General features: G+C 32.8%; 8 protein-coding genes and 1 non-coding gene across 16 annotated transcripts; 6 read left to right on the top strand and 3 right to left on the bottom strand.

The window, feature by feature from the left end:
* The first annotated feature begins 572 nt into the window (after positions 1-572).
* LOC8275620 (ferrochelatase-2, chloroplastic) lies at positions 573-4,008 on the top strand. Its single transcript, XM_002516421.4, has 9 exons — positions 573-897; positions 1,465-1,816; positions 1,896-2,039; positions 2,175-2,276; positions 2,393-2,496; positions 2,594-2,720; positions 2,859-3,011; positions 3,180-3,280; positions 3,443-4,008. Exons 1-9 carry the CDS (start codon positions 854-856, stop codon positions 3,756-3,758), a joined length of 1,443 nt encoding a protein of 480 aa, XP_002516467.1. The 5' UTR covers positions 573-853; the 3' UTR covers positions 3,759-4,008.
* Positions 4,009-5,500: 1,492 nt separating this feature from the next.
* Positions 5,501-8,944, bottom strand: LOC8275619. Its single transcript, XM_015717578.3, has 5 exons — positions 7,945-8,944; positions 7,810-7,862; positions 7,113-7,279; positions 6,875-7,023; positions 5,501-6,516 (listed from the first exon to the last, which is right to left on the bottom strand). The coding sequence occupies exons 1-5, from the start codon at positions 8,699-8,701 to the stop codon at positions 6,065-6,067; spliced, it is 1,578 nt and encodes a 525-aa protein (XP_015573064.2). The 5' UTR covers positions 8,702-8,944; the 3' UTR covers positions 5,501-6,064.
* A 2,846-nt stretch (positions 8,945-11,790) lies between these two features.
* On the top strand, positions 11,791-18,229 carry LOC8275618 (serine/threonine protein phosphatase 2A 55 kDa regulatory subunit B beta isoform). Of its 4 annotated transcripts, XM_048372445.1 has the most exons (16): positions 11,791-12,020; positions 12,143-12,233; positions 12,911-13,101; positions 13,601-13,704; positions 13,806-13,904; positions 14,017-14,136; positions 14,928-15,134; positions 15,255-15,346; positions 15,583-15,701; positions 16,062-16,185; positions 16,354-16,477; positions 16,635-16,703; positions 16,809-16,900; positions 16,989-17,066; positions 17,306-17,373; positions 17,650-18,229. In XM_048372445.1, the coding sequence occupies exons 3-16, from the start codon at positions 12,993-12,995 to the stop codon at positions 17,784-17,786; spliced, it is 1,542 nt and encodes a 513-aa protein (XP_048228402.1). In that variant the 5' UTR covers positions 11,791-12,020; positions 12,143-12,233; positions 12,911-12,992; the 3' UTR covers positions 17,787-18,229. The 4 variants fall into 4 exon arrangements, with proteins under 4 accessions (XP_048228402.1, XP_002516465.2, XP_015573101.2 ...); XM_002516419.4 differs by lacking the exon at positions 11,791-12,020 and having other exon boundaries at positions 12,080-12,233; XM_015717615.2 differs by lacking the exons at positions 11,791-12,020; positions 12,143-12,233 and adding an exon at positions 12,409-12,556.
* Positions 18,230-19,503: 1,274 nt separating this feature from the next.
* LOC8275617 (NADH dehydrogenase [ubiquinone] iron-sulfur protein 7, mitochondrial) lies at positions 19,504-22,182 on the top strand. The gene is made up of 2 exons (XM_002516418.4): positions 19,504-20,058; positions 21,646-22,182. The coding sequence occupies exons 1-2, from the start codon at positions 19,646-19,648 to the stop codon at positions 21,878-21,880; spliced, it is 648 nt and encodes a 215-aa protein (XP_002516464.1). The 5' UTR covers positions 19,504-19,645; the 3' UTR covers positions 21,881-22,182.
* Positions 22,183-23,519: 1,337 nt separating this feature from the next.
* Positions 23,520-29,460, top strand: LOC8275616 (far upstream element-binding protein 1). The gene is made up of 6 exons (XM_015717613.3): positions 23,520-23,939; positions 24,279-24,565; positions 24,717-24,806; positions 24,885-24,956; positions 25,064-25,180; positions 28,098-29,460. The coding sequence occupies exons 1-6, from the start codon at positions 23,591-23,593 to the stop codon at positions 29,226-29,228; spliced, it is 2,046 nt and encodes a 681-aa protein (XP_015573099.1). The 5' UTR covers positions 23,520-23,590; the 3' UTR covers positions 29,229-29,460.
* Positions 29,461-30,369: 909 nt separating this feature from the next.
* LOC8275614 lies at positions 30,370-31,432 on the top strand. The gene is made up of 2 exons (XR_007215280.1): positions 30,370-30,719; positions 31,015-31,432. It is a non-coding gene; the product is annotated as an uncharacterized LOC8275614 (transcript).
* A 5,350-nt stretch (positions 31,433-36,782) lies between these two features.
* LOC8275613 (protein NDL2) lies at positions 36,783-40,362 on the top strand. The gene is made up of 11 exons (XM_002516414.4): positions 36,783-37,070; positions 37,644-37,743; positions 38,031-38,128; positions 38,273-38,361; positions 38,668-38,728; positions 38,835-38,921; positions 38,998-39,075; positions 39,163-39,219; positions 39,363-39,418; positions 39,629-39,764; positions 39,859-40,362. The coding sequence occupies exons 1-11, from the start codon at positions 37,011-37,013 to the stop codon at positions 40,078-40,080; spliced, it is 1,044 nt and encodes a 347-aa protein (XP_002516460.1). The 5' UTR covers positions 36,783-37,010; the 3' UTR covers positions 40,081-40,362.
* Positions 40,363-41,283: 921 nt separating this feature from the next.
* On the bottom strand, positions 41,284-43,273 carry LOC8275612 (thiamine phosphate phosphatase-like protein). The gene is made up of 4 exons (XM_048371653.1): positions 42,912-43,273; positions 42,505-42,626; positions 42,192-42,393; positions 41,284-41,876 (listed from the first exon to the last, which is right to left on the bottom strand). Exons 1-4 carry the CDS (start codon positions 43,080-43,082, stop codon positions 41,496-41,498), a joined length of 876 nt encoding a protein of 291 aa, XP_048227610.1. The 5' UTR covers positions 43,083-43,273; the 3' UTR covers positions 41,284-41,495.
* Positions 43,274-48,374: 5,101 nt separating this feature from the next.
* On the bottom strand, positions 48,375-53,382 carry LOC8275611 (homeobox protein ATH1). Of its 5 annotated transcripts, XM_048372188.1 has the most exons (7): positions 53,002-53,382; positions 52,749-52,898; positions 51,918-51,999; positions 49,876-51,216; positions 49,209-49,564; positions 49,045-49,105; positions 48,375-48,871 (listed from the first exon to the last, which is right to left on the bottom strand). In XM_048372188.1, exons 4-7 carry the CDS (start codon positions 51,031-51,033, stop codon positions 48,710-48,712), a joined length of 1,737 nt encoding a protein of 578 aa, XP_048228145.1. In that variant the 5' UTR covers positions 51,034-51,216; positions 51,918-51,999; positions 52,749-52,898; positions 53,002-53,382; the 3' UTR covers positions 48,375-48,709. The 5 variants fall into 5 exon arrangements, with proteins under 5 accessions (XP_048228145.1, XP_048228146.1, XP_015573163.1 ...); XM_048372189.1 differs by having other exon boundaries at positions 51,833-51,999; positions 52,749-53,382; XM_015717677.2 differs by lacking the exons at positions 52,749-52,898; positions 53,002-53,382 and adding an exon at positions 52,089-52,704 and having other exon boundaries at positions 51,833-51,999.
* Between the last annotated feature and the right edge of the window lie 1,948 nt (positions 53,383-55,330).

Raw genomic sequence — 55,330 nt, 5'->3', positions numbered from 1 at the left:
CTAGAAATATAGGCGGATTATTGTGACATGAAACACATGAAAAAAATTGAGTTTCATGGATCTTCATCCGGCCTTTCGTGTAGGCTCTATGCGGCAGTCGGGTCGCCATTGAACCGGCGCCTGCTGTTGACTCGTGATTCAGAGCCATTTTTTTCAAAAAACAATCAATCTTAATTCACTCCTATCAATTTATTCAGATTAATCGAAACAAACTGGTTTCTCTAATCTATCTACTCTATGCCAAAGACAGGAAATAAACTAATACAGAAATTGAAGAATACAGAAAACAGAAGTAGCAGAGGCGCAAGAACTGAAAGCACAGAGAGAGTTGAACCTTAGTTGCGCATCATGCTCTATTATATACTAGTTTCTCAAGTACCCTAAAGCAATGCCAGTCAGCAAAATTACGAAGCTAGCCTTATGAAATGCTATTCAGCTTTTAAAAAAAATTAGAAACAGGAAACGATGCCGTATCATTTCCTTGTCTTGGACTAAAAACGTCTCCGTTTCGGCTTTCGTCGCCAAACAAGAATAGAAAAAAGATAGTAAAGGCAACGAAAGACCGAGCCCAAGGTGAGGTCCCATTAATATGGAGCAGGAATGTAAATCGAAACCTGTTACCGACCTAACTTAAACCCCACCTACGTTGAACACGTAACTCGTTTTGACTTTTAATTTTTCTTTTTTGTTTTTGATTTCTGTATTATAACTCTATATAAAATATAATAGAAAAGATCTCACTAAACCCAGCTTCTTTAACCATTTCTTGTTTTTCTTGACTTGGCTTTCCTTTTTTCTTTTTCTGTTTTCGTTATTGTTATTCTTTATTATTAAGTTTCATAGAATCGAAACCATGGATGCCACATCGTTCTGTGCTTCGCTTCCTCATCATAAATCGTAAGTTTTTTTTTTCTTAAGTATGTTGTTTCTTTTCTTTTTTTCTTATTTGAATTCTTGAATCAAGTAGAAAAATTTTGTATGATCTTGTTAAAATTTTATTAAAGAATCATCGCAGTTATGTTTTAATAGGATTTGGGTTTATTTAGAGGGTTTTTTTTATTGGGTTTTGATTACAGTTGGATTTGATTTTGGGAATATCTCTATGGTAAAGATTATATATGTCTTGAAAAGAAATTGAGCTTATTGTTAAAAGAAGGCCCCTCAAATTAGTGTGTGTAATTATGCTGGAATCATCATAATAGCTTGTCTTGATATATAACATTTTTGGAACACAATGTTATTACTTTCATTTTTATGCTGCAAGGAGGATTGTTAGTTGGACTGACATTTGATTTTTGGACCCTATTTTCACAAACGAAGTATGCATAGCTTCTTGATAATGGGTGTTCAGAAGTTGATAAAACATTTCGAGTTATATATGTAGTTTGTTTTAGTGCTATGTGTATCTACATAGTGATTTGTCCATTGACATCAAGATATCAAATGAGTTTTTCTTGTTTGCAGGTCATTGCTTCAGTCTCGGTCTATCACCTCTGTCTCTTGTAATTCATCTGGAAAATCACAATATCATGCTAAACAATCTTCACTGGCATTTTCATTTTCAAGTTCCAGTTCAATTGAGAAAAGTGTTGCCATTGATGGGGCATCAAATCTGCTCAGTCCAGCTCAAAAAAGAGATTCAGTTGGCCAAATATTTTGCACAGCCTCCACTGGGGGATGGCCAATTAGTGAGGGTTTTGTTGAATCTCATTTACATGCCACAGAAGAAAAGGTTGGTGTGCTGCTTTTGAATCTTGGAGGGCCAGAAACACTTAATGATGTTCAACCATTTTTGTTCAATTTGTTTGCAGATCCGGTATGCCTATCTGTCATTTCTCATAGTTCGTTTTAGTGTTTCCTTTTTGACATTGTACTAATATGTTTTTGTATTACAGGATATTATAAGACTTCCAAGATTGTTTCAATTTCTTCAACGACCTTTAGCTCAATTAATTTCCATGCTTCGTGCTCCTAAGAGTAAAGAAGGGTATGCTGCCATAGGAGGTGGCTCACCTCTGCGTAAAATAACAGATGAGCAGGTAAAACACCAATTCTGCTGAAATGGTTTGCATTTTTTTTTCTTTTTACAGAAAAAGAAAATAAAAATTCAAGTGTTTTTTTGTTTGTGGCATTTATTCAACTTTTTCCTGCTTTGCTCTCTTTATTTGTTTCAGGCACATGCAATCAAAATGGCCTTGGAAGCAAAGGGCATGTCTGCAAATGTCTATGTTGGAATGCGGTATTGGTACCCATTCACTGAGGAGGCAATTCATCAGGTGAGACTTCAAATATGTACTTGGTTAGCATGTTTCCTAAAGTATATTATGAACTTCCTAACTAAATCTTCTTTAGATTGCAAATTTATGGAAATTCTCTTTTGTTTTATCTGCAGATTAAAAAGGATAGGATAACCAAGCTTGTTGTGCTGCCACTTTATCCACAATTCTCCATCTCCACAACTGGGTCAAGCCTCCGTGTTCTTGAAAATATGTTCAGGTGTTATATCTGTGTGAAATTTCATTTTTACTTTGCAGCAAATCAAAAATATATTCTTGACCATTGTCAATCTCTCTTGATGTGACTGATCTTCCAGGGAAGATGGATATCTGTCAAGATTGCCTGTTTGTATTATTCAGTCTTGGTATCAAAGAGAAGGTTATGTCAAGTCTATGGCTGACTTGATTGGAACCGAGCTAAAGAAATTTTCTAATCCCAAAGAGGTTTGTTTAACAGTTGCATAGGTTTATTTCACTTGATTATATGATGCACAAACTTGTAGAAATTTTTTGTACTGGCCATTTGTTTTATTTCTGGCACCACAGATGATTGTTTCTTTCTTGTTCTATATGGAATCTCAGGTCATGATATTCTTCAGTGCGCATGGAGTGCCGTTGAGTTATGTGGAGGAAGCAGGAGACCCATACAAAGATCAGATGGAAGAGTGTATCTACTTGATCATGCAGGAACTAAAAGCTAGAGGATTTGACAATGATCATACTCTTGCTTATCAGGTTTGTTATAATAACCATAGCTTACAGTACTAGTTTTGTCTGTCCTTGATTATTATAACTGCCGGGTTGCTGTTTCATGTTTGTTTCTGAATGCCTTATTGTGGCTTTTATTTTCATTGGCCTGGTTTGAATTTTTATCCCTTTTTTTTTCTGCCAACTTTGTGCCAGAGTCGAGTTGGACCAGTGCAATGGCTGAAGCCCTACACCGATGAGGTTCTGGTTGAGCTTGGCCGCAAAGGTGTGAAAAGTCTCCTAGCTGTCCCAGTAAGGTATGCAATTAGTTGTCTCTGTATAGAGATCTAATTATTTAACAGTCTTGTCTAGCAGTACTACTGTAGGCTGAAATTTTTTAGTTTAATACGGATTGCAGTTATGATGCTAGATTCTTTTTAACTTTATTTTAATTAATTTTTAATATTGTCCCACTTCAGCTTTGTGAGTGAGCACATAGAGACGCTTGAAGAGATTGACATGGAGTACAAGGAATTGGCTCTTGAATCTGGCATTGAAAATTGGGGCCGAGTTCCTGCGCTAGGTTGCACCTCATCCTTCATCACAGATCTGGCAGATGCAGTGATAGAAGCCCTACCTTCAGCAAAAGCCATTTCAACTTCAAAGAGCACCTCTGAGGAAGCTGATTACGACCCCTTCAGATATGCAATCAAATTGTTCTTTGGTTCAATCTTAGCCTTTATTTTGCTTTTATCTCCAAAAATGATTTTTGCATTCAGGAATAATGTCCTTTGAAGAAGGCTGTGAAAACTACCTCAGGTTTCATATAGGATACTCTTTTCAGATAATAGAAAACGGTCAGGATTGGCCAAGTGAGAGAAAGCTTTACCAGGGATGCTCTTTGTAATTTTACTCTGTGTTTGAATGTATACGAGGCAACAAGAAATCATAATTTTGAGATTTTCTTTTCCTGCCTTGTTTGCAAATTGCCTTAAATTCTTTGTGAACCTTTTGGTGATTTTTATATTTAGTTTCTTTTTGTTCATTAGCATTTGTCAATCAGTTGTCTTCCAGGGCTCAATTTATATCTGCTGGCAGTGCAGAAGTTTGATACCACATTGTAAATGTATTTAGAGTTTCAAAATAGTTGCTGAATTGACTCGTCTGTGGCTCTTGGCAAGTTGTGGTAAGAGAAGGTCGAATGTTTTTAAATTGAAATTTATCGCAAATAAAATATTTAAAAATATTAATAATAAAGAAAAATTAGTGTCAATCTTTTAAATGGAGTTTCTGTATTGTAATTTCGTAACTAGTTCAAAATATTTTGGATGTATTGGCCAATGATAAAAATGATTTGACCTAATTATAAAGTAAAATGGTCCAACTGATAAACGATATGAAATTTTAATAAAATATTTGATACCCTTTTTAAGCACAAATGAGTAAATATTTTAAATAGTTCTAATCAAACCGTTGATAGTTATTTTTTAATTATAAATCAATTTATTTAGAGATAATTACCTTTTTAGTATTTGAAACTTGTCACATTTTTAAAATTAGTAATTGAATATGACAATTTGTAAAAAAATAATAAAGTGGTGTATTTAGCTATTTTTTTCCCTTAAATTCTTACAGATATAAACACAACTAAAATTGATTAATTAGTGGTATAGTCTTGGGACAAATATTATCTTATATAATTCTTTTTTTCTAATATCTGTTAATTCTTAATTTAATAGTCTTAATTCTTAATTCTCAATTCATAAATTCTAATATTTATTATACTATAAAACATAATGATTTGGTAAAAATATTTTTGTATATCATGAACAAGTTTATTATTTTATTATATTTATAACATGTCTTTACTACATGTCTCTTATATTTCAACTCATTCAACATAAAAAAAAAAAAAAGCCACACTGATATTTGTAATGTGATATGCTAAAAGTACTATTTTATTATTTTTTTACAGATTATTATATTTAATTGTTAGTTTTAAAAATTTAACCACTCAATTATCTTTTCTTTTTAACAAGTTTAGACAAAAAATAATTATCCCAGTTAGTTATTTAATTTTAAATTAATTTAACATTATATTCAAATTAATTAACTTTAGAATTTTCAGGTCCATTATTGAAGACGAATCTCTAATGTGGATTGGCCGAGTTCTATGCATTACCGATGCAACTAAGATAATCAACTACTACAAGTTAATTCCTAGTCAGTATCCTTAAGCCAGTTCTAAATGATTATTTTATTTGGTTATGATTCTATTTCTATTACTATTCCTAAACCAACTCTATTCCAATTCTAAATATCAGTTATCTAGCTATAATTCTATTTCTATTTCTAATTTTACTATATTAAATAATATATTCAATAATTAGACTCTATATTAAACGAGTAACATTTACCAATGAATGTTTTATACTTTGGTATTTGATGATTGATATTTATTTTATTATTTAAAATTAATAAATATGAGTTAATTATCTATTAATTTAGCGTATAGAGAGAAACATACACCAATTACATATAAGAATTTTTTGAAATATCACATTAAAAGCCGGGATATTTTCTAATAACAGGACAGATGATTAAGGTCACAGGAAAACAGACGCTGATATTTGAGAAGATAAGTCATCGTTAGATGTCAAAAAAAGATATTCCAGCTGCAATTAACCATATCACAGAACCCTGCTACAATGAGTCGCAGGCTCTTAAATTTGAGTTGGCAGAAGTAACTTCAGGTTTCAATGTCTGACTTGAAGATGATGTGTTGAGTGTAAACTGTCATCTTCGAAACAAGAAAGCATAAAATCTACCATACAGAGAAGTTGGTAGCTGGAATTTTGCCTTCTGATATTGAAGTCATTCGGCAAAACCAGCAGCGCCACAGTCGCAAGATTGCTGTCCTATTCTCCACTAGCATAGAAGTTTTGTCTGAAATGCAGTCCCTAAAGATAGGTTGCTTGAGCAGCATCTTCACATTTTCGCTGCGATCGATAATATTTGTTAACATATAGACTATGTTTTGGATTGCCTACTGCCATCCGTCAAAGCATCATGATATCTTCGCATCTCTCTTTTGATCAATATTATTGCTCCATAAATATTGTGCAATCATCCGAGGCTGGATTGTCCACTTCACTACAGCTACTCAGAGCATCATAATCATCTGATGGTTTCAATGTCTCCCTAGCTAAATTATCATATAGATGACCTTTGACAAACTTAATTTGTTTTCCCTCTTCATCCTTCCTTTCTTCTTTGCTTTTCCTCGTTCCACTAGCTGCTGTCACTTTCAGCACTGCAGGAGCAGCCAAGAACATAGTGTCCTCAGAATCCACCATTTCTAGATCACCATCAACTTTATTTTCCCCTTTATCCTCCTTACAGGAGAAGTGATTTTCACCCAAATTCTGCCCATCTGACTTGACTTCGAAAAATCGGTACTCTATTGGTTTAGAGATAATGGTTTTTACATAGATCTTGGAGATGTCACTATCAAATACTTGTACACCTTTATCCTCGACAATCAGTAGCCACCCTGGAAATTAGAACACTCCATAAATCAGATAAATATTACTTAAAAACGCACTACATGACAATGGAAAAGAGTTCCAAAAGTGGGCGGCTCCTTTCTAACTAGCTCCTACCCAAAGATGTCCAGTTAGCATCGACAGTGAGACATGTTTCAGTATGGAAGGCGTTGCCACTGTGTACCCAGAAGAACAGCCGATCAAATAATTTAATCCTCCACTTTAAGAATGATATGACAGAGGATGCATCTTCATATCATAACATGCTCTCTGAGAACCACAACGAGACAAGACATTGCAAGAGGTGCCAAGCCTCTGACGAATTAGGTGAAATAACAACAGGATCTAGATAACAGAGGAACTCACTGATAAGTGCTAGCGGACTGGAAATCTTTGGTATACTTAAATTGTGCATGCCAGGTTGATTAGTAACCCATTTGATCAATTTAGATGGTAGACAAGATTCAGAGAAGGCATGTAAATAACAGATGACTTTGGTTTTGTCAGCATTCTCCCTATGGCCAATCAAAACAAAGAATGGATCAGATATTATTATCTAAGAAGCAACTCCTGCATCACCTCCACAATCTCCAATCCTTTATACCTAAAAAATCGTATGCCATTTTCAGCTACAAACAACCATGTTATAGCAAGATTTTTCAAGCGCTCATCAAGCAGTTTAATCCCTTTATCAGGACCAGGGCAGGAAAACTCCATTGTCATTGCAGTATCGTATAGGATTTTTCTCACAATAACTTCATCTTCAGAACTCTGAAACAAAAAAGAAAGAAAGAAGAAAACAGATGGACCCCTTCAGTGGCACAGAAAGAGTAACCAACTGTGTTACTACTACAAAACAAAAGCATCATGTTACATGATGTACCAAAAACTAAACAGTGTTGTGGTGTAACCCACCTAGACCTCGCTAAAACTGTAATATCAAACCCACAAAAATGCATTCAGGATGGATTCTAAGTTGCATGGTATAATTTGGGATTAATGATATTCAGTGAATTTTTCAACTGCCAAGTGTAGATCAAGGTTATGCAGAACTTATATAGCTTATAACAAATGAAGCTGAAAAATGGCATTAGCCTTGCAGTGACCTATGCCTCGCAACTCTTAAGGTACTTAAAACACAGTTTTAGAAGTTTGCAGAAAAAGCTATTCCTTAACAATACGGATTGTATGTACCAGCCAGCCTAACTATTAAAGAAAGTGTATCCTCTACTCTATAATCAAACCCTTGAAAGAAAAATGCAGGAAGAACAAAAGTATGGTTATCTAAATTAAAGAGTGACCAGTAAGGGGATGATGGGCAAGACGGGCTCCAGCAGCATCCTTAGCACGGTATCTGCCATTAAGCATTTTTAAAACAAAATAATTAGGCATTAAAGTTAATTGTAAATATTTAACCTCTAATAACAAAATCTCACCAAAAAAGTCATAAGTTGGAAATGCAGTCATTGTTTGAACCGTCCGCTCACGCAATTCCTTCTCCAACTCTACTCTTGAAACTCTAGACTCGAACTTCAAGCACAAACTCAACAATAAAACTTGACTCATAACAATCCCAGCTAAGTACCCAGTCCCAATCCCATTTCCCTCGCTAGCAAACCTTCTGAGAATTCCATCATTAACAAGTGGAAAAAAGACTCTCAAAACTTCATCAAATTGACAACTCTCATCAATTTTATCAACCACCCAAACGCGTACTAAATCAACAAAACAAGAATCTAAAATCATAACTTCATCGTTTCCTTCGAAATTCGAGCCAAGGCAAATGCTAATATAACTAGCAGTTACTTCTAATAAACTCTCAATTTCTTTAATCCACTCTTTTCTTTTACAAACTAAACTACTGATCTCGTAAATTACTGGAGCAACTACTGCGATCTTTTTAACCACAGAGCAAGAAGAAGAGCAGCAAGAAACTAGCAGTTGAAACAAGTCTTTAGCTAGTAAGACGTGGTTGTGAGCGGTCAGCTTTGCAGAGTGAAAAGTCAAAGCCGAGTAAAACCAGATGATTTCTAGCGGTGGATCGGGTAAAATGTTTAGAAAGCGGGAAAAAATGGAGGCGAAATTTGAAAAATCGGTTGTGCCATTTTTGTACTCGGTTAAAAATCGATGAATTGATTCTTTTACCATGGATTGTAAAACGTCGTCGTTTGAATTTGGTCTTGTTTGGTTCATGGTTGTAGCAGAATAATAAAGCAAAATGAGAGTTGAAATTGAGTGATTTTGTTTCTAGATAGTGAAATCTTTGAAGAAGGCCAGTGAGGATGGGGAGAGAGAAAGAGAGTATGAAACCCTAGGTTTGGAGAGGGAAGATCAGGGCATTTTGGTAACACAAACATTTTGAATTTGAAACTGTAGAGTTTTTTCCTTTCTTTTTCTTTTTCTCTTTCCTCTCGTCAATCGTAATGAATGCCTTAGATAACCAACCTAATTGACATTGCTAATCAAAACTTGCACCTCCATTTCAAACTTACCAATTATCCTCTTCTATAAAAAAAAAATCGTCATTTAGGATGCGATTTTAAATGCAAAATTAAGTTAAATTACTGAATTTAATTTATATTTATTATTTTATAATTATAAAATAATAAAATCAACTTAAATTTATTATTTAGTCAGTAAAACAATCTAAACACAAAGTTTAGAAAATTTCTCGCTCTCTGATTTTACTTTCGAGAGTTTTAGTTTTCTACCTAAAAGGTAAAAGACTTCAAATTATGTCGAATTTTCTCATTATAGTACAGTCCATTATAAATATATATTATTCTAAAAATATTTTTAACTTTAAACTATTTAAACAATAAAAAAATTTAAATCTATTAATTTTAACTAATTCCATGTAAACTCAAATGATGCCTTAGTTTAAAGTGTTAGGTTAAATTTTAAACATTTATGAAATTCTTCATTCTTTTAAATCTTTTATTTTTCATTTAAGATTTTAAGCAATTGAGAATTACAGCAGAAATTAATAATTAAAACTACTCATATTTGAAAGTTAATTGTCAGCACCCAATATATGGATCGTGATCGGCGCCACGGAATGGATAAGCTTAATGCTATCGAAATCCGCAGTAAATCTAAATAGCCAAAAATCCAGACAAATGCATACATAATTATATATTATTAAAATAACTCAACATTTCACTCACAAATTTGCACATATAATTAAATCAATCCTCCAGCTAGCTTGCTAGCAAATAATTTAAAATATAAAAGTTAAAATAATTACAATAAGCTTGAAGGGGAAGGGTAAGTCAGGCTACAAAAAGAAGTCGGCGGAGAACCTAGCTGTCATTTGAAAAATTTAAAATTGAGACTACCAGTATCAGGAGTAAGTAAATAAATATCATAACATAATTTAAAATAATTGATTTCTTAACTCACAAGGGACGAACACTACCGTTGAACCCTAACCATAATACTAGCAGTATTTTGACTATCTTATTTCAAAATTTAACAAAATTTGAGGCTAAATTTAACAAAGAAAATCTGTTGATATATAAACAGTGAAAAGAATGACGAAGTAAAAATGAAGGAGAATGAAAGCTAAGAGAAAAAAAGAGATAAAAGGAAATGAGCCACCGCATACAGTGAAAATCGTTGACTTGCAATGGTGTTTTTAATTAAGAATTTTAAAGACTTTACATACTTTTCTAAATGAATTATTTTTAAAGAGTTATTGAATTTTTAATGACTTTTATAAAGTTTATAATTTAATGAATGACTTTTACAAATTTTACTTAAAAATACTTTTATAGATATTGATAGACTTTTACTGATTTTTATAGACTATTATTTATATATTATTTAATTATTTTGAAATAAATATAATCTTTTTTTATTATTTTCTTCATTTTTCTATTTATTTTAAATATTATTTCTACTAATATTATATGCATAATAACATACTTCATTTTATTGTTGTATTAAATTCATACCAATATTAAATATTTTTTTATTTCACAACATCAATACTATTCTTTTATTAAGAGAGTGATATTTTTTAAATGTAATTATCATATTACAATTTATCTCTAATTAAATCACTAAATTTATGTCATACTCGTTATATTTTGTTTATTAATTATTTGATAAATACTTAAAACAATAATATCCACTCTTACTAAATTATTTGATAAATACTCAAACCAACAATTATGCTTACCAACAGACAAAATCATCCAAAATAATCTTCCTAATATATATAGTAGGATGGTTTGCTCAAAACAATTCATTAAATATTTCATTTTAAATTTATATTTTTATAGGACTCTTTTAAAATTAAATTAAAAAATTTTAATTAATTTTTTTGTATGTATGAGTACAAAAAAATATTATTAGTAAATAATTTCTAATTTTTAAAATTTTATTATTATTTATATTTTTTAAAACAAAAAATATAATAAAGATAAATAAAGACGATAACGCAGAAAAAATTGAAAAAAATAAATTTTAAAAAAAATCTATTGAAATCATGATGAAAAGTGAAAGAAAAATTTTAGAATTTTTTATTTATAATAATACATAAAAAAAAGTCATTAAAAGTACACGAAAGTCCATATCAAGTTTTTAAAAGTTTATATTAAATACCTCATTATTTGTATAAAATTTTTCCAAGTTATTACGAACATCTGACTTTTAAATTCCATTAAAATCTTTAAAAAATTTAATTAAATGCACTCTTGTAAATCTTAAAGAAAACTTAGAAATTGTTTTGAGAGGTTTGAGGGAAAAGTAATTTGCTAAAACTGCTTCAAATGTGGAAAAAATTTGTTAAAACTTTTTATTTATTTTTGGTTTCTTTTTAATAATTGAATGTTTATTCATTAATGTCATTACGAGCATTTAAGCCAGTACTTCATTAATTTTAGTTTCTAAATATATTTTAAAGTATTTCAATTTTTTATAAAATAATTAAATATTTATTTAACTAAATTAGTTATACTTTTTTATTTATAAAATATTATGTGAGGGCTAGAAAGATAAATTACATAAATTAATACATCTAAACATATTAAAAATAGTTTAAAGGAACCAAACTATTTTCAGTTTAAAAACTTCAACATATAGCTCTAAGTTAATATTTCTCTAAAATAATCTTTTAAAGGTAGAAAAACTATTTTATGAATTTTGTATAAAATAATGAGATATTAAAAAACTTTTGTCTGAATCAAAAAGCATATTTTCTTTTATAAAATATTTGGTCAGGAATTCAATTTAATTTAATTGTTCATTTAACTGGCTAAACAGAAATTCATAATTCTAAATAATAAATTCATATGCCTTGGGCCAACAATGATCTGTTTAGTTTATTCTGTTAAGATTTAATTAGTTTATCAGCCATAGAAAGAAAAAAAAAAGAAGAAACGCTGTACGAAGATGCTGCCAATGGCCAATTTCCACGTCAAGACACAAAAGAAATGGCTCATCTTTTTAACTGCCCTTCCTCGGATTCATCTGGACTGGACGCACAGACTAAAGAAAAGCAAACATTGTAATCTACGCCATCACTTCAATTTCAACCTCTTCAATAAATTCCATTTAATAATAAAATTATATTATTATTATTATTATAATGCATGTCATTTTCAACCTCTGTAACACCATCTTCTACAGTTTTTGACAGAAAAATTCACATCAACGCCATTCTTTTTTAAAGAAAAAACAGCAAAGAGGAAATGGAGAGTAGAATGATACAGAGTTTTAAGTAAGTATAATCTAATGATTCTCTAATCTCAATTGGATATTGTCTCATTGTCTGTATATTTATTTAATAAATGTTCTGCCGTCACAGATATCTTAAAATGTCTCATTTATTTTATTATTAATATTAAGATTTTTTTTAGTTTAAATTATTAATAATTTATAATATATTTTATAATCGATTTTCAATAGACTAAAATCCTTAAACTAACCCAATCTAGTCTAATTTAATTTCTTCTCATCCATTTAACAAGTTTAAGACGAGAAGATTTCGGTTTAAAACCCTATCAGTCGATTCTATCAATGGTTATTCTCATTCTGTAATCGGTAAATTTCGATTCTTTGTACCTTCTGCAGTTAAAGAAAAATAAAATAAAATTTGCTGTGCCTTCTCTAAACAAAAAAGAAAAGAAAAAATTAAACTGCAATAAGGTCATTATTTTTCTTTTTCACTTGGAAAGGAAGAAGAGAGAAGAAAATCATAGAGAGTGAGTGAGCATCTGAAAATCGCGTCGATGGTCATTTCGTAGAAAGAAATAGTAGAGAGAGTGTGTTGTGTGATAGCATATGCTTGTGGGCGCGTGTGCGTCGACGTGTGAAATTTCATTAATGTTCAATCTCTGTATTTCTGCTTCTAGTGAAAATGGTTGATTAATCACTAATTACGACTACTGATTATAGATGGAGATTGGTAAAGGTTGCTGATATTATTAGCCTTAAGTCCCAGTATCAGATCATTATTATCAAAGAGATTTAAAGCAGAATGGACGGTGGTGAGGCGTCTGCTCTGTTACAGGCGCCGCCGCAGCCCTTGGAGTGGAGATTTGCGCAGGTGTTTGGTGAACGTACGGCTGGTGAAGAAGTTCAGGAAGGTATATATATATATACTCTAATTAGGGCTTTTGTAGTAAAAAAAATAATGAAATCATTGTTTTTAGTAGTTCTGTGCTGATTTTATTTTTAGTTTTCTCATTTTTCTGGTTCAATTTTGGACCTAACTATTGGTGAAACAAAAATGGTTATGATCTAAACCTTTTAATATATTCACAGGTTAGCATCCTCTCAAGATGGACTAGACCGGGTAGTTGTTAGATACGCAAACTTCTTACGAGTATTTGTGAATATATTGTTTACTGTTTTTGCATTATGTGCTTTGCTGAAGTTAACCTTTAACTAACCTTTTATCCCCCTTACATTGATGTGTCATCTTTGAGAGGAATTAGATGTATAAGCAACCAAATGGAATTGGATATTTTGGGAGATATTACAATCCATGACGCACTTTTGCTTGGGGTTTCCTTAGCATTTGATATTTATAATAGTTGCAACGTGATGTGGCCTATCTTCATTTTACTGTGGACTTTATTGCAGTTGATATCATATCGGCTATTGAATTTGATAGAAGTGGCAACCACCTTGCCACTGGAGATCGTGGTGGGCGGGTGGTTTTATTTGAAAGAACTGACATGAAAGATGTATGCTAAGCTTCTATTTACTTTCATTTTTCTGAAAGCTATTTACTTTGGTTTTTCCACATTTCTGTTGATGTAATAAAGACTGGAACTCATATGTGTAGCATGGTGGTAATCGGAGAGATCTAGAGAGGATGGATTTTTCAGTCAACAGGCATCCTGAGTTCAGGTACAGAACAGAGTTTCAGAGTCATGAACCAGAGGTATTTTCTGTCTATTGCATGTTTTGGTGCTATATATTTATTCAAATTTATTTGTTGCACTTCTTTTTAAGTCCGGGGCTTGATTAGTTGTAATCCTGTCTGTTTCATTAAGTTTGATTATCTAAGGAGCTTGGAGATTGAGGAGAAAATTAACAAGATTAGATGGTGCCAATCAGCTAATGGTGCCCTGTTTCTTCTGTCGACGAATGACAAAACCATAAAATTTTGGAAGGTATTAAGGGAATATTTAACCTTTAGATAATATCAAGAGCACCTTTGAAGTTCTTGATTTTTCTTTTTGAATTTACTTTTTCATTTATGATCAAATTTTTAGTTAGGTTATTTTTGGTACAATCTCTCTGCATCTCCCTGCATTTTTCTTGGTGTACAGTCTTCCTGCATTTTGTAGAATTGTAGTCCATACGAGACTAAACGATATGCTACAGATAGAGACCATGAGCCACATTAGGAATAATCTAGACAAAAAGAAGCCAAAAATTTTAATTGCCCCCAGAATTCAAAATTTGAATGCATGAGAGCTGTAGAAATTTCTAAATAGTAAGGTGTGGTTAGTATACAGCTTAAGGGTGTATTGGATTAGGTCTTAGGCCTTGTTGATATGATGTAGAAAAGGATGGGATTGCACTCTGAGATAGTAATCCTGTTTTTGACCGAACGGCATGTTGGGAAGTCTTTTATTACTTAGTTTATTTTATTTGGCTATTCCCTGTGGCTAATGACACGGTAGTTTGATTATGAGAATGCACCCTACAGACTTATGATCGACCAACCATCCATTGTAATGCACTGTCTAGCTGGTAGATACTCTTTCTTTTCATCTCATGAAACTGCTTTTATTGTTACCTCTATGATTCTGCATGCATTATAGTAGATAATGTTATGATTCTTGCTCTTGCCAGTAAAGCAGCTTAATGGCTTAAAGGGCTCTGGAGAAAAATGTTGACACTCATTTCTTTTGATAATGGAAAGCCCTGTTCTAATTGTATTTTTAATGTTGGATAGGTCCAAGAGAAGAAGGTCAAGAAAGTGTGCAACATGAATGTTGACCCTGCAAAAACTACAGGCAACGGTCCCATTGTAGGTGCTGCCAGCATGTCAACAAGCCCTAACATGTATATTGCGAATGGAGGATATTTGGATAGGTCCTCTAATCATTCAAGCAATGACTTCTCCTTTTCTGGGGATGTCCAGAATCTGCATTTGCCTGTGGTAGTTGTCTTGAGTCTTGGATAATTCTAATGCTCATATCAAACATGATTTTGGCGTCTGGAGCTTATGTTCTACCTTACTTATTTGTGGTACTAACACACATTTCATCTGTATACTTAGTTGATCAGTCATGAAACAAACCTTGTGGCTAGGTGCCGAAGAATATATGCTCATGCTCATGACTATCATATTAATTCCATTTCTAGTAATAGGTGAATTCTCTTCTTTCAATACTTGTTTATCTCTTCCTCTTCTATTGTTAGATTTCTTGTCTTCAATTCTATATGTGACATTGAGGGGCAATGCAATCTTTTAAATTGTTGGCGGGAAATGATTCTGCATTTACTTTCTTTATTTTGCTTAAATAAATTCTGAAATGTGGGGTCTTTTCCTAGTGCATCTCTGGGAATCATTGTTCCTGCTTAATCCTTTCTTCCTCGTGTTCCAGTGATGGTGAAACATTTGTATCTGCTGATGATCTGCGAATAAATCTTTGGAATTTGGAAATTAGCAACCAGAGTTTCAACATTGTTAATTTGAAGCCTAACAACATGGAAGATCTGACTGGTTGGTCTCTGCTTTTTGCTTAGCAATATCAGTCCTACATACTTTTATATATGTTAATTTTAATCAAGTATCGGGGCAGCAAATCAGATTGTTCTTAAATAGTTTTGGAGTTTCGTTTGCTTGGTATACCATCTTCCGGATATGCTTAGGTTCGGTTTTATTTTTTTATTTTTTTCCCCCCTAACTGGAAGCTGGCTGATCTAATGAGCTGCTATTTTTCTGTTTCTTGTTGTGTTCTTTACCCATTTATTCTCTTGATCATCAATGCAAGTTACTGACAGGAGGTTTTACTTTTAAAATTTTATTCATGTCCTTGTCTATATGCACTGGTTGTAAATATATTTGTTTTCATACTTGCAGAGGTGATTACTTCAGCAGAATTTCACCCTTCTCATTGTAATATGTTGGCGTATAGTAGCTCAAAAAGCTCAATTCGTTTGATTGATATGCGGCAATCTGCTCTATGTGATACTCATAGCAAATCGTAGGTGATCAATTAGTTTTCAGCCAAATTTTCTCTATTCTTTCCAAAATCCGAAGTCTTTGTGACTTTTGAATGCAGCATAAGATTTTTTTTTTTAAATTTTCTGTGTTGGATCGATTCTGGCATTATCCTTCTTGTTGTTTGCTTTTAAGCTCTGCAGTGGTGCAGGTTTGAGGAACAAGAAGTGCCTGGTTCGAGGTCCTTTTTCACGGAGATAATTGCCTCAATCTCAGATATTAAGTTTGCCAAGGATGGAAGGCATATACTTAGTCGTGATTACATGAATCTCAAGGTTCTAATTTTTAAATTTGTTTTTTTTCTTTTTCAATTTTAAGTACTCTATTGCAAGTTGTGGCAGTTTGACTTGAATTACTTTCTTACTGCCCTTGTTCTTTAATTTACACCTTTACTTCAGTTCTCTCATGTACTTTGGATCTTTTTACAAGCAGTTATGGGATATAAATATGGATTCTGGGCCAGTTGCATCCTTCCAAGTTCATGAATACCTGAGGCCTAAGGTGATACAGTCTTCTAATAACCTTTTGTTGAGTTCGGATGGCATTTAATGGAAACCATGTTTTATTTATTATTTGATGTGAAGTCTCATTTTGGATATTTGCCAGCTTTGCGATTTGTATGAAAATGATTCCATCTTTGATAAATTTGAGTGTTGTCTAAGTGGAGATGGATTGCGAGTGGCAACTGGTTCCTACAGGTATCTTCTCTACATGCTATCTTTATATTTAACAAGTTAGATGCATAACATGTCATGGGCAATGACTTATTTTTCCTTGTGATTCCAGCAATCTTTTCCATGTTTTTGGCTGTTCTGAAGGTAGCACAGAAGCAACAACATTAGAAGCCACCAAAAATCCAATGAGGTATGTCTAAGCATATATTAATGCAATTACATTAGGGTGTTCAATCAGGAGATGACTATGGTAGGGTTTGTCTTGTAGTTATCTACTTGCTGATATTCAAAGTTCTGCATAGATGGATTCTTTAATTATCTGTTATCTGAATATAGATAGAAATCTAGTGTTAAGATGCTGATTGTCAGATAAAATCATTTAATCATTCTGTCTTCTTTATGTGGTTAATTCATGTCATGCTCTTCCAGGAGACAAGTTCAAACACCATCAAGGCCTTCTAGATCTATGGGCAATCTTTCTCTTGGTTTTAGACGAGGTCTGTGCTTTCTGAAACAGGACTTTTCATATGTTGTAGTTTTAACATTTCATAAATTTATTTTCTGTTCATGTTATCCCAACAAATAGATTTAGCTGCAATTCACCTACCAATTCCGCAAGGCCCTCTCTTTGAAGGATAATTAAGTTTCAGTTATTTCTGAATATCATATTAGCAAGCCAACCCTAGAAATGCAAATTTTGCAGAACATTTTGGTTTCTGTGCCAGATTCAACATCAAATTAACTGTTATTGTGCTTTCCCCCCTGTCTTTAAGGAGCAGATAGTGCTGGAGTTGATACAAACGGAAATGCGTTGGATTTCACGACAAAGTTGTTACATTTAGCATGGCATCCAACTGAAAATTCTCTCGTCTGTGCCGCCTCAAATAGCCTTTACATGTATTACGCATAAAGATGGCCTGGGGAGATCATGGATTTTGGCATGTCAAAGCTGTAGATGCTACCTCTAGTAATCGCCTGCTTCTCTAATAAGGATGTAGAAGATACAGCCATAATCAGAGGTCAATGATGCTGTTGTTAAATTATCTAGGAAGTAGGCAGGATTCATTACTAATTATATTCTTTACAAAAAAAAGTACAGTTCTGTCCTACACGTTTGGAGTCTTTCATAAAGACATGCTTTCAGGTAGTGCCGCAATTGCAGAAAGGTTTGAGACTAGTCTTTGAATCTAACTTGGCAAGGGAGCTAGTGGGGGCATCAATTCTCATTGATGCTTGGGGCTTCAACCTTGTACCATTAGAACTTAGGACTCGAGGATTGTGAAAAATTTATCATACTTATTGTTGTATCATATTCTAACCATTCTTTCTCCTCTTTCAGAGTTTTGCTGATAACTTTTTATTGTCTTTGCCAAATAATGGTACATTTGGGATGAAGTAGAGAGGCCTCGTGTGAATCGTCCTTCCTGCCTTCATTCTTTATTGTCAAATTATATTAGGGTTTCCATATCTAACAGTTTCAATCTTGAATCTCATATTTTATAACTTTGCGCACCGACTGTTCCACGCATTGAAGCAATGATTTATTGAAGGGTAATTCAAGTGTCAGAATGCTACTTATCTCTCTTTGTGCCGACTTGTGAAACTAAGAAATGCTTTGTATGTTGAATCGCTCCAGCGTTTCTGCAAGTAATTAATCCAAAAGAGAGAGAGAGAATAAAAAAAACACGCATTCTATACGTCAGGAGAGTGTTCTGCGTGAATATTATTGAAATACTAGAGGGGAGCAATTTGACCGATGGACTCGCTCTGTTTTCTCTCAAAGCTTTTGTTTTTCTTTCTTCCTTTTAACTGTACACAGAGGGAAGAGAATTCTTTTTAATTTTTTTACACTATTTAAACGTAGAGACTTCAATTTCCGACAATATAAAAGTTATATTCTCTCAATTTTCAATATTTCTTAACGTTCACGATAAAATTAAATAAAATCAATTAGTTATAATTAAAATATTTATCTATTTATATATTACACGTTGTTATTAATTTGAAATATTCTTGCTTAAAAAATATTTACACATAACATTAAATTGAACACATATTATAGCTGTCCAAACAATATTTCAAAAGTAAATACTCATATTAGTATTATGTCTTAGTGTTAAAATGGACCAAAGTTTTTATGGCAAGTCTCCTTCCATAAATTAATATGAGTAGACCTAGCTGTTTTCCATCCAAGGCTTCGCAATTTTTGAAATCGATTAATATCGGGTTGGACTGTGGTTCCAACTAGTTTAAATAGTTTTCTTTGGCTGTGGTCGATTTAAGGTTTCACAACCTTTAAAATAGACTATTATTGGTGTGGATTATGGTTCCAACTGGTTTTAAATAATTTTTTATACATAAAATATTTTTCAAATAAATTAATTGTTTTCTTATAGTGGAATTGAAATATGATTTTAGTTAAGATAATTTCTTGTATTTTTGTGGGTTCGATTTCAAATTTAAACTGTATTTAAATTTAAATTTATTCAATAAAATTGGTAACTGAATTAGGGTTATCTTAGTTTATATAGCCAAATAAATAAAATAATGCCATTATTTGGAATGCAATTGCTAAGAGAATCACAAATGAAAAATTGCATACAAGTTCAATTCCTGCGGTTCATACAGTGCCCACGCGTCGCAGGTGGCCAACCGCCCTGGCTCCTAACAAAATAATAACAATAACATCACCAACAAGGAGAGAGCCAACATAATAAAAACCGTCTCCCCTCCTCCGGCCTTGGCTACTTTTAGAACAAAACAAAATCAATGGCTATGATAGCTCGAAACACCGCCTCTCGCCTTCCTACCCTCCTCTCCTCACACCGCGGCACCGGCGCCTTCTCTCTCCACACTACTCTGCCTTCCCTCTCGGCGGAGGCAACGCCACCTACACCTTATGGCCGTGCACCGCCACCTTCGACTTCTTTTCCTACTGGGCTTTCAAAGACCGCGGAGTACGTAATATCGAAAGTCGACGATCTGATGAACTGGGCCCGGCGCGGTTCCATCTGGCCAATGACATTTGGTCTGGCTTGCTGCGCCGTGGAAATGATGCATACCGGTGCTGCTAGATACGATCTGGATCGGTTTGGTATTATATTTAGACCTAGTCCTCGCCAGTCTGATTGTATGATTGTTGCTGGTACTCTTACTAATAAGATGGCTCCTGCTCTTCGCAAGTAAGCCTCATCCCTCTTTTGTTCTCTCTATTTTTTTAAGGGTTTGGATATCTTAGGTCTCTCTCTCTCTCTCTCTCCAAGATTGCTGGGTCTGCTTGTGAGCATGTTACGTTATATTTATTGATTTTTGCGGATTATTAGGATTTTGCAATTGATTTAGGTGGAGTTTGGATGTCTGATCCGATTTTATTATGTTTCTGCTTCTATGCATCCGATTATTCTGTTTTTCTTTTTTTTCCTGAGCAAATGGTTCTATTGGCAGAATTAATTGGAGCTATTATGTGCTTCGATGCCATTTATATTAATCGCAGCATTATGGGTGTTTGTACTTGTATTATTAATCCTTAATTCAAGTGGTTTATACCAGAGAAAGTGCATGCATATTCCGCTGGTATTGCTATATTTCCTTTCCGAAACGGAAAACTTGAATGTTTGTTTGAACACGATTGAATGATCCAATTGCATCTTTCTATGCTAATTGTGGTTTAATTTACCACGATTATGGTCCCTTTAGTTTACTCTTAATTTAAATATAAGAGTACAAAGAAGAGCTAGAATTATCAGGAAAAATCAAGACGTTTCTTGGAGGAAATTAAAGGTTGTAAGAGAAAGAAAAGTAACCTAGGTATTTGAATGATGAGGGAATGCTATTGGTCTTCTGAGAGGATTGGGTGGACTAGATATTGAGCACTGTGGTGAAATCAGTAGGCCAGGTGGAATCTCTAAGAAAAATTACATGTTTTGCAGGAGGGGGGCGTATTGGGCTAGAAATGGAGCAGATAAGTGAGAATCAGTTCTCTTATTAGAACTCCATTTTTTCATGCTTGTAGTTTGCTTTGGTGTTTCAGTGATTCCTTCTAGCTTGCGGGGTATTTGAAATTAAGAGTTGATTGTGCTCAAGTTTGATGAGCTGGGTCTGGTTATGTAGTGCCCTTACTGAGCATTATAGAGATTTCTGATCTGCCCCTTTAGACAAAGGTGATTTCTGTTGAAGTTCATATCAAATGGTTACAGGTCAGGTATATTATGTAAATGGCATCATTTAAGCTGTGTGATTGTGGATTGATTAACTATATAAGTGTTGGCTTCAGTTGAGTTGAATGTCCTTGGTTGATGCATGGTTCTAAATAAATGTTCCTTGAAGAAGCATGATTGGGAATTTGGTAAGGCTATGATTGGGTTTGTTTGAAGGACAGATGGTTAATTAAGATAGGCATATGAGGAGAGACAAATACACTGGTATGGTAGTTTAGCCTTTCTTGTAGGTGTGGTTTTAACATCTTGGATTTTTGCAGACAGTGCTTATGTAATGCTGCCTAGTCAATTCTGGACTGCAGTGTTCTCCACAACAAATACCCATTTATTTGCATTTGGAGCTGGTGCTGAACCCCGTTTAGCCTTTTGGTTTGAAGGATTTTGGTTTTGATTGTTCTCACTGTATTAGTTAATTGGAACTTGCTCTTAGCACAGGAATGAGGCTTTAATTTGTTTGTGTTTGCTTTTTTGTTTATTCATATTGACAAAATGCACATGCTTGCACCACAAAATGGAAATCCCATTGACTGTTTGACTGAAATTTGTTCAAAGGGTTTATGACCAAATGCCTGAGCCAAGATGGGTCATCTCTATGGGGAGCTGTGCAAATGGTGGGGGATATTATCACTACTCCTACTCTGTCGTACGGGGTTGTGATAGGATTGTCCCTGTAGACATTTATGTCCCAGGATGCCCGCCCACAGCTGAGGCCTTGCTCTATGGATTACTGCAGCTTCAGAAAAGGATTAACAGGCGTAAGGATTTCCTCCACTGGTGGACTAAATGAGTGCATTTTAGGTTGCTGCTGGCGGAGTGAACTGCATCTTTGTGCTCAAATAAAAACAATTATGTATCTGTTCATGGTTTAAGTGCTCTATGAAAGGAATGATTGTTTGTTTTATTATCAGTATGGATATCTTTGTGGAATTCACAAAAGCCATCTATAGATCTTAGTTTATTGTGGTGGCTGCAGATGCTGTAAAACTTGTTATAAGTGACCTCCTCTTGTGGTTGGTGGTGTAATTGTTAGACAGCTCCTTTTGTTTCTTGTAATATGGAGAGTAAAATAAAGAGCTTTTGTTGCTTGCATTTTCCATATTGCATCTTTAGGTTAAGCAGTTAATTGGAGTATCGGCGAAATATCTGAAGGTTGTTGAGGATTTGACAGGTTATTTCCTGTACCTCATCTTAGTATGCATATGATGAACTCATTCTTTTCAAAAACCATTTTGCTGCTGAATGAATTAGAATTACAGTGGCACAACATGCGATGGAAGTCCATGATAAGATAAAACGAGGCTGTAAAATATTAATTTTCTAAATCTGACTCGTTATAGTGTTTGAATCTTCAGAGTAAAAGCTCACTTTTTTGACATGTGACGCATAGTGTACAATGATGTCTAATTTCTACATTTATTAATAAATATTAAGTAATGGGTTTAATTCTAGAAATAATATTAACTGAATTCTAAGTACTAGACTCTTATTAAAAAAAGATATTTATTATTTTTCTAAAATATTAATTATCAATCAAGATACTGAAAATAATAGGGCGAGGGTGAGTAAACAGTGAATGTAAATAAGACCCTATAATAATTTGAGACTGGGACTAGCATTTAGACCAGTTTAAGATTGATTCAAGAACAATTTTAAAATTACTTTTCCTACTTTAGAAATTGAAACATCATTAAAGACCAAAAATCATTGTTCTAAGTGCTAAGCAAATAGGGTTTGGGACTTGGGTGCACCTGCACCACTAAGTTGGCCTCTCCTCTCCTCAACCTTTTGCTGCAAGGACCACAAGTAATCCTAATAGTGAACCCTCTTATCAAAATAATTGTCAAATAGACTCTTGTTCCCGCACTCGAAACTTCAATCCGGATATTTATATATATACGAAAAAAATCTGTCCACTATATGTTAGGGAAAAAAGCCTCACTTTGTCCGATCATACCCATCTGTGCTTTTGAGAATTGCTAAAACAATAGAAACAAAGCACTATTTCCTTGTTTTGATTTTAGTTATGTTTTAGTCCTTTTTATTTATAACTGAGCCACGTTTATTTTTATTTGGAAAATATACATTTTAGTCTTTGAAGTATATTTTTAATATTTCATTTTAATACAAAATTATATTTAATATCGTTTTTTTTATTATGAGATATTATTTTATATAATTTAGTTACAAAAATATTAAGGACATTATTTTGATTAAAAATAAAAGTGTTTTAAAAGCTAAATGCGATGAGGATTCCATTTTAGTAAAAGGATTAATGTAATAAAATACGAGCATGCGCATGATGGAAATAAAAAGACAGGAAGTGCTGTTGTGGAATTAACTATAAACATTAAGGACAAAATCGGACATTTTCCTATTATCTTATCACGTCACGGGCTCACCTCCATATAAAAACCCCATATCCACTTCTGCGAACTTCTCTCTTACATCCTCCAATCAAACACCTCTCACAGTCCTTAGGGTTTCTCTTTTTCCCTTCATGGCGGACGAATCTCAGTACTCTTCGGCCGCGGATGCCACCGCCACCACTACAAACAAGCGCAAATACGACGACCAAACACCGCCGCCACCATCAACTCGCCGCGCTACCGGCTTTTCATCGCCTGACTCAGCTCATGCTCATGCTCCGCCTACTTACAACAGCGTCCCACCACCTGTTGATGAGATCCAGATGGCTAAGCAAAAAGCTCAGGAGATTGCCGCTCGCCTCTTGAGTGGAGCAGCTGGTGGTGGTGGTGATATTAAACGCCCTAGGGTTGATAATAATGGTGCTTCTGGTTTTGATTCTAATGATAATAATAAGGGCTTTAGCTCTGCTCCTCCTAATGGTTCGTTAATTTCTCTATCTTCTGTTCTCTTTGCCAATACTTATACTTATTAGATCTTTATTTTCTGAACTTAATTATGATAGCTCAATTTCTTGATTTTTAATTTTTTGCTATAAGCTTCTTATTTTATATTTATGCTATAAGTTTCTGGATTTATTTTGTTGAGTCCTTAAACGACTTCTGTTTGATTTGTGTGACAATTGACTTCACCTTGGGTTCTTTCTATTAATAATGATTTGTTTTTAGCTGTATAATGATTTCGTACTTGATATGTCAAGATAATGATACGTTGTGTTTGATTGGAGATGCTTATTTCGATGAACTCCTGACTCGATGCAGATTTGAAGTCTCTGTCAAATTCAGCCCCTTCTGCTATTCCTGTTTCATATGGCACATACTTGGGAAGCTCGAGCAAGAAGATTGAAATTCCAAATGGTAGGGTTGGTGTTATTATTGGGAAAGGTGGAGAAACTATCAAATACCTGCAGATTCAGTCTGGAGCGAAGATACAGGTTACAAGAGACATGGATGCAGACCCTAATTCTCCAACAAGGATGGTAGAGCTTATGGGCAACCCTGACCAAATTGCAAAGGCTGAGCAGTTGATAAGTGAAGTTCTTGCAGAGGTAGAGGCCTAGGTCTTAAGACTTTAACTATATACCAAGCAGTTGTTGTTTTTGTCTGTATTCTCGTTGCTCTTCATTTTATGGAAAAAATGGCAAGATGGCCTTCTTTTATATCATTAAAAATTTTATCTAATGGGAGATGCTTTTTCAGGCTGATGTAGGGGGTTCTGGTACAGTTTCCCGAAGGTTTACAGGACAAGGAGGTTCTGAACATTTTGTAATGAAAATTCCTAATAACAAGGTATAATCAGGAAGCTATTTGGTTGCTGTGTTGTTTTGTTTTTGTTCAGGATGTTATTGGATATTCGCGTGATTTCAGGTTGGACTGGTAATTGGTAAAGGAGGTGACTCGATTAAGAACATGCAAGCAAGAACTGGAGCTCGTATTCAGGTTTATTTTCTACACTATTGTTTCAGTATTTGTTGGAAATTATTAGCATTTGTTTTTCTTCCTAAGCCAACCATAGACATTCTTGTTTACATTTTGAACTTCCGCAGGTGATACCTTTGCATCTACCCCCAGGTGATACATCAACAGATAGGAATGTGCATATAGAGGGTACTAGTGAACAGATTGAACTTGCAAAACAGTTGGTTAATGAAGCTATTAGTGAGGTATGCTTGGCTGTTGATGTTAGTTTGCAGAGTTCGCCCCAAATAACGCTTAGGTGTTGTTAAACATAGGGGAAAAATTATACTAAGTGAAAATATGAAACCACAATATTTTGACTATACTTGCTCCTATTGGCATGATTGCATTTATTCTTGTTTGATAGCTTTCCTTTGGTCAATGTATATTGTTTTGCTTACCCTTGTTAACCCTGTTTCTATTCTAAATTACATTGCTGCTTTGTTATAATCTGAAAATTGTTACATGAGATTTCTGTGCTTATGGTGGGAAACCTTTAATAGTATTTTATTTCTAAATTTTGTACCTGATATTTAGATTTGTTGCTTGTTATATTGCATTTTTTAATGCAGCCCTAGGAGGAATTCTCGTTATCAAGTTTGGTATAATTGGGAAAATATATGCATGTATATTCTTTTCACATATTATATCTGTCTGTACACATATACTTTGTAGCCTTTGTCATGTCGAAGTCCATTTTCCTGGATCCGGAAGTCTCTTTTCAGATCTCAGATATGTTAATAAAGCTGCTATCTGAAGTAGGTAGTTGGGTTGTCATTTCAGTTTTGTAGTTTTTCTATTCATTAAAATCTTCTGGTGCTGCTTATGCAAGAATATTCATTATTATCCTCCTTCATTTGCATGGAAGTAGACGTTGATTTTACCATTTTGTTTGTGTCAAGATATGCCATTATTGTGCTGGATATTAGGGCCTGTTTTCAAGTATTGGTCCCCAAGGCTGTTATTTCACTATTTATGAATGGGTTAGATATATGAATTATTATTCCTTATTGGACTATTTAGATTCAGAAAGTGCAGATATCTTGGTTGCTGATCCTCCTGGCATTCACAGCTTAGCTGGTTGAGAGTTTTTGTGCCTTTTTGTGAAACTGATTTCTGGAAGAGAAGACAGTCTACAATGCTGACTACTTTCCTGGTTTATTTATTGAAATTTTCTAGTTTATAGTCTTGTATAGGAGTCAGATAGCACGGTAATGTGCATTACTCTATATACATCTGAATTTCTCAGATCAATTTATGAGTGTGCATTAGGCATATAAACCTTTATTGTCTTTAGTCTTGGCAACTGCATCAATCTTTTATATGTCTGTTCTTAGTGTCTGCTAACATATATGTTGAGGTGGGTGGTGGATATATGGACAAATGGCAAAACAGATGAAATTTGAAAGTTTAAAGTGCCAATCTTTACGAGGAGTGATTACTTTTGCAATTAGTTGTTGCCACTCTACTGATTTATTGGATCCTCAACTTGTTGGGCAAGTGCTGAAGCTTTATGTTCAGTTGGTAAGACCATGTGATTTTTCTGTTGATAATTTGAGCGCAATATTACCATGGTTTTTGGTTGCATTCCCGAGTGGTTAGATTTTGGAATATATGGTATTCCACCACTATATCTACTAATTGATCATGTCATGTGACTGATACTGTTATTGGGAACTATTGTAGGATTAGTGTTGGACTTTTAGTGACACCAACATGGATTCCTTTGTGTTGGTGTTCCCTCGGCATTGCCCTGGTATGGTTCTGAATCCCGTTTTTGTGATGTTTAGCGAATAATATTATGCTTAGAAGCTGCAAGTTCACTTGTGAGGGATATGATATCATTATAATGGATAATTTCGGCCGTGTCCCTTTGAGATAATTTCTTTTCATTTTTTCTTAAATATTTTTTCTCAAGTTGTACTGAGTGCCATATCTAATGGTTACAACTGATGCGTCACCATATCCTAATATAAACTTATTTTGGTGTCTTAATTAATTGGAAGGAGACCTTCACTATGCTTTGTCCTATGACATCAAGTTTGTATAAATTCTTCTAAATGTATATTAGGAATTTTATCTGAGTTTGTATATGTTTTAGAGGTAGTATGCACCAATTGTCGACTATTTGTTGTGTTGATTGATACACTCATTAATTCTTATAGCCTTGCATTCTTTGGGAATCCTTCATTTTCACTTAATTCCTTGTCCATGTGATTCCAATGCACCTCAAAGCCGCCTTATCCAATTGGAATTTGTTATCCAGAGTATAGCTCGAGTCACTTTATTGTATTTGTCTGCTATTGCATGCATTTGGGATGCCTAAGCATAGTTTTAGCCTCTTGTTCTTTCTGGAAGAGTGTGCATCATCCTCTTTTATTTTGCAGTATATGAAATGTATGTACAAGGGTTTTGTGGGGAAGTTCACTGGTGGTTTGATAGTACTTCTGTGCTTATTTTTCACTTATCCCATTAATATAAGTGGCTTAATTTTAATGAACTGAGCACAATTTTGAAAAGAAATAGCCCACTTCTTTCTTGAGAAGAGATGAGAAACATACTGTAGGACATAATTTTTCCATCTTCCTTTCCCTTGTATATAGGTTCATTACATGTAATGGATATATTATCAATTAGCCCATGTTGAATATCTTTGAGTTTTAAAAATGCCTTTATTCTTATATTGCTGCTTATATCAGCTATAATGGATAAATTGATATTGTATCGTACACTTATATGAATGTGAACTCATTGCGTGCTTGTGGCATTGAGCTTTGTTGGTCTCCCTTTACTTTTATGGTAAAGCTTGCATAGTATCTTTTTTTGTTCTTTTTGTACCCATTCACTTCTAGTAGGGAGAGGATGGGCTTCTGCTGGAGTAACTCAATAATTCCACCAACCAAGTACGGTATGTAGGTTCAAGTCCCTTCCTGATAAAATATGAAATCCATAATCCCTAATGGGACATACTTATATGCTTATGCTGATTTCTAGATGTGCTTGTTTCTAGTTGTTTAAATGTTTATCCGTATGTATATATTTTATGTTTTGTGATATATGTCTATGCACTGGCACTTGTGAAAATAGCTCGCATGGGTTATTTGGGAGAAAAATTTTGTGCAGAATCGTGCAAGGAATCCATCAATGGCTGGAGGATATCCTCAACAAGGATATCAATCGCGGCCACCAAGCTGGGGTCAGCCTGGAGCTCCTCAAATTCAGCAACCTGGTTATGGCTACATGCAGCCTGGAGCCTACCCTGGCCAATCTCAACAGTATAATATGTCTCAACCACCTTATGGAGGGTATCCTCCCCAACCATCATCTGGTGGATATGCATCCAACTGGGATCAGTCAAATCCCACTGCCAATCAGCAAACCGGTCAGGGTTATGACTATTATAATCAGCAAGCTTCACAGCAACAACCGACTGCTGGTGGTCCTGCAGCTCCAGCAGATAATACAGGTTATAATTATAGTCAGCCACCAGCTTCTGGTTATAATCAACAAGGACAGGGTTATGGTCAGGATGGCTATGGTGGGTATCCTCAATCTGGTTATGGTCAAGCACCACAATATGATCAACAGCAAGGCTATGCTTCAACTTATGGTAATGTTGCCAATGCAACTCAAGAAGGGCATACTCCCTCATACGGGGTCCAAGGAGACTCCACTCAAGCACCGAGTCAGCAAGGTTATACTTCTGGGCAACAGCCTAGCCCAAATCCAGCAAGTTATCCTCCACAAGGATCTACCCAGCCTGGATATGGAATCCCCCCTACCTCTCAGAGTGGCTATGGGAGTCAACCCCAAGCACAGCCTGGATATGGGTCTAGCTATGGACCTCCTCAAGCACAGAAACCTCCAGCCAATCCCCCTGTTTATGGACAGACACAACAATCACCGAGCACTCCTGGCGGATATGCCCAACCTGCTTCTGTGCAGTCCGGATATCCACATTCTCAGCCACCACCATCTAGCTATACTCAAGCAGATTCAGGTCCACAGCGGGCTTCTGGTTATGGTGCAACAGGTGCTCAGCCAGGGTATGGTCCACCTTATGGTTCTACTCCAGGTGGTCAATCAGGTTATGGGCAGGGGATACCACCTTACAACACTTCTTATGCTAGTGGTTATTCTCAGCAGCCTGCAGTATACCCAACTGATGGCAGTGGTAGCAATAATGCTCGGGCGACTTATGATGCAGCACCAGCAGCGCAGCCTGCACAAGCAAAAACATCACCACAAAGTTGATCTTGGTTTTTTGAGTGCTCACCTTTTGTTGTTCGGTAATTGATGGTTTGTGTATTCATGTTGTTAGGTTTAGTCAGGTTTTGTAGTGGTGGAAGAGTTGAGACTGTCTTAATTAGTCTTTTATTAAATATGTTGTTTAAGATGGACATATTGGTTTTGTCTTAGTATCTTATGCATGTCATATGTACTTTATATATTTTTCAATTTCAGGCTGGGTACTGTTTATCATTCATTTTAGCATATGAGCTGGCTATACCTTATGGTAGCTACCTCCATAACTTTGTTACTTGTTTTGGTGATATTAAATTTTCATTATCAGAGTCCAGAAAATAGGTATTTAAGTTCGCAGATGAATGAGATTTGAAATTCGTATTCAAGCTAGTACCAGAGCTTGAAAAATGTCCAACGGCCTTTCCTGGTCAAGTGCTGCTTGTAATAGCTCTCTGCATTTGCTATTGGGATAAAGATTGTTTAGCAGTTAGCTGTTTCTTGTGCTATATTTATTACTCAATTTTTTTATTTTTGCCAAAACTCAGGTTCTTATTTAGTATTAGCTTTATTCTTAAATCCCTTTCGTCCGCTGGAGAACATAAGTGACGCTTTCTTTTCTTTTTCGAAATTGACACGGTTTCAATTTTCTTTTTTATTTAGGGAAGTTGATGAAATTTCAACAATAATTACTTATAAACATGTTGGTAGTTTTATCTAATTGTCTCTTTAAAAATTAAGAATAGGACTTTACGATACGAATTTTAAAAATCAATTCATCTATAAGATAAATTTAGGATAACTTATTATTAAGTTTCTGATTTCTTTTTTCTTTTTTATCTTTTTTTATTGTGATTTGATATACAGAGTTTATTTTTCTACTTAAATTCTTTATATCGATTTTGATTAAGAAGGCTTGAGATTATTTAGAAAAAATAGAAATTTATTAAAATTAAAGAGAAATTAAATGGCCTTAAAAATAAAAAAATAAAAAGAAATCGGATATATTTTACAATGAGATTTTATATTCAATAATTACATTCATTTTATATAATATAAATATTATATCTAAATAAATTATAATAGAAAGAAATTATTTTCTCAAAGAAATAAAAAGCAACTACAGAGAAAAATATTAAACAAAATAATATCTTAGTTTTATTAGCTCACTAATATAAATTTGTATAAAGTAGGTTTTTTGATCAACTTTTACCGTAGCTAAATACATAAACTTAAATTTGTAAATATTTTAATTCAACCAAACAAATGTTTGCGAAGTTTTTACCTTCTCAGTTTGGAGGCAAAGGAATTCTAGAGCAAAGGTAAATTGCCTCGATAAACTAGTTAATAGAAAACAGAAACAAAGAAAGAAATGGCAAGAGTTTCGTTGGACATGAGAAAACTACTGTGCCAAAAGCCTTGCACAACACTCCTAATCTAGAAACCCTATCTGCTACCCTCAGCCCTTTTCTTTCATTTCAGTAATCACGAACAGCGATTCAGGTAGAGTTTTACTTCGCTTCTCTTATGATTCTTGATTTCCTCTTCTTAATCTCTTACCTTCCACTTCATTCCCGTTTTCTGATTCTTCCCTCTCTATTCTACAGTTTAACCTCACTTATACACGGATTAATTTGTTTTTTCTTTTAACTTTTTCTATTCCTCTGATTGGTTCTAAAATTTAAATTTCAAGATGACACCTTCTGGCCCTTTTGTTTAGATGTCGGATCTGAATTTGATTATGATCTACACTGTTATTATCATTTGGGGGGTGATGCTTAGTTTGTGATTATTTTAGTGAAGTAATGGCGTCAAAGCTAGCTCAGTTGCAATCAAAGGCAACACAAGCCTCGCAGTTCGTGGCGAAGCATGGTTGTGCTTACTTCAAGCAGCTACTAGAACAGAACAAGCAGTATATCCAAGAACCACCCACTGTTGAAAAGTGCAATCTTTTGTCAAAGCAATTGTTTTACACTCGTCTTGAAAGGTTTTCATTTTCTTTTCCCCTTTATCCACTTCTTGGGTGCTAAATTAACTACTTGCATTGCAATGTCATGTTGATTGAATTCAGTCCCTAGCAATTGCACATGTTTATTTTAATGTACTTGGCTATTGCTCTGATCTGATTTCAATTAGTTTTATGAACTAAACAATAAATAATTGGGATGAGTAAGCTCTGTTAATAAAGATCTTTGGCCTAGATTTTCATGCTGCAAGAATTATTGATGGCTGTGACACAAGTTACAGGTTGCTTTTAGAGAGAATGAAACATTGAAGTTGATATGTTAAATATCAACTGTTTTATTTATTTAAAAAAAAATTCTCCAATTTTCTTTTTCTTTTTTCTTAATCCATTCAAATCTAACCAATAACGAATTTGAAATGGTTTGAAATAAAAGAAAATCGATTTAAATAAGAAGATGATATTACATATAGTAAGATGAGGTGTGAATGCTCGTCCCCATTTGTGAACACACTAACTTCATCACGTGTTCTACATGGGTATCATACTATATTATAGCTCCCACGGGTCCACCCACATTTTCTCAATTTCTTTACCATCACAATTAACAATCTCATTAATATTTTTATTTACTAATTTTAAGGAATAATCATATAATATAACAAAAAAAAAAATTGTCTATGGTGCCTTCTTTCATATAAACATAATTTGTTATCATATTACGTATGCATAATTACATATTTATATATTATCAAAATATTATGTTTATGTTTATGTTTAGATCTCATTAAAAATAATGAAATTCTAAATTCAATTGATTATAAATTATGAACCATAGTCTTATTGTATATAATTCTTTTAATTATGAAATAGTGGTGGCATATTTTTTATTTTAATTTCTTAAACAATATTCAGCCTGTTGTTTTGGTAATTAATAATTTGATCAAAGAGCTTTAACTACTAATAACAATCTTGAAGTCTGATCCAAGTAATGGTAAGAAAGCTATGAATAGGGAATTTTTTATCCACTTACTCCGATGACTAAATCGGAAAAAATATAAAATTTATAAGGATTATATTGATTGTAAGAGAATGAAGGCACTTGATGACTTAAAAATTTTCTAATCCTATTAGAAGTAAAGTTATCTATAAGGTCCTTAATCTTAATAGAATTAGTTTTTTAGAATTTGGATTTAATTAATTCCACATACTTGGTATATATGTAATATTTGTCTTTTAACTAGCATTAATCTACATCCACAATTAATAAAACTAGACATTATGGTTTTCGGTCCCTTTGGCTAAAGCAACTTCAATAATCAAAACTTTGCTTGACAAAGAGAAAAAGGAGGAATAGATAAAAAAGAGTTTGAATTAAAAATATAGAGATATACAACTCAGTTTGAGAGAGGACAAAGTGCCACGTGGAACAAGCCAATTGGGATGGGATGGCAACAACTTTGAAGCGAGGGACACGACATGAGAACCCTAAAAGAAAGGGTTAAAGCCATGAAAACTCACCAACTTTAAATACCCCCTTTTCTTTTTTGCTTAGCTGGACATGCCACATAGGCACACACGTAGGCTCGGCCTTTAGGAACTTTTTCTTTTTTCCCTCGAAGTTTCTACTTTGTTTTTTACTGGAGTATTATCTAATCCATGCAAATACAACTAATCGTGTTTGCTGCGGAATGAAAATCCATACGTACACCGACACTTGTCGTTTTGTATTTTGCACGTATTAAATTTGGAAAAATGACTAGACAAACCATAATATAATATTAATGACAAATTGATTCTCAAGAATCAATATTAATACTTCCAAAACCATTACTTAATGAGCAGTTGCATTTTACTACTGGATTAAACATACTTAACTGCTAAACAAGCATAACAAATTAAAAGTAAATTTTTATCAGTTTTGCTTTTAATTATTATCTGAATTATTTTTTTTATTTTTTTATTTAAGAATCAAATTAGGTCATTCTAATTCTAATGTTTAAAAATATAATAAAATACTTTTTATATTTTGAAAAAATGAAAATATTTACTGCCTTATCTAAGGAGCTTAGATACAATACTGTACTCGTACTCTGGATGTCGGTGCCAATAGTCACTTTCTATAAATTGACTATTACAATCACATTTTTCTTTTTTTTGTTTCATAGTCCCTTATTTTTTAAAATTAGAGGACAATATAAATTCAGTAATTTCTTCTACAATACCTTATCTTAAATCATATTTCTAGTCTTCAGATTTCCTTTTCTATATATATATAAAACTCTTAAAATAATAATAATAATTTTTATTTATATAATAGCTTTTTGAATACGCACTTTTAGATTATTAGAGAGGAGAATGATGATTAATTTTTTTTAAACAAAGACATGGACTGTCTCGTGGTTATGGTTAAAATGATGACATGTTTGAGCATAAATGAAAATAAATAATAAAAAAATATTAAATAATCATATAGGATCCAATTTAAAAACTAAGCCAATGGATGTGAAAAATTGAATAAATATATAACTATTTAATGTTTTGTATACTTTTTATTCAATTACATAGAAGAACATAATAAGAAGAAAAAGAATGTGAAGCAATTAAAAAAAAAAAAGATTATGTGTGTTTTTGTTTTGTTGTTGAGAGAATTATTATGTGTGGAAGTTTTAGAGTGTATTTCAATATTCCTAATTTATAGTCAACACATTCCAAATTCTAGGAAATAAAAGAGTGCCAAATCAGTATGTCATTATCAGTTTCTTTTTCTTTTTTGTTAAAATAATGTCTTATGAGTAAATTACAATCATTTTTCATTACCTCAAATTTCATATTTACATGAGTTTCCTAAATATAATATCTAAAATCCATTTGTAGCATAATTAAACCCAATAAATAGTCGAATTGAATTTCTGTAGAAATTTAAAGTTGACAAATAATTTATCATAAAAAGAAAAATGATGGGTAAGAGAAGAGGAGGAAGAAGAATAAGCAATATAGAGTTGAAATCAAGTAATTGAATTTAAAAAAAGAAAAAGAAAATGAGGAACAAAAGTAATTGAGATTTGAAACTGAAGGCCAATGGCGACATTATATCTGAATAAAATTAGGAACTCTGTGTGTTTAAGGAGTTGTGATTTTGGTGTGAGTTGAGTTGGCAATTTCAATTCTTTGTTTTTGGAAACAAAAAATAGTTTTTTTTTTTTTTAATTATTTAACAAATACTTTCAGGAAACGTTTTTACAATGACTAATTGAAAGTCGAAAGCTGCATCAGAAGAGGGACTTGTGGGTTACTGTCTGGTGAATGGTAATGACACATACCAACTCAAACAGAAAATGACATTTATTATTTATTATTATTATTATTATTTCATGCAGTTAATGGACCCTATTTGAATCCAAACCCGTATGATGTCTCAACTAAGAAATCCTGTGGTTGAAGAACGACTTTGCATCTCAAAAAAATCTTAGTATAATGGCAATAGGGGAGGGCAATACGGGTCTTGAGTTTTTATCATTTTATTAATAGTTAAATCTTACAATTCATATATTTTATTAATTTATATTGTTAAGTTTTATATATGTAAAAGTATTAATAATAATTAAGATAAAAATAAATTGTAACATGAGGATAAAACAATTCAATTTTACGTTTATCTTTATCTTATTACCATAAAGGATATAAAATCTTTTTGTTAAATTTTATTTTTGAAAAGAAATATAGATATTGTATTAATGAAGATTAATAAAATATAAAAATAAAAATAAATATTAAATATCAATAAATACATATAAATAAATTTACTTTTAATTTTTATTTATGTGAGAAAATAAACTACATATTATTTTTATAAATATCTCTTTAACGAGTTTAATTATTCGAATCTCATATTAAATTTCTTTTTTTTTTCTTTCAGTACGCATAGAAAGCAAATAAATGCCTATATATAATAGAAAATCTAAAGTCTCATGAAAGAAAATTTTAAAATATTCTAACAAATAACTATAAAATTTTCAAAAAATATATTTTAATATCTATTTATTAAAATTAATTAATATAATATAACAAAAAATTGATATCCACAGCAGAAATAAATAAAACTTTTATGAATTAAAAGAATGAGAAGAAAAGAAAAGAAAAAGCCGCTAGAAATTTGCCACCGGAGCAAATAAAGAATTTTCATGCTCCAAAATTTAGTTAAAAAACAAGAAATAGCCTTAGCTGTATATGGAGAAAGATGGTAGAGCAATGAAAATCCAAATCCCTGGCTGGGATATGGTAACAAATTAACAATATAATTCCAAAATGTACCTTTTTCTTTCTTTTAACCGAAGCTAATCCACCTCTTTTTTATAATTAAGGGATGTGTTGATAGCTTTCGCATAACAACTATATTATATTAAAATGTTTGGTAAAAATCTAAAACACATCATCTAATAGTTAATTTAGTCTCAATCAACTGCTCATTTTATCAACTATATTTCAGTGCTTTTTTTTATCAACTAATAACCGATTTGATTTTTTATTTGTTAGGACACTATTATCTTTATTTAAACTTATTAACAATAATTTACTTTAAATTGATCTCGTATAATTAAAATCTTATATTTTAAAATAAATAATTATTATTTTAAAATTATTGTTAATTGTTAAATAATTATAATATTTAAAATTATAGCATTTAAAATTAGAATTTTTTGTCAGTAGAATTTAAATTTAATTTCCTACTTTTAAAATAACATTTATAAATATTTTTAATAATAAATATAATTGAGTTGAAGAACATTAAGTATAAAATTTTTTATTATTAAAATTTATTTATTAATTTATATTATTAAATATAATATATTTAATGATAAATCAATACATTCAATTGTCATTTAACATACTAACAGCAATCACTAATAAAATTCTACCAAACGGTTTAATTTATTAATTATTAGCTACCGGCTGCATTGATCAGCTGAACCAAACATGTCCTAAGTAAATCTACTGGTCATGCAAAATATTAAAAAGTCAGAGTTTAAGACGAACAAAACTAAATAGTTAAATTTTCTCATGAAAATAAAACTTTTGAAATATGTTATTTTCTTCTAATTATTATAGACGCAATTCATATTAACTTAAAACATGAAAGTCCATTATAAAATCATTGAAAAAAGAAAAAAGTCCTAATTATTATTTTTCTTATTATTGTAGATTATGTCATGTAATGGAAAAGAAAGAAACTATTATTGCTTTTAAAATTGTAATGATCAGCAAAAAATTGCCAAACCTAAATATAAAATACTTTGGTTAGTCAAAGTCAACAATGCTGCAGCAAATGGCCCAACCAAACACAATAAAATCTTTTTTTTTTTTAATAAAAAATATAAAGAAAATGAGAGAGATATTGTTTTTCAATAGTTCGTATGAAATGAATACGGATATCCCATAAAAGGAAGGGGGGACGGGGGGCAAAAAAGTAAATCCAGAAACTGTCGGCTCTATTTAACTCTGGTTAGAAATTAACTAGAGTCTCAGGTTGCCCCTATCGAGTACGGACCTCTCGTGAGTTGCTTCCTCTCTCTTCTCTCTCTTTCTATCTATTAGCATATTCGAGCGTCGGTGACTCGCTTAATTTTAATTTCTTTTTCTCTTTAAAAGATAAATAAGAGATTATTAATTTATTTTTATTTTTTAGAGAGAGAGAGAGAGAAAATCTTTCCCAGAAAGCGAGAGATTTTGATATATAAGCCATGGAAGAAGCCAACAGAAGCGCACCCTCTCCAATTGATAATTAGAGAGACAAAAAAAAAAAAAAGGAGAGAAAAGAAAACAGAGAGAAAATGGCAGATTCAAGCGACTCTGTCTCCATTGACATGGAGACTCTCTCTCTTGCTGGAAAGGTAACATTAACAACCTCCTGGATTCCACATTATTATTATTTTCAAAGAAAGGCTGTTTGGTGTCTAAGAAAATGCGGGAAAAGGAAAGAAAAGGAAAGAGATAAGAAGGTTTTATAAAAATATGTTTAAGTTGTATTTATGGATTTGTTTTTGTTTGAGATTAAGTTGTGGTTTGTCTTTCATTAAATGTCATCAAATGCTAAGTTTGTTACATGCCAAATTTATGTTAATTGGAGTAAAAGAGAATATGTGCATTTCCTTATTGGCAAAGGTTTATGTGGCTAAATGAGCAAAAGCTTAGTTAGGTTTCTGAGGAAAGAATAAATTCACATGCATACGATTCAGTTTATAATACAGAATATACTTAGCTTGGATTGGCCTTTTCTAAAAACAAGTAAATGGCTATTAAAATTAATCAAAACTTGCTTTCTGATAATTCTAACTGGGACTGGATAATTGGGATTGAAATATCTTTTTTAACGCGTATAGATATGCAGGTAAGACCTATAAGCTTATGCCTTCGTTTTTTTTTTTTTTCTTTTTAGTAATTCCTTATGAAAAAACTGCCTGCAGGAGTTTCTTGTCAAGACTTGCCATGGTTGCGTATCTGTTTCTGTATATGGAGACCAGGACAAGCCGGCTCTCATTACGTATCCTGATTTAGCTTTAAATCGTAAGTATGTCAAAAACAAAAAAATTGATGAAATGGTCCTTCTGACAATGTGGGAATGTATTGAGATTTATGTTCATATTTTCATCATAATATCTGCTTCTAGATGGCTGTAAATTCTGGTTGTATGATAAAACTCAAAGAATTCAGATGTATGAAACTTGTGTGCTTGCTTGTTTGATTCGTTGCTCATTCTGGGGGCAGGACAAGACTGACCATGACCGCTTTTTCTGGAGACTCTACCTACTATGGTCCAACTGAACTTTTTGTCTTTCTATGTTTTTCAACAGATATGTCCTGTTTTCAAGGATTGTTCTTTTGTCCAGAAGCATGTTCTTTGTTACTCTACAATTTTTGCATATACCACATCAGTCCTCCTGGGCATGAGGTTTGTAGCTTGATTGCTTTACTGAACAATTTGGTTATGCATTTCTTTTGTCAAAATGTCTGTGCTGCACTAATTATCATTGCTGTTAAATGCTCCAGTTTTTCTTTGTTTCTTATCTGGTACTTTCTTCAAGAACTATTGCAGTTAGGAGCTGCCACAGTTAGCCCTGATGACAATGTGCTTTCTGTTGATGATTTGGCTGACCAAATTGCTGACATTCTCAATTATTTTGGGTAATAATGTTATTGCATAAACTTAAAGTTTCTATTTTAAATGTTCGCTGATTAGGGATTTGCTATACAGCATCTATCTTCTGCTTCAGACATGTTGTACACTGATTATTTTCATTCCCATTGGCCAGTGATGCAACTAGGTAGTTATCTAAAAATTAAATGTGCGGAAACACCCATTATTCGTTTTAGTGGCCTTATTGTCTCTTTCTCATCTTTTTTTGTATCATCAATTATCACCTCTATTTTTCTTATTTGGGTAGGAAATAAACTGATTTCGTTTTCTTCTTTTCATTCCTTCTTTTTCAGACTTGGTGCGGTAATGTGTATGGGAGTCACAGCTGGAGCTTACATTCTTACACTATTTGCTGTATGACATAATCTCTTTAATGCGCACAATCTGTTTGCTAACAATTCTAATTTGATTTTGACTCTAGGGATTCACTGGTCTTGGTTTTTGTCTTTCTTTGCAACAGATGAAATATAGGCAGCGTGTTCTTGGTCTAATACTTATTTCTCCCTTGTGCCAAGAACCCTCATGGACAGAATGGTTGTGTAATAAGGTGTCTTTTCTGGACCTTTTGTGATTAGTTGGTAGTCATGAAATCTTTTTCTAACACGACAATAAATTATTTGCAGGTGATCTCTAATTTATTGTACTACTATGGCATTTGTGGAGTGGTGAAAGAGTTTTTGCTGAAGCGGTATTTCAGCAAGGTATTCTTGTACTTCTAGTCTACCCAGAAGGTTATGTCAATACATATTTGGATTTGTTGAATGATCGATTCTAATTGGTGATACCAGGAAGCTCGTGGTAGTGCTCAAGTACCAGAATCAGATATAGTCCAGGCCTGCAGAAGAGTTAGTCTTCTGCCACATTTATTCATTCATATATTTTCTCCCTCCTATTTTTGATAGATGCTTATATACACAAAAAAGTCAACTTATGATCAGTAGTATATTATTGATCCCAACTTGATGATGTGTGGCTTCTTTTTTGTTAGTTACTGGATGAAAGGCAGAGTCTAAATGTTTGGCGGTTTCTTGAAGCATTGAACGGGTAATTACTGTTTGTTAGATATTTTACTTCTTATTGGTGCACACTTAACTCATGTAAATAATAAAATCTCTGGTTTGCTTTCTGAGGCTTCTTTTCCTTGACAAGGGGTCACTTATTGTCACTGCATCCTAAAAGAGGTGTTTCAGAAATAAAAAGTGAGGCTCATTGCTTTAGCTTTTTGACATGACATTTTATATTATTCTCTTGCAGGAGACCAGACATTAGTGAAGGGCTGAGAAAGCTGCATTGCCGTTCCCTTATATTTGTTGGGGAGAACTCCCCATTTCACTCTGAGGCTCTTCACATGACATCAAAACTAGATAGAAGATACAGTGCCTTAGTTGAGGTATGCAATAAAGTTTGTATGCGGTAGAGTTTGAAAGTTTTGCAGGAATTTATTGGAGGAGTTTTATTTACATGGAGAGTGTTGGGATTTACAGGTTCAAGCATGTGGATCCATGGTGACAGAAGAGCAGCCTCATGCCATGTTAATACCAATGGAGTATTTTCTCATGGGATACGGGATGTACAGACCACCTAAGTTGAGTGTCAGTCCGAGAAGCCCCTTGAGTCCGCTGTGCATTTCTCCTGAACTCTTATCACCGGAAAGTATGGGGTTGAAGTTAAAACCAATAAGAACCCGAATACCAGTGGAAGTGTGAAAAGGATTTGCATGTCTGGAAAGAACGCTTTTTGTAATCTATTTATTGTATTTTCTTTGATGGATTGGGAATATAAAACGTGAGGGGATTGCTAGAAGATTGTAGATAGAGTAGAAAGATGAAAAGTACAGGGGAGAATAGTAGAAAGACAGCAGAGGTCGCCATTCTTTCATTTGTAATCACAAGTGTTAGTTGATGTCGAGGAGGATTCAGATACTTTTGTAAAGCCTTGTAATAATCATAAGCAAATGATAATAATAGCAAGAGTGTACGTTGAACTTATGATTTCTCTCCTTTTCGGAAATGGCAAAACAAAGAATTATGGTTGGCTTCCACGTCAATCAATTTAATTGAAAAATTCTTTGTTCACAAGGTAGGAAATCCTTAATTTAAGTTAAAACAGGTGACTTCTTATAAGAAGTCTTGATGGTGGGGAGTGCAACGTCCCTTTCTCTCTTTTCTTTATACTGCTTCTTATGGAAGCCTTGTCTTTGAGACTTGGTATATTTAAATTTAAATGATTTGTCATCCTCAAGGGAACTCTGTGCTTTGGGATGTATCAGGAGGAGATGAGAAACCGAATAGAACATGCCCAACTTTGCAAAAATTCAGCTATTCAGGTACTGAAATTATGGGATGAATTTTGAGAAGGTGCCAGCTAGACTTTCCACTGCCACTAAATCCGATTCTTCAAGGCCTGCTTAAAGAATAATTAGCAGGTAAAGTGGACCAAATAACTCTGTTCTTGTGCCCACTAGTTTAATAATATAATAGTACTGTCAGTTGCAGCATTGGCTAATAGTATAGCGACTGAATATCTGCTGCATTGTGGAAGAGTGAATCAGGATTCAGTCCATACAATACAAAGTAAAGTCTAAACAATATTTGTTTAGGTTGGAACTATTATAATCAAGTGTCTAATTCATAATATAAAAGTTATAGATGGTGTAGGAATTGTCCAAAATCTGTTTCAGGCTGTAGAGCGTCAGGAACCTTGCATAAAATGCAATTTATATATTCTACTTGGTTAGTTACGCCAGAGAAGTTGTATATAGACAATAAATGGGATGGGCTGACATGGGGCAACAATTCCATTCCAACGAATTGTGACATAAGGATTATGCCAGCAACTTGGTAGTAGTCCATGCATTCTGTCTAATCATATCACTTTCCATTGAAAAGCACGATAATTTCCTTGCAGAGTGTGTGAATCAGCGGAGTTACTTTCTCAGGAAAATCATTGCAATTAAATGACAGTGATAGTGACAGTGAATTTACATATAATCCCACCATGAATAAGAGATCTTAAGAGCAAATTTAATCTCTACTATAATTTATTGCCAACAAAGTTCCTATAGTAGCAGTGCTCTTACTACTACAACTAGCCAACCAAGATGGAAAAGTTCTCCCCAATTCTAGCGGGGAACTTGTAGGACGTCTCTGGTATATGAATCATGCGAAGAGATTGAACCTGTCTGAAACTTACAGTCAACTGGAACGACAACTAGATCAGTTCTTACACTGCACTTCTCTTCAATTAAGATGGTATTGATTAAACTCAGCAGTCTTGTGCCTAGCTCCTCTCCATCACTCCATTCTAGAATTTTTGCCTTTATAAGGTTTTTATTGCTACAAATGAATTCCCATAGCGGAAAATCTTTCCTTGGCATTACAAACTCTTCTTCTTTAAGCTTTAATGTCGCGCAGAAATCAGGACTTCCATCACCAACATAAATGAAACGTTTTTTTCCTCCTTCAGCAGAAACAGAAGCTCTGATCCTATCCATCACTATACCCTGTTCATTGACAAGGCAACACTACGAACTTAGTAGTGTCCAACTATATTTAAAATCCCATAATCATTTTTGTTATCTCTGAAGACCAACTGATAAATTGCCTGAAGGTGTATTATCCTAAGGCTCAGCCCTTGGCCACTCTATTCCACTTAAAAAATTTGAAAAATATTTGACAAGAGTTGAACTTCTTTCATAAATTGAACGATCAATTTGAACAGTTGTAATTTTATTCTACTAGCTAGTCTTTCGATAAGGCAACGGGTCTCAAATGAATGTCAGGGGGAAGTGTTAATGAAGGGAAGACAATAGACTTGCCTTGCACATATTAGGAGGGCAGATGGTGCAGCCATGCGAAGATGTTCTGGGATCATGGTACTGTGAGATTCTAAGCCTTTCTTCTGTATCAACATAAGTTGGGTTTGTATAAATCTCAGAGAAGCAGTCCATCAACCCATAATGTTTCAAGATTGTCTCAATAAAGAAGGTGTTTGCATCACTTACTATCCTCAAATCAAACCTGAAATTTGTGAAGTTATTACATGCGCGTATTATATATATATATATATATATATATGCACACAGCAAGCACGCACGCACAAGTATGAAATATTGATAAAAAAGGAAGTACCCAGAAGCATGAGCCGATTGAATTGCTGAGATAATCCTGGGATGCAGTGGAACCTGCCTCAAGCACTCAGCAATATCCTGAATTGTCTTTTTGCGGGAGTGAATCTCGATCATCATTTGGTCCTGAAAAATTTAATGACAATAACCCAATTTAAGAAATAACAACTAGCAATTTTGTTATAAAAATAAATAAATAAATACTCAAAATATATTTCTACTGAACTTGTATGCTATTTATCAAATACCAACTGCTGATAAGCAAATGAGGTCAATAATCCAGTTGATAAATAGAAGATTCATGTAACACAGGATATACACACACACACACACACACACACATATATATATATATGAGTCATAGAGAAAGAAGAGGCATGTAATATAACAGGGGTGGAAATAAGAATTAACCATGAGAGAGTTCCAGGGCAACGTAGGGAGGAGGTGAAGAAAGGTGTCATCAACGCCAAGCTGTTCAACAACCCAATTATCGCTATCACAATCAATAAGTGTCTTGTCAAAGTCGAAAACCACCACTACTCTTGCCATTGCACCACCACACCTGCTGATTTTTGCATGCATACAAATGGAGAGTGAGTGTGCCTGTGTCAAGGAATTAAAGAGGGATACTTATATTGGGTATTAATCAAATTGATTACAGCTTAGAAACCACTAGAAACATGGTGCATGTACATGTAGTGGACATAATTGTGTCATACCCTATTTAAAAACCACAATTAACGGTAGCCTAGTGGTTAGTCAATTTTCATCAAGCCACTCAGGGACTTGAATTCCAATTTTAGGAGAAGGCTCCTTTGAGAGTATTTTTTCAAAAGAATTTAAAACCTCACTTTAGTTGAATCTCTTTTCCGGACTCAAGATTGATATTGCCGTGATTGATTTGAACTCCATCACAGTTAGCTGTAGTTTTAAGAATATTTTTCACTAAAAGAATACTTTTATAATTGACTATCTATTTTTTAGAGTACCTGACACCGGTTTCATATTAAATTTGAATAATTGGATTACTTATTTTAAATTTTAACTATTCAATTTTATTTATTTAAATAATTTAAAATTTTGAACAACTAATTAAAAAATTTAAATTTAACTCAAAATAATAATAATTGATAAATAGTAATTTTCTCAAAACTAATTCATTTTTATTTATTAAATTAATCATGTTTATTAAACTAAAATAAAAAATTATAATATATTTTAATTTATTTTATTTATAATTCTTTTATTTTCATTAATATAATCAAATATTTGCTTAAAAATAGAATATATGCACTTGTTCAATTTTATAAATATTATTCTTGCAACTGAAGTTGATAAGTCCTATAAAAATAAAATATTAATGTAGCAATCAATTTACATATATTTATCAAATAATTCTAAATTAAATTATCAATTCATATAAATTGAAATTTTAAAATTAATTTAATTGTATATTATATCTATTATGGTATTTATATTATTACATATATAAGAAAGATTAAATAAAATAAATATTAAATTTTAATAAAAAATATTTATTAAAAACAAGACGATACCACTTCAAAAATGCCAGATGAAATTCTATTATGAAATGATTACAGTAGGTTATGAAATTTATTTTTAATAATTGAATAAAGAAGTTAATTGAAATCAACAAAAATCTGGCACGGACAAACTTAATCCATATAATTAAAAAATTATTTATTTTTATCTTATTAATTTTTATAGTTAAATAGTAAGAATTTTATTTGGCATCATTTACCTCTAATTTACATATAAATATTGTTGAATTTGATTTCATTAAATATTAACAATTCACTATAAATATCTTAATATAAAATGACTTTTTAATTTAAATACGACATATTGAAAAAAATAATAATTAAATAATAGACTTTTAGCTTTTTATATTTAATAAATTAAATATCAGGATATATATTTTAATTATCTAATTTCTTTTTGTTTCCTCTAAAATTCAAAATATTTGTCATTTTTATATATATTATTTTAATACAGCAAAAATTTAAAATAAAAATAATTAAAAGAGAAAAGTGGTTTGCATATTTTTCTGAATAAAAAGCATTTTGTAATTGGTCTAATTTTAATTCTAGTAACCTTTAAATAATATTAATGCTAAAAAAATTTGTTACTTGTTTTACCTTTCATTGTAGGTATAAATAATTGTGACACTGGTATCGTATGACATTAAATCAATTGTTATTTTTTTATTAAGTAATTAAAAAATAGTCTATTTAAAAAAAGGAGAAAATAAGGAGGTGGAATCCTATACGGGTATGAAATCAGATTTTTTATTTATCATTTATTAATTTTGATCCTTTTCGTGCACCATAAATTTCAGTAAGTATATAGCTTGGATCTATAAAATTTTAATAAATAGAAAATCATAATTTTAAATGAAAAAGATTATTCGCCCACAGTTTATTCTTTGACGAAATATATATATAAAAGCAAGGAGTGAGTATTTTTAATATTTTTAAAAATTAATTACTTAAATATAATGTGATTAATCAGTAATTTATTTATTCTAATTCTACTAATATTTAAGTTAATCTGGTTTCAAAAAAGATATTTTAAGTTAATCTAACTCGATTTTAAATCTATAAGTAACTAGTTATTGATCAATGCGTTGCACGACTATTATTATTATTTTAATTATAAAATTAAATTGATAGATATAGTTTAATAAAAAATTTAATACTTAATATTAATTTATAATATTTTTAAAAAATAGCAAGATAACTATTTTTATATATTTTTATTTTTAAGAATTTTAAAATTCTATTAGTGTAATAATATAAAAATTATTTTAAAATATTTATTAATTAATTTTAGTATTATATAACTTAATAATATAATGGATATTACTATTTTTAGGATTAAAAATTTATTATATAATTAGAAAATTAATTTATTATTAAAAATATTATTTAAGATATTATTTTCTAAAATGAGAATTATTATCTAATTAAAAAATTTAATTTATTAGTTAATATAATATTAAAATATAATTAATGTGCTTTTTTAGGATAGAATTAATATCATTGTCTGATTGAAAAACTATTTATTAATTATGTTATGTTTTAGGATTAGAATAAGTGTTTGATTATGAATGTAACTTATTAATCAATAAATTAATAGAAAAAAATTTTAAAATTAAGTTTGAATTCTGTGTCAAAAATAGTGCACATGTCAAAATAAAAATCTTACGTGTCAAAAATTAAATACACATGTCAAAAAAATTTTAGGTTTCAGAAATTAATATATATATATATAAATTAGATTGGTTATTCTTATCTACTAATATTTAATTTAAACTAGTCATCTACTATGCATTGCACGATAATTATTATTATTATTTTAATTATAAAATCAAATTAATAGATACAATCTAATCAATTGTTCAATATTTAAAATTGATTTATAATAATTTTAAAAATAGTAGCAAATTAACTATTTTTAAACGTCTTTAATTTTTTAAAATTTTATTTATATTGTTGTATTAATAAAATCTTTATTTATTAATATTATCTTTAAATTAATACTATCAATATTATTTTTTTATAATTATAATCATTATCTAGCTAGAAAATTAATTTGTTAGTTAATATAATATTAATATTCTATTTTTTAAAATAATCATTATCTAATTAGAAAACTAATTTATTAATAATATGTTATTTTTTAGAATTAGAACGAGTGTTTAATTAGGAATGCAACTTATTAATCAATAAATTAACAGAAAAAACTATAAAATTACACATAAGTTTAAATCTTATGTATAAAAAATAATACATATGTTAAAATAAAAATCGTACGTGTCAAAAATTAAGCACACGTGTTAAAATTTTTTTGAATCTCATAAATCAATATATGTATAGATTTAATGTGATAAAGCAATTCTATCATTATTATATAGGTCTAGTGATTGTCCATCATAATTTTTTTTTCAAAAAATTAATGATTTTCTTGGTATGTTAAATGCATTATATAATTAAGATAAAAGGTTAAAGTAATCGTAATCTTAAAAATACTTTAGTGTCTATACTTCTCTACTTTCAATTTTTCAAAATTATCGAGAAAATTATCCACTTATTATCGTAAATATATGATCAAATTATAGTACATGATTATATAATAGATAGCATACTTGATGACTAATTAAAGTGGTAAGAGCATTCACTTTTTAGAGTGTAAAGTCTCGAGTTTGAGTATTTCCCTTCGTACTCAGGAAGTTTTTATCTTTATAGACAATGCAAGGAGATGACTACCTTGTTGTGTAGTCCATGACATATTTACATTTCAATGAATAAAAAAATATTAAATATTAATAAATTATATATTCTATTATATTGTGACTTTATATGTTTTGCATCTATTGGAAGAAGGTGTGCATAATATAAATAAAAATATTATGATATTTTAAATTTAAACAATTATGTTCTACTATATTATTTGTGATCCATAAGTCAATATTTAAAGTTGTATGAAATCTTTTATATATCAATTAACTCTTTTCATTAGTCATAGATTCCAAAATATTAATGGTATTGATGATATTAATAATGATTTTGATTTTTGTTTTATGAGTTACAAAAGAATTTTAGTTAACAATGAAAAATGGGTCTTCTTTAGATTACAATTTCTTTTTCCTCAAATTTCAATTGCTAAACCCAAAAGAAGTCTTGTAAATATATTCAAGTATGAGACTGTGTATTCAAATTCTTTTTATGCCGAATCTCATTTAGTGCAAAAGAGAAAATTCGAATTCGAAATCTTTCACTTTTAAGAATGTATGTTTTTGTGACTTGTGCTTAGAAAATTTGTATGTCATTTTCTTTAATTTTTTTATAATCTTTTAATGAATAAATTTTTGAAAAATTCCCAAATATCAAAATCTTAATATAAAAAGAAAAAGGAATTTTTATTTGAACTGAGAAGAAGAAGACATAGGTTACCAGCTGAAGTAACCCTCAAACATATCCGCTATGTGAAATGATAGTTTTTGTAAATCTTCTGAAAGACAGTAATTTTGGCAAATTGTTCTGAGCAATTGCAGCAGCAGCAGGAGGAGGGGTGGTGTCGCCTGTCATCACTTTTCCGCTTTAGTCGATTCATTTCACATCAAGTTTAATATAAGGTACCTTCTTATATTATATTTCCATTATAGGCATAAGAAATTGGCCTGACCCATTTCCTGACTAGTTATTCATTTCACTTCAGCCTTATTTTATTTTCTCCACCATTAATTTTCTGCCAAATTTTTCTAACTGACACCTTGACCAAATTGAATGGCCAACACTATGGCATCAAAGTAGCTGTTAAAAAGAACCCATATGTTTTACAAATCAAATGTCCACCTTGTATAATAATTATGCAAACAAAAGCCCCTCAGGTTCAAAAATTATATACAAGATTTTCTTTGGAGTTTCCAGAAGTTGATAAGCCAACTAACATGACAAATCAAGAATCAAACAAACATACTATTTACATACTCCTTCAATAATGATTTAAAAGACAATACTTCTTCATTGCATTACTATTTCAATAATAAGCGATCACTTTCTGGCATTTCTCGATCATATGATTGGTGGGTGTAGTGGCCCCTCTCTGCTTTTGTTCTATTAAGGCATTAATGCAGCTAACAACGTGCAAGCACTTTCTCTACACCACTGTTCTATTTTCTAAAATTAAAAAGAAAAGAAGAAAAAACTGTTTCTTTTTGGTGGTCAGACTCAAGACTAACAAGAAACCTCCATGGATTGAAAATTTAGAGGCACGAGGAAGAGCCAAATTACAACAAAAGAATGCATAAGTATATAAATTAGAGACTTCAAAAGTCATACTGCTAACTGATTAATTCTTTAACATGGCTTCAATGGGTTTATAAATATTGCGAGTTCACATCTGAACAGTAAAAAAATAAAGATCATATAAGAGAAAATAACAAAGAGCGTAAAAATTAATCTCATTGCACGTAAAATCACTTGGATTCTGATTTGTCTAATAAGACAAATAAAAATAATTGATAACCCCCAACTCCCCAGCTTTTCTTTCTTTTTGGAAAAAACGGAGCATTTATATATACACTTTTGAGTCCTTTTATGGATATGTTTTTGGTTGTCCTCTCCATTTCCTCTATTAAACAAACAAGTAATGCTTTGTCCCATTACCATATCTTTCTTCAACTTTTAATTCGTGTTGAATCTCAGATTCCTGATACTGATGTGGTTTCTCTGATTGCTGGCTCCCTCCTCGTTCTGACGAGCTTTTCTCTTGTTCATCTCGGCATACATTTCCTCGATCATTGGTTTCCATAGCCGAACGCGAGCATTAATGAACCAGTTTGAAACCTGATCATATATATCAACAAATTGGAAAAGAAATCTTGAAATCATACAAGGAATTCTTAACTTTAATAAGGACTATGTTGTTAAATCAATATATATACATGTATATATATATGAACTTCCAGGCTACTTTTGGGTGCATTTACTTGCAGCTAACTACGCAGCCTTCATTTTACCTGGCTCCTTGTCAATCCACTTTTTACAGCGAGCAAATGCTTCTCCGCATCTTTAGGGTACCTGAGATTCATCTGTGTTATAACTAATGCTCAGAGGAATGCATTTCAGTAATATTTAGGTCACGCACAAATTTAGTCCTACCAAAAGTGAAATGCATTCTTACGGGTGAAGGAAGTTCTGAAACATCCATGTGCGCAGCACTGAGACAGACCGCTCGGGCAAGCCTCTCTGGGGTCTCCACAGTTGATGATCTTTTTTCTTCAGTTGCTGCAGGGCCCATTGCTTTTGAAAATAGCAACTTTCGAGGGATCCTTCTGTGTCTGTTGCACCTCCACCATCAAAATGTGCTCCCATTGCAAGGATTTGGTTGCTGATCCTCTCCCTAAGGCTTTTATACAGGAAGGAGATTGTTTGGAGAGCAAATCGAGTGTGTATTTGAGGGTCCAACTCAGTTGCAGCATGGAATGCAGAGACAACTGTATGTATCTCATCCAAACATTGGTTATATCGGTCATCAACCTGAGTGCAAAATAGTATGAAAATAATGCCTGGTCACGCCCCTGATATATTAGTCCTTGTATACAGCCAAATTAGAAGGAGAATGATAGTGAAACCAAAATGACTCGATTCATAAGATTTTCTCTTAAAGTTTTTGAATTTTCAGTTTCAACAAAACTAGTATGATACTGCACTATATGCATATTGCATAAGTTGATTAAAATAAAACAGGAACACCTCATGTTTTCATTTCAGAGAAAAATAACAAACATCGTCAGTAGCAAGAACATAATGCAACAGGATATTTACTGCTAATGACTGGTAAAACATACCACTTGAAGTAGAGTCAGCAATTGTGTCTTCTTTGCTGCCAGTGCCCGTTTTTGCAGTGCAGGATCGACTTGAGCTTTAAATCGATTATCCTCATTTGGAGACTCAAGAGAACCCATCAGCCGCATCCCTCCCTCCATAGGGTAACTTGAATAGAATGATATATTTGCTCCCGTCTTGATCCCACCAGCTGAATAGATCATCTGGTCTAGATTCTCCAGTGAATAGCTTGCAATTTGCGCAAGTATCTCCTGTATTACTTGAAGAAATCTGGATCCTGATATTACTTGTGAGAATTGACCAGTTCTGTAAGAACCACAACTCAGAGAAAGCTCCTTGCTGCTTGAAGAAGTTTGTTCGGAGCCTACCCTTGATTCTTTCAAGCAATGGTGTGTTACGCCAGAACAACTTATCTCGGAGCACTGATCAGGGATTTGAGTCCCATTTATAGCAGAATGTTGGGATGTAGCCAGACTTAAAGATAGCTCATTGCTAAAGTTACAAGAACCATACGCATTATCAGCACTCAAGTTCACACTATTTGATGATATCCAGCTGTTTGGTTCCAAATTTCCCATGGAAGAATAAGGTTGAAACCCTGATCTTATAGGGGTTTTTCCACCAAGCTCTACCGGAGTAGGAAATTTGTTATCCTTAGAATTCATGTTACCATATACTTCATGACACCCATAATTCATTGAGGATGCAAAAGAAGAATTTAAATCATTGGAAAAGTCATAAGTTCGTAAAACCTCCAATGGATATATTGAAGGTTCCGAAATTGCTAAGTGGGTTGGATTTTCTTGAAGACTACTTCTTGAGGCTACAATAGTAGCAAGAGCAGGAGCAGAAATGGGTGTTCCACCCACAAATTGTTCTTGAAACTCAGTGTCTCTCGCAACATCCCTTCCAAGAGATGTAACAAATGCCTCCGAATCCTCAATTGCAGCTTGACTATCTGAATGAAGATCATGCATAGGTACTCCTCGTAATGCAGAAAGGACTGTATATCCATCCAATGTCTGGTTCTGGTTGTTGAGGTCAAATGAATCAAACTGGACAAGTGAGTTCGGGGTTATCTGTGACCCAATTCCTTCCACGGTCATTGAATTCCTGCCAATCATATCTAAGGGAACATTAAACAAGCGATTCTCCATCATATCACGCAACCGATGAAATCACATAGCAAGAGGCACTAGTAGCTTCACAATCTTCTTATGATTCCTTTATTTAGCGAGCAATTTTTCAGCTTCGCTCTTTTCAGGAACAAGAAAACACACTAGTTTAAAAGGAGCCTGATGTTGTGTTGTTCTTGTATGATTTAAACATCAAGTAACATCCATCTGGAAAATTTCCAAGAAAGTGACGAAGTAATTATATCATTTAAACACTCAAAAGAAGTGCACAGACACAGCTGACGCATAGAAATCCACACAATAATAATCAAAATATTGAACCAGACCGCAAAAATAATTTCTAAACACAAGGAACGACTAATCTGTATAGGCGTGAAAGAATAACATGGAACTTTATCACAAGGTGAGGTAGTAGTATAACTTGGACCAAAACTACAGTGGTAATGGATCTGTTATAAGAATGATTGTGCGAATATTGTATGATAACACTATCCCTATATTAGGGATTGGGTGATGCCAATGGAGCAGTTAAATCTGTAACATCATTATGAATCTCACTAGCTTGCAACAGCTACGGATTTAAAACGCACAGGACTAAAAGATTATGGATATCACAATGCAACCCCACTACACTGTTTCCGGAGCAACAAAACAGCATCCAGATATAGCAAGAAAAGACCTAAAAGAAGTCCACAATATCAGGCGATGAACCAACTAAATTTCATAGCTAAGAGGCTTAAATTCGTGCTTTGGACAAACATATGGAAATGAGCTCTTAACGTTCATATGATTACAAGCCTACTGGCCTCGCAGTAAGATTTACCTCTAAACAGGCGCCAGCGGAAACATAACAGATATGCAGCAGTGTTCATCTGTAAGTAGAAGGGAAAGCATGTAAAATGACCAACCTCGAATTCATTTTGTTGAGGAGGAGCTATCACCCACCGAGAGAGAAAAAACAAAGCACCCAAAGTTTTCCAGCCAGACAGCCTTGTAGAAAGCAAAATAAAGAGAGTCAAGAATTTTCATGCAGATTCATGGGATTTCTCAAAGAGGACATGAGAAATAATCACACTTACAAGACTAAAGTGATAGTGTATGATGATTGACACTATATATAGGCTTACTCAGAAAAAACACAAGACAAGCTATTTCAACACAAATCTATCTTGAAATCATTGGTCTCTCTTTCTCCACGAAAGAGTATAATCAAAAGCCAGGCAAACAGTAGTAACTTTGTTTCTTCTTTAAACAAAAGAAACAAGAACAAGGTGAAAAAGCCAACAGCTCATGCACTAAACCAACTTTTTTGTAACCACCAAAAAAAGAGAAAAACAAAACAACCCAGTATACGAAAAAATAAAGTGAGTTAACTTCTTTGTATGATCAGAAAAGTTAGTATTTTTTCCTTCAAGAATCCAAAACCCAAGAAACTGAGATTCATCAGATTTTCAGACTCCATGATCTCTCACTCACACCCTCAAAATAAAAGCTCCAAAAATACCAAATTAGTATTGGAAATAAAGGACAAACGAAATTCAGAAAACTCATTAAAAGCAAGAAAGAGAGTGCTTAAAGAGCCAAAGGAAAAGAAAAGCTTCTGAAGTGAAGTGGGAGAGAGGGTATGAAATGGACCCATTCATTAAGACTTTAGAAGAGAGAGAGAGAGAGAGAGAGCTACACACAAGAGAGTAAAAACAAGAAGAGAGATAGAGAGAGAGGGAAGCAAAAAATTTTACTCTTTGGTGCAGCAGTGCCACTCATTTCTGTTGCAGGCTTTAGAGGGCCCATCACCCTCCCTCTCTTTGTCCTCCTTACCACCTCTCATTATCTGCTTCACTACTGCAATCATCACAATCAAAATATCTGGATTCTCTCTGTTCAAACTCCTGTTCATGGCAGGTTTTCTGATCAGCAATATTTTTTCACAAGTTAAAATGAAAAAGAAAACAAGGAAGAAACCTTTGCTTTTTTAGCTATTTTAAGACTTACAACTTAGAAGCTACTGATGTTTGATTGAGAAAGATGAGTAAATTAAGTAAACAAAGCTTTAACTTTCTTTTCAGAGTCTAACAACTAAAACCCAAATCAATTATCTGAAAAGAAAGATAGGAAATTCACTTTCCTTCTTTCTTTCTTAAAAAAAAAAAAAAAGTTTAAAAAAAGAAAAGAAAATAAAAAAGAGACTCCTGTTTAAGCAGTGTACTTTTCTTTTACAGAAAAGAAATGGGATGATGCAAGCAAAAGCAAAGATGATGAGAAAATCTTTGGTGTAAAGATCTTTGACGAATTTACTGATGCAATTACAAAGCCTATCTATTTGTTTTCTTCTTTTGGGTTTTCTTTCTTTCATGACCCAACCCTATACTACTGCTATCCTGTTCATATGGCAAGTATATTGTCTGTAGACCATGATTATTAAGATGAGAGAGATTCACAAAAAATCTAATGATGTAACACTATTACTTCTATTTTCTTATCACGATCAGGAGATCTTTATGATGTTGTTGGATCATGATTTTTTCTTTTTCTTTTTATCTACAGATTCCTGAAAATCCCTATGGTTTGGTGTCCTAGGATCCTGATGTGATGATTCAATCTTTCTTCTTCTGCTGCTTCATGAATGTGCTGTGTGACCGTAATAAATTATGGTTTTGACATAAACTGAATGCAACTGGATTAATTGATGTTGCTATCCCTTTCGCGACATTACCCTATGTATATACCATAATACATGTATACTCAAAACCTATATAACAAGAAAATAATTTAAAGAATTTCTTGGTCACAAAGAAGCCACTGTGCTTAATTTTGTCATCATTTTTAAGAATGCCGGGAACGATAAAATCTGAATTTGAATCTCTTTACCCTAACGACACCAGGGGAACTCTTCTTTCTTTTCCTTCTCTCCCTCACTTGGAAATAATGAGACACATTTATAGTTATCCTCTAATGACTAGTTTGGACGGTTTGGTTAAGATTTCGGATTGGGATCAGAAATGAACTAAAAATCTAATTTTTTTATTTAACTATAATAATAATGATAATGATAATAATAATAATAATAATTAATCAATTATATATTTTGTTTAGGGTTTAGGAATCACCGTATCCACACTTTAACCCTGCAACTCTCTCCTTCGTGTAAGAAAACCGTATCCAACAAGATAGACCATCTTGTAGAAATTTCTCATATACCTAAGAATGTTTAAATAAAAAACACCCTTGTACCTATTATGAACCCATACAATATCTTTAAAAAATAAAACTTTGTCAGAAAAACCTTTAACCAGATTATCAATAAACAACTCCTTTCTGTAAAAGAATATATCCAATATTCTTCCCTTTCTCAATGTTCTCTTACTGCTACCACACAGGAGCAGTACGTTACTCTCGAAATCCCAACCTCCTTCATAGAACAATGGAGAAAACAGGGCTATACACACCTCCATCTTGGAGCAGTTAGACTAGTCATATCCTATCATGGAAGGATGGGTCTACCGGACACAAGATACCTCAAGTATGAGCATGCAGTGATCGGAACGATCGTCACAACACTCAACACAGGAAGTGTTGTCTTGACCTTCTTCCTTAATTTCAATTTATCTCTCAATGATCCTTATCTTTCCACTGCACTAAAAGTTCAAGTCCACATAACAGGAGCGAATCAACTCGATAACGCTCTCTCTGCAACCCTACACCATCAGGTAGTCTATAGACTACAGGATCATGCATTGAATCTGCAAATCTCAAGCTTCCAAGCCTCCTCTGATGCGTTGTTCATTATGGCCGACTCTGGCTAGATCCCTACTATTGTCCAGGCTCCCAAGCAACTGGAAAAAGAAGATCTACAAAAGCTGATCCCAACAGAATGGGTCACTAACTATGAGAAGCTTCAGGCATCCCAAACTAAGCCTGTTCAAGCTACGGACCCTCTTTTTTTCCAACAAAGAGCGGATTGTTAAAGCGATCTTCACAAAGATCGGAGAAACTTGACTCCATCCATTTTCAAGCATCCATGATACAACCAATATCAAGGCCAAGGGAAAAGATCTCTATTCATTCATTCCAGTCCTCTGGACACCAGATCTACGCCGCCCAGGTCAAAGGACACTTTGTCTGGGATGTTGCCCTAGAGATGTGCCGTCCAGGATGCACTTGTGATGATGACTTAGACTATGCTGAACCTTGCTTTCGGCATCCAAAGAAGAATCCTCGAAATATGTCACCGGACGCTCCATGTTCAGAAATAAGATCGAAGCCGGATGACTGGGATCCAGATGGTTTCCAGAAGCAACAGAAGAGCAAAACACCACTCCCA

Source organism: Ricinus communis, chromosome 3, assembly GCF_019578655.1.
Source record: "Ricinus communis isolate WT05 ecotype wild-type chromosome 3, ASM1957865v1, whole genome shotgun sequence".
NCBI classification, from domain to species: domain Eukaryota; kingdom Viridiplantae; phylum Streptophyta; class Magnoliopsida; order Malpighiales; family Euphorbiaceae; genus Ricinus; species Ricinus communis.
Note: the sequence above shows the minus strand (reverse complement) of the source record. Positions and strands in the feature narration are given on the sequence as shown.

Excerpts from the sequence above, each read along its gene's own strand:
- LOC8275611 (XM_048372189.1), bottom strand. The coding sequence starts at position 51,033 with ATGATGGAGAATCGCTTGTTTAATGTTCCCTTAGATATGATTGGCAGG. Across the intron at positions 49,565-49,875 it reads TGCTGACTCTACTTCAAGTG|GTTGATGACCGATATAACCA; the intron begins GTATGTTTTACC and ends TTTTGCACTCAG. Across the intron at positions 49,106-49,208 it reads TTTCAGAACTTCCTTCACCC|GTACCCTAAAGATGCGGAGA; the intron begins GTAAGAATGCAT and ends GATGAATCTCAG.
- LOC8275613 (XM_002516414.4), top strand. The coding sequence starts at position 37,011 with ATGGCAGATTCAAGCGACTCTGTCTCCATTGACATGGAGACTCTCTCT. Across the intron at positions 38,729-38,834 it reads ACATTCTTACACTATTTGCT|ATGAAATATAGGCAGCGTGT; the intron begins GTATGACATAAT and ends TCTTTGCAACAG. Across the intron at positions 39,220-39,362 it reads TAGTCCAGGCCTGCAGAAGA|TTACTGGATGAAAGGCAGAG; the intron begins GTTAGTCTTCTG and ends CTTTTTTGTTAG.
- LOC8275618 (XM_048372445.1), top strand. The coding sequence starts at position 12,993 with ATGGACGGTGGTGAGGCGTCTGCTCTGTTACAGGCGCCGCCGCAGCCC. Across the intron at positions 16,901-16,988 it reads GTGGCAACTGGTTCCTACAG|CAATCTTTTCCATGTTTTTG; the intron begins GTATCTTCTCTA and ends TTGTGATTCCAG. Across the intron at positions 17,067-17,305 it reads GCCACCAAAAATCCAATGAG|GAGACAAGTTCAAACACCAT; the intron begins GTATGTCTAAGC and ends ATGCTCTTCCAG.
- LOC8275617 (XM_002516418.4), top strand. The coding sequence starts at position 19,646 with ATGGCTATGATAGCTCGAAACACCGCCTCTCGCCTTCCTACCCTCCTC. Across the intron at positions 20,059-21,645 it reads ATGGCTCCTGCTCTTCGCAA|GGTTTATGACCAAATGCCTG; the intron begins GTAAGCCTCATC and ends ATTTGTTCAAAG.
- LOC8275616 (XM_015717613.3), top strand. The coding sequence starts at position 23,591 with ATGGCGGACGAATCTCAGTACTCTTCGGCCGCGGATGCCACCGCCACC. Across the intron at positions 24,807-24,884 it reads TGAAAATTCCTAATAACAAG|GTTGGACTGGTAATTGGTAA; the intron begins GTATAATCAGGA and ends GCGTGATTTCAG. Across the intron at positions 24,957-25,063 it reads GAACTGGAGCTCGTATTCAG|GTGATACCTTTGCATCTACC; the intron begins GTTTATTTTCTA and ends GAACTTCCGCAG.
- LOC8275612 (XM_048371653.1), bottom strand. The coding sequence starts at position 43,082 with ATGCATGCAAAAATCAGCAGGTGTGGTGGTGCAATGGCAAGAGTAGTG. Across the intron at positions 42,627-42,911 it reads TGCCCTGGAACTCTCTCATG|GACCAAATGATGATCGAGAT; the intron begins GTTAATTCTTAT and ends TAAATTTTTCAG. Across the intron at positions 42,394-42,504 it reads CAATCGGCTCATGCTTCTGG|GTTTGATTTGAGGATAGTAA; the intron begins GTACTTCCTTTT and ends CACAAATTTCAG.
- LOC8275620 (XM_002516421.4), top strand. The coding sequence starts at position 854 with ATGGATGCCACATCGTTCTGTGCTTCGCTTCCTCATCATAAATC. Across the intron at positions 898-1,464 it reads TCGCTTCCTCATCATAAATC|GTCATTGCTTCAGTCTCGGT; the intron begins GTAAGTTTTTTT and ends TCTTGTTTGCAG. Across the intron at positions 2,497-2,593 it reads GTTCTTGAAAATATGTTCAG|GGAAGATGGATATCTGTCAA; the intron begins GTGTTATATCTG and ends CTGATCTTCCAG.
- LOC8275619 (XM_015717578.3), bottom strand. The coding sequence starts at position 8,701 with ATGAACCAAACAAGACCAAATTCAAACGACGACGTTTTACAATCCATG. Across the intron at positions 7,280-7,809 it reads TGCCCATCATCCCCTTACTG|AGTTCTGAAGATGAAGTTAT; the intron begins GTCACTCTTTAA and ends TTTTTGTTTCAG. Across the intron at positions 6,517-6,874 it reads CAGTCCGCTAGCACTTATCA|GGTGGCTACTGATTGTCGAG; the intron begins GTGAGTTCCTCT and ends TCTAATTTCCAG.